Raw genomic sequence first — 72,089 nt, forward strand, 5'->3', positions numbered from 1 at the left:
AAAAAAACAAAAGTAATTAAATAATTATTTCAACACCAATAACCCCTACAAAAATCAAGATTCACAACAAAATCTCATATATAACACTTAACTTAAATATTAGAAGAAAAAGCTATTTCTAAATGTTTATTTTACACCAAGAAACTGAAATTCAATACCAACATATTATAAATTAAAGCCTAATAATTTTAAAAAATGTTACTTATAAATTTTATTATTTTTTAATTAACACATACAATTGAAATCTTTTAATATAAAATGAAAAAATGTATAATGAATAATATATAAGAAAGTAAAACTATAAAACAAGCTATAGGATTAAATATTTTTTATTTACATGTTGTCAAAATTTAGGGCTAAAGCTTTTAATTAAAGAAAAAACTGGATGTAAAGTTAAAATATTTATAAAACACGGGGGTAATAATGAAAATGGAAAGAAACTGGTTCATTTTCGAACATAAATACTTTATGTTCCCTATAATGTCTTTTTCTATCAATCTTTCTCTCTCTATATCTCTGTCTCTTACTCCATACTTTTTGAAGTAGAAGCCCTAATTCCTAAAAAAAAAAATCCATAAATATTCTTCGATAATTGGTGAATTGAAAGGAAAAGGCTTTAATAGAATAAAAAATATCGTCAACCAGAGAAGATGCTTCTTATCAAGGTAAAAAACTATGTATTATATAATTTTTTTTAATCGTAAATCAACTTTACATCCATAATAAGTTTGACTTACCAGATTTCGAAATCCAAACTGTTATTGAACGATTTAAGTTAATAAAATTTAGTTTTAAATGTGATATAGTGTTTTTATTGATTTTTTTTAAAAAAAAATTCATTATATTTTAAAGATCGTTTATTATTATATTTTGATCATTGAAAATGACTTTAGTAATCTCGATTTATACATGCATATGAACCAAAAATAGGAAATATTATCTTTTTATGTTTTTTAACGATATATGATTTTTTTATATATAACAGGCAAAAATAAAGAAGAAAATGTTGAAAATGAGAGTACTTTGAAACGATTCACAAAGTCAACAACGAGAAGGATATTTCAAAAAGGTATTTTTTGATGTATAATAAATTGATTTGTTTTTATATGGAAATTTGTGATTATACATATGCTTATTCATACCAGAGAGCCCTAAACCAAACGAAAAAGGAGTTACTAAAGAAAAAGAATCATCAAAGAATGTACCTGAACTAAAAAGTTCTCGGAGGAGAAGAAAGAGAAAAGTTGTTTCTTTAATAAGAAAGAAAAAACTTGATGAAAATCAAGATTCTGAGTCTCAAAAAAATCCAATAAAGAGAAGTAAAAGAAGAAAGTAAATAAAGAATTTGATACAATCCGAAACATGTATACCTTTATGATTAAACTATAAATTATTTTTTAAACCAAATGTGATTAACATTTATTATGATAAAAAAATGTTGTACTAAAAAATGAAATTTGAAATTGAAATTGAGTGATCATATATTATAGAAGACAACTTTCTGAAATCAATCACATATGATCAGACTGGTGGTTTTCATGTGTTTCAAATGTTATTAAGAAACATATAACGAAATACTGGTTGTTTTGTCTTATGTATTTAGGGTAAAATCAAAAAAACAAGAATGTAATAATCAGATCTGAATCACATATGAATAACAATGTGTTTTATAGTATTATAGTTTGGCAATTAGAGGAAGCATTGATAGTTTGTTATATTTTTGTTATGAAAAGTTTTTGAAATCAATCACATATCATTAGACTTGTGACTTATAACTATTGAATGAATTATATATCAAAAATATGTAAGAAATACATTTTATTTACATTACAGATGAATCAAATTATAATTTTCATAATATTCAAATGAAAAGTTAAACTTAATAACATATTTCTTTGAAAAGGACAATACCTTATAATGTACTTTAAAGTTTTAGTTAGAAAGTAACTAATTTTGTTTAATGAAATATAAATTAAACTAATTAATTGGAATATTTGATAATGGGTGCTCACCTAGATCTTTGTTATCTGTTATACAAGGATTCAGTGATGTTCAAAAGGATTATGTTAGAAAGATGGGTTTTGGCGATATTCTAAAGATGAAAATGATAGATGTGCCAGGGGCATTAAGTTGTTTTGTTCATCAGAAGTTTAATTCAAAAACAAAGAAAATTGTTATGGAAGAAGGTGTGATTGATATTACTAGAGAGTCAGTTAATCAAATACTTGGATTTCCATTAGGAAAGACAAAATTTTCAAGGCTTCCATTTAGAACTGCAGATGATAACAGTTATGAGAAATTGACATAACAATTTGATAACAAGAGCATTATTCGACTGAAGGAGATAAAGATGAAAATTGTTTCGAGCAACAAATTAGATATGAACTTTAAGCTAAATATTTTAGCATTGTTGATTGACTCTTTGATTAAAACAAGTTCATCTGGCAAAGCAAACATCTACCCAATTTAATACATAATGAAAAAGACAGAAATCAAAAACATTGACTGGTGCTCATACTTGATAGACAGTTTCGTTAAAACCAAAGAATCTTTTGATCACTCCTCTTCGACAACCTTTTTAATGGACCATCTGCTTATTTACTGGTATGTATAATAACTTAAATTTTATTTTAATATTTTGTAATCATTTTTTAATCTCAATATTTATAGCTATAATCATATATGATTATAAAAGGAATTTTATTTTGTCAAATATAATTTTCATATTTATAATAAATGTTCAAATTGAATTTTTATTTATTTTGTAGTTACTTTATGTAGATAGAGTGAGCTCTGAAGTTTTAAAAGTTAAGAGAACACGTCCAGTCATATGCCACTGGACTATACAGAAGGTTAAGATTATGAGAAAGAAGAAATTGGTGAATTTGGAACAGGGGAATTGAATGAAGAATTCACACAAGAATTGAATGAGAAGGTAAATTTAATAATAATAATAAGGGTAAATTACACGAATGGTCCCTATGGTTTAGGGTAACTTGGAGATTTGGTCCCTAACTTATTTTTCTAACTCGGAAGGTCCCTATTGTTTGTTTTTGTTACACGTTTGGTCCCTGTTTTACATAAAAAGAATATTTTTCCGTTGATTTTTTAATTTATTTAAATAAACACACCCCTAACCTCACCCAATTGCTTACCTTACCTACCCTACCATTTTTTTCTATTTAAATAATTGTCTTTTTACGTAAGATAGGGACCAAACGCATAACAAAAACAAACAATAGGGACCAAGCGTGTAGCAATAACAAACAGTAGGGACCTTCCGAGTTAGAAAAATAAGTTAGGGACCAACCGTGTAAATTACCGCAAACCATAGGGACCATTCATGTAATTTTCTCTAATAATAATAATAATAATAATAATAATAATAATAATAATAATAATAATAATAATAATAAACATTCATTGTTTGATAGTTGTAATATTTTATTATTTGGTTTAAGATTATCAAGAAATGATTCTGATGAAGTGTAGGAAGTTAAATTTGTTGATTAAGAATGGAATTAGTACTTTCTCAGAAAATGTAATATTAAATCATTTGGAAAGTAGTTTCGTAGAAATTTTAAATGATCAGGTTGGAGATGATGAAGATAATGAAGATGATAAAGGTGATGATAATGAAAAAAATCAAGGTGATAATGATGATCATAATAATCAGAAAGTTAATGATGATGAAGATGTTGAATGCTGTGAGAATAATCAAGGTGGAGATATAAATGATGTACAAAAAAGGTATATTGGAGGCAAAAGCATTCAAGGAGAAGGTAAGAAAATCGAAATTTTATTTATTAGAAAATATTTAAATTTATGAATCATATGTGATAATTACTAAATAACATATGTTTTTTTAAAATATATTTGTATAATGAGAATTGTGTTCACTTTTAGAATATGAGAAGAGATAAAAAAAAGAGGAGGTCTTCAAGAATCAGTAATATGGTCAAGGAAATTCCACAAAATGTTGAATTTGTGGCCAAAGTTGCCAAAAGATCTTCTTCTTTAAAGAAGTACATAAAAGACAAAAATGTCCCTCATTGTGAAAAAGAAACTGCATCAAGAGGAAAAGATGTTGAAATGCAGGAAACAAATGATAAAAAAGTAGAGGATCCTGTGAAATACAAAAATGCCCCTGTGAGAGACAAACAAGGACAATATTTAAAAGGGTGTAAGTTATGTTACATATTTATGAATAATATATGTTTGATTATTACAAATTATTAATACATTTTTTTAATTATATTCAGGTGTGGAAGGAAATAATGCTGATAAAGAAGAATGATTTTTTTTTAATAAGCATCAAATCTTGACACAAGGAAAAAATGAGTATGTATTTCTAAATTATTTCTGCTATTGAACAAGGTAAAAATGTAGTGAAATTATGATCTTCAAAAATGTTGTATTTTGAAATAGAACTTTGTATGAATGAGATATTTTATTAATCACATATTTTATTCATATGTGAATGTGAATGTTAATTTCAATTAGACGTTATTCATGTGTTTCTTTTGAATCACATATGAATGACATATTTGATTCATATGTGAATGAGAAACATAATTTGTTTGAAATATTTCAACCACATGTTATTCATATGTGAATCAAACATAACTATTGAGAAGTAACTCATTTCATATTATTTATTAATTCACATCTTATTCAGTGTATAATTCAGATAAGAATCACATGTGATTCAGATCTGATTAACATGAGAATCATATGTTATTCAGATGTAATCAGATAAGAATCACATGTGATTCAGATATGGTTAGCACATGTGATTCAAATGTGATTAGTATGAGAATAATATGTTATTCAGATGTAAATCAAATATAATTAGCTTGTGTTTTGTATGTAATTTATATACTCGCATGTTATTTATATATCATCCACAACCAATTCATATTTAATTCACATCTAAATAAAATATGTGATTTAATATTACCTTTAAGATGCATATACACAGTCAATATCAATTGCATTTATTTTCTTTATAAATTCTAGTGTAACTATTTCAAGCCCAATGTCTCCCCATTTGCCCCTCCATTGACCCACATTTGAGCTTTTCCCATCCAATTTCATATCTAAAGCTACTGGCTAATTTCCATCTGGTGCATTGAATGTAGTCTAAAAGTAAAATTATAAAATATGTTAATAAATATTATTGTTATCAATATATCTTAAAATGTTTAAAAAAAGTATTAACTAGAATAAAAAGTATTACCTATATCTTATATGGTTTCTTTTTCTGCTTCTTGTTTATTTCTTAATTCATCTTCAATTTTTTTTGGACAATTTCTTCTGTCATGCTTTTCATTTGGAGTGATTTTCTTTTCACAATAAGAACAAAATCTTGAATTCTTCCCAACATTTTCCATTACTTTTCCTCTCTAACTCTTAACTCTCGTTTTCGTTGCCCAACCTTTGTATGAAATATCTTTTGGATTCTTTATTGTAGGTACATATAGTTTTGATACTCCAATCATTGAGTCCAACTTTTGATTTTTGGTACGATTATATTTCTTTGGTGGATTTGATTCAACTTTGGTTAGAATTTCTTTTTTCCATTGAAGAAATTGAGTCATTGCTTCAACATCATGTCTAATAACATTGATACATTCTCTGACTATAGAATATGCATCTTGTATCATTCTTTCACATCCCCTAATATTGTCAACAATACCATGAGTTTTTATCAATTCATCAGGTCTTATTATAATTTTTTGCCATCTTCTCAACATATACTTTGATGGTATATTTTTTACAAAATTTGATTTCATAACACATAGTATATGCATGCACAAAATTTCATATTGTTCGAATATCAGGCAAGAACATTTATATGTTTCTTCATTTGGAAATACCTTAACCTGGAAAATATTTATACAAGACACATGTTAATTATATTGTTTTTCATTTAAATTTATAATATTTCATAACTTAATCAAATAAGTGTTAGGGTGCAAAGTCATGCTTGGATGTATTGTTTTAGGCTTTCCTCTTTGTATGTGTAAATGGGTTGAGTCTTTTCCTATAAATAGGAAGTGAGTGACTCCCATTATGTAAGAGTCCATTTTGGAGTGTTAGACTAGAGAGAGAAATTGTATACAAACCCATTTGTATAATCTTTCTAGATCTAATAAGAGCTTACAAAGATTTATTTACTCCATGTGTTCTTGAATTTTATATGATGAACCACTAGATCTTTCTAATTCCGCACATGCCATCAGAATCAACAACACTACAATTGGTATCAGAGCGGGTGTTCTTAAATCGCATCAAGAATTGATCCTTGATGGCAATTTTGATTTGGTGATTCTTATTGTTCATTGATCTTCGTGTTTAGAGAGTGTTTTTGTGTTCTTGAAGTCGAATTTTTCCTTGATTTGATCCATAATTCGACTTTCTCTCTCTAGAATACTTGTTTGTACCACTTTCTCTCACTAGCATTTGGTTCATATTCACTTTCTCTCTCTAGAGATCTACTTGATTTACACTTTCTCTCTCTAGAAAACTCAAGTTCATAACATTTTATTCAAAAGAAAAGAAGCAATTATGGAGCAATGGTTGGTTCGGAATGAAAGTTTTATATACGTATACACTTCTTTTGAATGCATTCTTTATCAATTGACTGTTGGATCGCAAAGTGAAGATGCACTTATGTCAAATGGAGAAAGGGATAGAAAGGGAGATTTCATTGGTTATCCAATTTATCAAAACAAAGATTTGTTTGATCGATTGATTACAACATATCAAGAAAGACGAAGAAATAAGAGGAATGGTGAAGTCATAAAAGGAATTCCTCTTGCTAATTGTAAACCGGGAAGAAATAGATTTGAATATTATGCATATTGTCGTGAAGCTCAAGAACATGTTCTTGATGATGTTCATCGTATTCATGATGTTCAAGGAAAAGAAGTTCAAAACAATGGAGTTCAATGTGATGTTCTTTATGTTCAAGAAAAAGGAGTTCAAGTTGATTCTCAAGATGAAAAAGTTTTTTTCTCAATTGGAGTTCAAACTGATGATATTTTGTGTTCTTATGATTCGTTTGAAGGAATGATTCCTTATCGGAAGCCGGTGATCCAAGAAAATCACAAGTATCAAACTCCAAAAGATTTGATTCAAACTCAAAATGTTCATGTTGTTGAAAGTGGGTTTGTTCATGAAGTCAAGTCTTCAAGATGCAAAAAGATGAAAAAGAAAAAGAAGAAGAAGATGAATCGGAAGAACAAGCAGGTTTACTCACAAAAATCATCATATGTTGTGAAGCCAAAATCCGTGAAGCAAATTTAGGTTCCAAAGCAACAATCTCCAAAGGTTGCATTGAATTTGAAGTCAAAACCCAAAAGTGTTGGTGGTTCTTTTGAAGATGTTCTTGGATTGTTGAAGAACACGAAGAACATAAAGAACGAGTTGTACATCTCGCATGGTGGGTGGTATAATGATCGATTTGGAGATTTTCTCATTCCGAAAAAAGAACCAAGATCTTCCAAATTTGATTCGTTTGTTGAAAATGGATCTCGATTTGTCAAAAAGGTATCACAAATTCTCAAATGGATTCAAAAACGTCCATGATTTCGATTCGTGCTTTGTGTTTTTCAAATTTTGATCAATTTGTTTCATTGGATCTAATCCGTTTCAATCCCATTGTTGATCCAATTATTTTTGATTAAATCAAAACATAAATCAAACTCATTTGTTTCTATTTCGAAATTACTGTTCATTTGTTTTCCAAGCCCAACTTATATGATCATTTATTGTTCATCCGATTAGAAGCCCAGTTAATTGAACTGTTACTGTTCATATCGGATCATTGAGTCCAAATTCAAATTGCTTGTACACATTAAGCTAGATCCGATGAAATGCTACTTCATAATATCTTGATTGTTGAGTCGTTTGATCAAAATCGTTGTTAGTATTGATTCCATTTGTTTCATAGATTCATGAAACTCGACATTATATCTTCGATTTCTTCTCGTGGTAATGAATTTAGAACCGATCAGAAATATAAGTCGACTTGTTCTTTGACATATTCAGTTGTATCATCGGACACTCATGTCACTCATGTCTCGATCTTGAAATCTTATTTTCAATTTCGAATTCCTGATTAATCAATTTGAAGTACTTGCTAATTCATTCTTGTGAATCGGTTATGATTTCTTCAATTTCATACCGATAAGGATCAAGTTTTGGATAAGAAATTGAACAGTCAATCTTTGATTTTGATGAATTTGTTCAAAGAACACTTGAGTGTTATGAAGAACAAGTTGAATATTCTCTGTTTGATCTGAAAATCGTTGATAGATTCATGGATTTGTGTTTGTCAACTGAAGAATTCTTAAAGTCAAAGCTTGAAGGCGAACTCTGAATCAATGATTATGCGAAGGATCGATTTGTGATGGTTTGTGATGATTAGTGATGGTTTTGATTTTGGTATCGAATTTTTTTTAAAAAAAAGCAAAGCCATGATTTACACTTGATTTCTTAGACATCGACAATTGCCGATTGCGAAATCGATGTTTGGATGATTTGATTTTGGATTCGCATTTGTGTGATTTTGAGTCTGGATTCGCATTTGTGTGCAGTTGGTGAGTCTGGATTCTGGATTCGATTTTTGAATCGACTTGGAATATGATGTTTGCAAGTCAAAATTTTGCGAGCTCGATGTTTGGGAACGATGAAAAATTTGGTTCGCATCTATGACTTGTGTTCACATCTGCAATGTTGGGTCAGTTCGCATTTGGAGTCAAAATGCAAAGTCATCTCATTTATGATTCGCATTTGGTATGAATGCAGTTTGCATTTGGTGTTTAGATCGTCGGTTTTTGAGAATCATCGAGAAAATGTGCTAAGGGTCAAAATGCGAAATCAAAAAGTAAGGAACGTGCGAAATCTTTTACGGTTAAATGAGTGGGGAAGAAAGCAAAAAGTTTCAGATTTGACCCCTTATATTTTTGCGAAATGCCAAGTAGTCCAACTTCGCATGATTGGAGAACAAAAGGGAAGAAGATTTCGAAAACAGTCCCTGGAGTTTCGCATTTTTGGCAACAAATACCTAACTTCGTATATGGGTAATAAAAGCTAAAAAAATGCAGAATTTTCAGTTTTGGTTCCTGCAGTTTGTGCGAATTTACGCTTTATGCCCGGTTTCGCAAATGGGCTAGAGTTTCGTATATTTGGCTGTTTTTGGCGCAACGGGTCCCTGCAAGTTTCAGAAAGTGACAATTTCTACCCGGATTCTAAAAAATCTTACAGCTTTCACCCAAAAAGTCAAAAATTTTCATAAATTGGAAATTTTTGTGGCTTTTTTGTGCTTGTTTTTCTGTGCAAGATTTTTGGTGATTCATTTTTGGTACACATCAAGGGGGAGTATTGTGAAGTTTATTCCTCGGGCGCTTCTCATCCTTAGTGGGTTTTATAATCATTTTTTGATTATAAAAAGGGGGAGAATGATGGGTATTCGAAGCTTCTCGGGTTTTTCGAATATTCATTTGCGGATTTGAAGACCGGTGTTACTTCGAGGGGGAGTTTGGTCTTGATCGCGCTAGCTCGTTGGAAATTAAAGCCGAACATCCAATCCTAACTTTGAAGGGGAGAATTTTAGGGTGCAAAGTAATGCTTGGATGTATTGTTTTAGGCTTTCCTATTGTTTTAGGCTTTCCTCTAATTCCGCACATGCCATCAGAATCAACAACACTACAATAAGATTTTTCATTTTAATAACAACTGAATTAATTGTTCATCAAATTAAATTCAGATTTTAATCACAGGTAATTCACATATTATTTACATGTAAATCATATCTAATTCACATATGACTTACATGTGATTCACAAATGATTTACATGTGATTCACATATGATTTACATGTGATTCACAAATAAATAAATTGTATATCAGATTAAATAACATGTAATTCACATATTACTTAATCTGTTTTACATATGATTTACGTGTGATTCACAAATGAATAAATTGTATATTAGATTAAATAACATCTAATTCACATATTATTTAATCTGTTTTACATATGATTTACATATGAATTACATGTGATTCACATATGATTCACATATAGTTCATATGAATTACATGCGATTAATATGTAACTCACATATGAATCACATCTAAATAAACTGTAATTCACATGTGATTTATATGTGATTGACAAGTAAATTATATGTGATACACAAATGAATAAACTGTATATCAGATTAAATAACATGTAATTCAAGTATGAATTTCATTCATAAATAAAGTTATTTAATACCATACATACCTGGTATCGAAATTGCTTTTTATTGTGACTTTTGAAAATATATGATTTTTTGTTGAAGAACACACTTATGTTTTGTATATCTTCATCCATTATTTGCTCAATAATAAAGTATGTGTTATGATCTTGAACTCTCTCACATGGTGTGGCTAAGCATGTCCAAATAGAATCTTCTATTTCTTTTTGAAATAATTTGAATATATTATGTGTGTAGATATGTGATGGCTGTACTTCAAATTGAAGATTTGTTTAAATTGGTGGGTTTTTATTTTTGGAATTAAAGTCATTAGTTGATTGAAGATTTCTTTGCTCATCCATTGTAGATTCAAATTTTCACATGAACATATTTATATTTGAATCTTTTGACATAAATATTTTGAAGAAGCTATTTACACTCTCTGATCTTGATGTTGTCCTCATCAACCCTGACAGTGTAGTGTCTCTAAAATAAGCCAGAATCCAACTTGTTCGAATATTATACATCTCTTTAATCCATTTGTTATCTTCCAGTTTATATCTTTTTATTAGATACTTCCACTTTCCTTCAAATATATCCGGATCAATACAAGAATTCCAAATTAGACCTTGCATTCTTTTTCTAAAATGAGTCTCATTTATTATTTTTGTAGAAACCTACAAAAGAAAAAGTTACGTTTAATATATAAATTGAAAACATGATATTTAATGTTCATATGTGACTGTTGTTTTAGTATTATAATAACACAGGTGATCAACTACACTTTTGGTGATAATACAAAGTTGGCTATAAAGTATGTTTTCTTTCATATTTTTGTCCCCTTTATACAACTTGATTTTCTTCCTTAATACATTTATAAAGTATGCAGTGATTCACATGTAAATAACAATTGAAATCACATGTAAATCACATGTTAGTCACATATGAATCATATGTAATTCACATGCAAATTACAAGTGAATCACATGTAAATCACATGTGATTCACATATGACTCATATGTAGTTCACATGAAAATTACAAGTGAATCACATATGAATCATATGTAAAAATCAAATGAATAATTGCTCATATATCAAGTATGTAGTGAATCATTGGTCATAATACATTGGATGCTTTCTTTTAATATTTTTTTGAAAAAAAAATACAGGCCTGTATACATGTCCGTACACAACTCTATATACAGTTATGTAAACAGATCCCAAAAGTTCAATGCTTTCATCTGTGAATGAATAAATGGGACATTAAAAAAAGTTTTTAATCAAATTATAAGTCAAATTATAAATGAAAACTTATTTAAACATTATAATACAATTTTACCTTATCTGTTAATTTCTTTCCAACGTGTCACATGCAAAGACGATGAGTTGATTCATTAAAAATGGTTTCTATAGCTTTAGCCATAGCCGAATCTTGATTGATGACCACGACATTAGGTTGTGTACCAAAGCAATTGAGAAAGCATTTGAAAATCCATGTATAGAATTCCGTTGTTTCTTTAGCTAGCAAACCAGCACCAATTGTGACACATCTTTTGTGGTTATCAGTTGCAGTAAATGGAACAAAGATCATATTATATCTGAAAATCATTAAAATATTTAACATAAATACTAAATGCAAATATTTTAATATATAAATATTAAAGAAATTAAGTATTACTTACTTGTTTGTTTTGTATGTAGCATCGAATGATACCACATCAGAGAATTCTTTGTAGTTTCTTTTTACTATTGCATCTGCCCAAAACAGTGCCCTTAGCTCATTATCCTTCAACAAGTATTGAAGAGTGAAAGAAGAAACATTTTTACGTCGTTGTGTTAAAAGATCTATCAACATATTTGCATTACTATCTTCTATATAGCAGTTTAAGTCTCTTGAAAATTTTTTGTAGTCGATTTTCTTTGCACCTTGTTTACTGTAACCACCCTTTAAACCAGTAACGATGCTATGTGCTTTGCTTGCTCCTATATTTTATGTGTTTAACTGAGTTATAATTGTCTTGTCATAATGATCCAACTTTCTTTTCGACTTTGACATGTGCACTGTACTGTTTGTGTAGAGCCCATGCTTGTGTTTTCCAATAAATGTATTAATGAAAAACCGATCAATATTTTTTATAAATTTGAAACATATCTTTGCTTCGCAAGACATCATTTGGATTGGATGTTTTCTATTTTGTCTTCCTTCTACTCTATTCAAAGTGTCAGCATCTTTCTTATCTGGTTCACCAGCCCTACTTCATATAACATACTTGTGTTGTAAAATACCATTAATTGTTTTACTTGATACAAGTCTGCAATCAAATCATGCTTTCTTTTGCATATATTTGGGAAAACTGAATTGCATGATCTAATGTTTCAAACACCATATCTTTCTTTGGCAGGAATGATTCATTAACTCTTGGGATCCACTTAATTGTTTTTGCGCTACAAGGAGATTTTACTTCTATGAAGCTTAATTCATCTTCATCTTTTGATTTAGAATGTTTTGCTGCAAATTAAATAATATTAAATCAAATCATATATAGGAAAACATGTCATTTAAAATCAAACTAATATTTTAGCTACAATCAAGATTAATATTAATAGAAACTTACCTTCTTCATTATCATTCGACCCGGATGTTGAAGAAATTTGCTCATCCTCTTCAATAATATCTTTGAAAATGCATCATCAACATGTATATCGTTATTATTTATGTTAAATTCAGTAGATTCTTCATCAGCACCACCTATTAAAATCATACATTTATTTATCATCAATGTATGTAATTAAAATGAAAATAATGTTTGAATACAATTTGATTTACTTAGAAACATATATTATTCATATGTGATTGGCATATGAATCAAATATGATTCACATGTAATTCATGAGTAAATCACATGTAATTTACATATGATTTACATGTGATTCACATGTAAACCACAAGTGTATTACATGTGAATTAGATTTGATTTACATGTGAATTACATGTAATTCACAAATGAATTATATGTGATTTACATGTGAATCACATGTAATTCACATATGAATCACATGTGATTCACATGTAAATCACAAGTGTATTACATGTGAATTTATATGTGAATTACATGTGATACACATTTAAATCACAAGTGTATTACATTTGAATTCATATGTGAATTACATGTGATTTACAAATGAATTATATGTGATTTACATGTGAATCATATGTAATTAAGATATGAATCACATGTGATTCACATGTAAATCACAAGTTTATTACATGTGAATTCATATGTGAATTATATTTGATTTATATGTTAATTACTTGTGATATACATGTAAATCACAAGTGTATTACATGTGAATTCATATGTAAATTACATGTGATTTACATGTAATTCACAAATAAATTATATGTGAATTACATGTGAATCACATGTAATTCACATGTGATTCACATGTAAATCACAAGTGTATTACATGTGAATTTATATGTGAACTACATGTGATTTACATGTAAATCACATACAATTCACATATGAATTACATAACTCACATGTAAATCACATATGTATTACATGTGATTTATATGTAATTCACATGTAAATCAAATGTAATTCACATGTAAATCACAAGTGTATTACATGCGAATTCATATGTGAATTACATGTAAATTACATGTGATTTACATGTAAATCACATACAATTCACATATGAATTACATAATTCACATGTAATCACATATGTATTACATGTGATTTATATGTAATTCACATGTAAATCATGAGTAAATCACATGTACTACATCTATGTCAAGAATAGGTTCCTAGAAATTGAAAGTGCAGCTTGGCCTGATCTGGAGACAACTGATATATCTTCTAATTCAGGTATAAATCACATGAATTTTTAATGAATCAATTATGAATAACATATGATTTATATATGTTTCATATGAATATGTGATTCATATATTATTCATATGTGATTTTAATATGAATATCAATTAAGAATATTTTAATACCATACGTTTATTATTAAAAAAAATTATGAATCATTAGCTGCTAAAAAATTTATCTCGCTTTACATATCTTCAATTATTCTTCCTAAATCCATTAAATTGTTGAAAAAATCTCAATTTACATTCAATAAAACAACGTATTAGAAATCCGAATACTATTGTACTTAAATATACAAATAAAACGTAAAATATTCGGTAATCTGTTTTTCCTTCATTGATATAATCGTAATGAATGAATTGTATGAATTTAAGATAACATGATAACCTCGAAATAAATCAATGACGAATCGTATGAATTTTGCTTTGTAATCGATCTCGAATTTGCGTTGACAGCGACATCTATTCGATTAATGTAGATTTGTTATGATTTCGTCGTTGATTTTGATAATTTTGAAGGTTAGAAGATGATATTTTGGAAAGAAAATCGTACAGATGTTGTAATATTCAAATAAAACGTAAAAGATAATCTTACCCTTATGATCTTAAATCCAATCCAACGGTCCACTTTTAGTTCTCAGGTTCTCGGGAAACTATGAGTTCTCAACCGATCTCAACCCTATATATATATATATATATATATATATATATATATATATATATATATATATATATATATATATATATATATATACAAGAATTCCTTATTATATATTGTTTGGATGGTGGCCGATAATTGATATTGAGGGCCCTATCCTTCCTAATAAATGAAAATAATTTTATCATATTTCACTCTCTCATTAACTTGGACACATGTCATTCTTTTGGTATTTTTGAATAAATGTTTTTTCCATGTGTCATTTTCTCATTGTTTATATTTTTTTAATTAACACATCATATTTACACCTCAATTAATAATTGTCTTATTTGAAAATAACCATTAAATTACAATATTACAACTCATATACTATTGAATATGTTTCCTTTTAAATTCAAATTTTAAATTTTAAATTTCAAATTTCAATAAATTTTTATTTAAACTTTCATATTTAATTTTTTTGTTTCATCCAACCCGTATAACATACGGGTCTCACAACTAGTGAAATAAATAAAAATAAAGGTTTAAATATAATTTTTTAACTAACATTAATTGATACTAAAATAAAACTACAATTATCATAAAAGTAATCAAAATAAAAAAAAACATGGGAGAGTCATTAAAATAATATATATATATATATATATATATATATATATATATATATATATATATATATATATATAAATTAAAAGCATAAACAGGTCATGGATAAACCTGTGATTTTTTTGGTAAACCCATACATGACTAGATTAATAAACGTTTAGACAAATTGAAAATTCAACAAAGATGTGTAGGTTTTATATCGTGTCGTGAATTGCCGGAGTTAGTTTAACATTTGAGTTAGTTACCCTAAAGGCGCTCCTTATTCTTCTTTTTTATTTCAATTCATTCATATATTAGGTGTAAAACCCGTGTATTACACGTGTTTATTAAAAAAATATATCAAAGTTTAAATATTAAGAATTTTTTAAAATAAAATTTCAAAATAAATAGACATATTCTAATGAGTAAATAGAATCACTATTAAGAAGATCATCCATAACATCAATGATTATTTTATCATATTCATTAAATTTATTATCATATTCAATGTATTTTAATATATCATATATATATATATATATATATATATATATATATATTTTTTTTTTAAGATTCTTTGAATTTATTATCACATTAAATATATTTAATACTTTACATATATAAATTTAGTATTATGTGTCATATTAATTGATTTAATTCCAAAAAACCACAAAATGACATGTGGATTTAGATTTAATCAAAAATTTTATAAAATTACATGTGGCAAATTTAATGAGAATATGACATTTGGCAAAATGATCTTCATTTATTAGGATAGATCTATAATACATTATAAAGGAAATCTCACTGTTTCTAAAAATAACTTCAATGTAATAATATTATTTTTTTAATAGGTCCAAACAATTTAGCCAATAATACAAATAACAACCAATAAAATAATATTAAATTTATAACTTAACCCTATTTAGGTGGAAAAGATAGGCAAAGATTCAAACTAAAAATATATTATGCCTAAAATAAAGGTAATAAATCTTTATTTATTGTACCAAATAAAAAACATGTCTCATATATTGTGGAAAATTTGAAATCCTAGACGGCGATTCAAAATTTAAAATTGAATGTTACAATTCCGTTTTTATTATTGAGGTTAATACGTGGATAATAAATTAAAATATGTCAAATAATATTGATTATAATATTTATCTTTATTATACAAAATACACAAAAGTACAAGTTAGTTATTAATATAGATTATTAATATAAAGTAAAAATGACCGACAAAGTTATTCATTGTTTTTATTTTTATTTATTTTGAAATTTAAAATTTCTGCTTTTTAAATAAAATGGTAATAAGAATTATTATACATATATACACGTCATTTGTATCAAATCTGAAAATAAGAATTATCATAATTAATTTCAATATGAAGAAAATAAAACTATGCATTTTACATGTTTATTATTATTATTTTTATATTTGAAAATATTTGATAAAACAAGAAAGTAAATCTTAAACAAAAACAAATTGAATGATTAATAATTGTTGACAATAAAAATAAAAAATATCTAATTTAAATTGACCAGAAACCAACTATTTTAATAATACTATATTGATTAATACCCAATAAATTATTAAATACAAAGACTTCGTATTATAATTTAATATGTATACAAAAAAAATGGATAATATAAAAAAATCTTGTAAAAGGACTATATGTGTAATTTGCCCTATTATTTAAAAATAAAAAAAAAACTCGAAAATTTGGACATATTTTGATTTCTAATAAGAAACTTCCTACATGTTTTTTTACCAAAAACAATAACATAATTTTATTTTTCACACAAAATAATAATGCAACTTATATGTTAAAAGAAAACAACATACAAAATATTTTGAAACTAAAAATCATACCTTTATTTTTGATGAAAGATAATAATAAATTTTTATTTTTAACCTAACAATGCATATTGTCTACTTCATTGTGTTATTTCTGGATTTTTACATGTTTCCGCAATGAAACAAATCGTTGCAAGAAATCTATTTATTGAAGTTTTTAACTTTCATTTAAAAACTATTCATCGAAATGAAACTAACTGTTGAAACAAAGTTATTGCCACCTGTCGTATTACGCGGATAGACGACTAATATATTTCAATAAAACCTAAAAGATATACTCTATGTAAATAAATAAATAAATAAATAAAATAAACAAAACTAAAACCAGAATATAATTTCAGCTTTGGTATGCGGTGGGGCAAAATGACAAATCATCAGCTTTCATACCAAAGACCTCATCAATCTGGTTGTACCATTATCTTAAATTGTCAATGTCTAGATGACGGAGCTAATGGGCCCGCCTCCCGCGTTAAGCCACTTTAGTCACGGAGCCACATGTACAAACAAAACTTTCCATCTCAATATTTGTTTTGTCATACGATTGAATTCAAGAAGAATCCATATATTTTTATCGATTATTTATTATATTATCTTACTTTTTTTAATTTGATAAAATATTATATAATGTGAAAAACCAGGGCATCTTGCGCGATACAATAAACGTTCTGGAAAGAATTACATTGAAAAAAATAGGAAAATGTTGGTCGATCGAATTTATTAAAATAATGACTGGACGCAAAATTTTGGTTGAAATAAGTTTATTAGTTTATATAAAATTACTAAGTATTCTATATGGATTAATAAAGAAAAACAAACAATATAATAAATATTGTATTTTGTATTTAACCATTCAATTTTAATTTATATGAAAATGTGTATATTTTTGGGTAAAAATTATTTCACAAGTATTATGGCATTTAACTGCCGGGTTGGCCTGGATATTGTTCTAAAAAACCATACATATTTTCATAAAAATATAACTACGGTTATTTGTTTTTTGTTTTTACGATATTATTTTTATTGAAAAAAATTAATATATCAAAATTTATAGTATTTTATCATCTGTATCGATATATGAAGAAACCAAACTGTAAAGTTAACTTCTTTTGTTTGAAAAAAACATTTGGTAAATTTCAATCATGGTTGTTACGATTCTTTTGTTTGAAAAAATTCAATCATGGTCGTTAAGATTCTTATTTTAATCTTAAGATCTTGTGATTTTAAGATCCCACACGATTAAAAACAGTTATGATCTAGTAAGATCTATGTGAAGTAAGATATATATTGTGATCTTAGGATCATGACTACTATCTTAAAATCGTAAGACAATCCGATACCATCTTTTTAATTTTATTATATAGTTGAACCTCAAAAAAAAAAGTATTTAACTTGTAATTGAGCATACAAGTTGCAAAATCCTTATAAATTATCATTACTTCTTAACTTCATCTCGAATTGTCTACACTCATGATTTCCCGTTTGTGACCTTTAGTCTTTAGTTGTAGATCATACTGATCATGTTTCTTTTTATAATTAAGATGTTTTCTCTTTAATTTTATGGTTTGCAGCAACAAAAACTATCATGTTTAAAAATGTGAAGTTGACTCCATTTTAACATTTTAGTCGACATCAAATTAAAATGTATATTGCACACCTAAAACCTTACTAGCAAATTTGAATAAAAGTTCATTTTGGTAGGATCTTGCGATCTCGATCCGATCCTACAATTACGATTTTCCAAAACATAAAACGATCTTGCATAAGATTTCGATCTTGACAACAATGGTTTCTATGATTTAACTTAATTTTTTGAATTGAGAAACAAATTAAAACAATATATTTTTGCAGACTTTGTTCTTTTTATTCATTTGTTTTTTCCCACAAATACTAATTCATTCATAAAATTTGGTTTTACCAATTTTTTTTTAAATATACTCAGAGCAGACAAATCAAAAAAAAAAAGTTATTATAATTGAAAAAAATAAACCCCTAAAAAAGCTCAACATATACTGCGCCCCGCCCGTCATTGGATCCCGTCTGACATTGGGTCCCGCCTGGCATCGAGCCCCGCTCAGTATACAGATATGTCAGTCATTAGGCCTCGCCTGGCATTGGGCCCCACCCGGTATAAACATATAAACACACAACACATGCCATGATTACAAAGATAAATGGCATACAGAATAGCCTTTAGGCCCTGCCTGACATTGGGTCGTGTCCAGTAATCATAAAAACACATACAAATAACTAACATACAATATACTCATCAGGCCCCGCCTGGCATCGAGCTCCGCTCGGTAAACATAAAAGACATAACACATGCAAGAGTCACACATACAACAAGCATATTAAGCATAACAAACCATGCGCCGACATTGGTGCCTTCGACCCGCTAAATACAGTGACGATACTCACCTCAGTCTGCTGATAACCAAATAACTGCTCGGACCGCTGAATTGGATAACCTCGAGCCAACTAATAAATAAATATAATCTTAATCAATAATTAACCCGATAACCCAAAAATCCGAGGCTCACTCCATAAACCAACCTCCTAAAGGGTAAAAGACCATTTTACCCTTTTCTCACTTGTTCCATAACCAAGGCCCAACCTAAATGCATATAAATCCAAAAACCCAAAATGACAATCGGAAGCCCAAATTAAAAGCAACAAAAGCCCATTACGGCCCAATAACCCGATTGGGCCCTAAAACCAACATGGACCTACTTCCAAGAAAATCCTATGTTTTTATCCCAACAAGGCATCATAACTCTTGCATGGAAGGCATAAAATGGTCAAGATCACAATTTTATAGTTCATAATAGCCTTATAATGGATAAAGTTTCCAACATTATCCATTAGAATGGTCCCAATAATCAAGATCTAGTGTTTAAGTCTCAAAGGGAGCCAAAAGTTCATCTTATCAACTTAATCCATTATGTACAAGTCTCTAACTTTCAGATATGAATCAAAATGATGTTTAGATGGACAATGTTTCGAACTTTATCAATAACAAATGTCGTAAACTTTCAAGATCTAAATTTTATGCACTAAAATAACCAAAAACTCATAACCTCCGAAAGTAGCTAGATCTAACAAGTGTATCACCAAGATTCAAACTTTATACCTCTAGAACATAGATCAAAGTGAACAAAGTCTAGATCTACAAGCTCCAAAGTAACTAACACTTCTCCAAGAAATTCCTTCTTCTCCAAGGTGCACCATGCTTACTCCAAAGCACTAAAAAACACCTTCTTTTAGCATACAAGGCTCAACTACGGTTAGGGTTTCATTAAAGGGGTGTTATAGGGGTGGAGGATGAGAATGGAGTGGGTTTAGGGGAGTTAAGGATCTTAAATAGGGCTTAAACCACGAAAGTAGGGTTTGGGCACTGATCGCGTACGTCCAACATACTCAGGGTGCCTCAGTAAACCCAGTGTACGCCCCTATGTACGCCCAGCGTACTCAACATAACCCAAAACCGACCAAACTTCAAAAGGGCATAACTTCTTCGTTTTAACTCCGATTTTTTTGACATTCTTTATATATAAAGAAAGTTATTGAGGAGCTCTACTATATTATCTAAATATCTTGGACTAAAAACTTCTCGAACAAAAATACATATTTCATGCAAGAACCCGACCTATGACTTTTCATAATTTACCCTTTGACTCCAAAACACTATTCAAAGGTTTAGATCTTATAACCATCATTATCTCCTTCTAAAATGTCTAATCATCCCCTCCTTAAGGCCCAAAGCCTTTACACAATCAACTCCTGCCCCATTACCCTGAATTACAAATGATCTAGAACACAATGTTACAACACTCCCCAACTTAAATTAGATTTCTTCATCGAAAGCACTCCTTACTAGCCTCTTGGAAACTAACTCTTCGACCAAAACCTTCTATAGTTGAACAAAACACTGATCCCAAAACCGCCGATCCAACACAATACTGCTAAAATTCCGAAATCTCATTACTTGCCTAATCTCCCCACAGGTGGAACCAATCTGCAACATAATCACAAGATTCTCAACCAAAAGCCAACTCGATACATAACTCATAACCTAAGATCCAAGGATTAACACTTGCATTTCACTCGAAACCTTCTGATTCACTGCATCTAATCAATAAAGTAGGGCATAAATATTCCCAAACTGTCACTGAGAGAACCAGTCATACACCTAGCCTATCAACTAGGTTCCTAAGAATCCAACCTATAAGGCTATCCTCGCCTATGCACCAAACCATGCCGCTCCTTAACCATATAATCATCCTACTAAAACCATAATCCAATTCCCTAACCCAACCGGTTTCTACCAGATTTCACCTGAATTGTTAGAGACATATAAGCCTCGCCCATGAGTCCCACCCAGTCTCTAATAATGAATGTACCACTCCTACGGGTCTCACCCCATCAAGAGCTACACAAGCCCAACCCACCTCGGACACCACCAGCCTTATTCCGATAGCAAACATTTGCTCTCCAAAGCCACTGACTGCCTTGAGAAAGGCACGATATGATCCTCCTTCATACTCACAACCACCCCAATGATGGTCTACCTCAATCTTGCTAATGCTAAGATCCCATTGCAAACTTACAACACTTCCATACCATCTGCCAATCCAGTGAATGCTACGGCCACCCTATAGTCATACGACACATTTATCTCATCATGGTCATCACCCATGGTATTACCTCACCTCTACCATATCAACCACAGTCATTATGAGTCAAAACCTCATCCAAATTAATCCCAATGGGGTGTTCGGGTCAGGCTTTAAACCCCAAAATCCTTAATCAGACAAGAACAGAAAAAGAGGCTCTAACATCACCGTTGAACTAAGTCCATCCATATACCCACCATATGTCACTACTGATGTGAAATGAAACACGAATATCCTTTATTATGCAACCCCTTAGACTACACGATTCTCCCCCACTTGGATCTGACTACACTCTTCCAACCTCAAGATTTGATGAATTGCCAATCCATCTCACAACCTTACCATTCAAACTGTTGACAACCGGAGCTTACCAACATTAACATTCCATTACTAGCTAAGCTCGATGATCATGCAACCACCCAAATTCCCAATGAACACTTCCTAAGATCTCAGCAAGTCCGAAAACACCAAAAAATCCCATGGCACAACACATAATCCTTAAGCCCTTTATGCTAGTAACAAACACCATAACCCTTGCTCTGAACTGGAGAACCTTCACTCCAACTACCCATCCTCAGAAGAGTCTCTGAATTTTAACCAACTTGAACCCTTGAGATAATGAAATTCCCCCCTAACACTTCCAAGGACCAACAAACTCATGCTACCGCCACCACAAACTTCTTGCTACCACTCCTTCCCTCGCAACGTTAATGATTTGGACCCAAAGTCCCTTCCATAGATGGTTGCCGATCCTACCAGAACAAATGCTAACACTTCTGAACTCTAACTTCATTATATAACTAACCAGCTAATCCGACCATAAACCTTCCAAACGATGCCACTGAATTGATCCCATCAAAGAACCGGAACAACAAGCAAAAAAAACTAGAACCCGCTTAGCAAGATATGATCCACTAATGGCTCTTGGCATGCAAAATGGCATATAACAATTCTTGATGATATAGCCTAGACAATAACAGAGAACCAAAACAAAGATAATGCTTACCTATACCCAAAGAAGATCCCAAGGAGAATATAAATACTGAGAACAAACAAGAAGAATACAAAAGATAACATATTCGCAACAACATGTGATAAAACTCTAACATCCACTGACCGACACTGTAATGCTCGGCTCTTCGCTGTTGGGGCTCCCACCCTACCCTCACGACCGCCAATATAACACCCATAAAATCCATGAAAAATGAAACTTTTTAAACAATTCCACAAACCACCATTGTTTACAAAATAGTTTTCAAAACATATTAATTATCAGAGTTTTCCCAAAGATCATAAAACAAAACATGAGGAGATGCACGATCACACCTTTTGCTTTCTGTGATCATATGAGGTACTTGAAACCTAACCCAAAACTGTAAACCCAAAGCTTATTGAGTTCCCCCAAAAATACCAACATATAAACCTAAATAATATACTATGGGTCCAATCAAACATTGGGTTGGAATGCAAATATACTTTTGGTCCAGTCAACCATCGGGATGAAATGCCAACATACTACTGATCCAATCATCCTCGGGATGGAATACCCTTGGGCCCATTCAACCATCAGGTTGGAATGCCCTGGCCTGTTGGCTTACGCACAAAGTAGTGAAGCCTTAGCCACCAATCAAACATGTGCACATATAATAGACAATCATATAAAAGTCTACAGCTAGTCAAACAGATCTACAGATTACTAAGCATATCATTATCCTATATACTAGGATATCGATCTAACCGATCACTACATCACAAAAGAATACATAATAGGATATCAAATCCAAAGGATTGGGCTTAGTGCCTTCGACCCACAAGTACAGTGGGGAAAAATCACCTCACGCAGCTGAATCCCACTAAAAGTCTCTGACTCCTAGTTCAATAAAATTCATGCACTATCATAATATAATAATCTTCCAATTAATACTTGAATTACAATGCAAGCTAATAGTCCGTTATTAGGCTAAATGGTCACTTTACCCTTTCCTTAGTTGGGCTAAGACCTAGACCTAAATCCTAATCCAAAAGGCCCAATCACTAAATAACCATCCAAGGCCCATAATTTGCCTAATTTTCAAAATTGGGCCTAACTCCTACTTGGGAATTACTCTAGAGTCCAATCCTTCACTTGGACCAAAACATCAACACTTAGATGGCCCAAAGAGGAACTCAGCATTCGAGCCAAAAAATATGGCCCAAACATAAAGCCCACAATTGCAAAGCCCACAGACTGAGTATATGGGGCGTACCCAATTGTATGCTAAGCGTACTCGCATTGAGGTTTTTACGTTGCGTGTACTGGCTTATACGCCCAATGTACTCCCTTATTAAGCCATTATTACAATTAAGCTCTTAATACTTTAAAACAAATCCCCAAGACGTAGATCTGACTTCCTTGAGTTGGAATAACATGTATAGTTGCTAACTTTACATTCATACGTGTCTAAATTAAGCTATTTAGCTTTAAAACGACTTAATAAACAACTTAATGCATGCATGATGACTAGTACACCATAAATTTGGCACATTTATGCCAAGGAAGTTTCTAACAAGTTTAGATCTAAATAAATGATCCTTTCAAATCGTCTTAAACCATCAATCCATACAAAAAGGGCCAAAAGTATGCAAAATCAACCCAAAAAGGAAACTAGACATTGAAAAATCAAGATCTAAATAAATGATCTCAAGTCTCCCACCAAGCTATGAACTTCACTCTCTTCTAGGTTCTTTAAAGATGAACCAAATCAACACAAATTTCCCTTCAAGAGCTGAAAGATGCAAAATGTAACATTCCATTTGAAATTAAATAGATAATAAACCCTAAAACCTTGAGATGTAAAGTATATTATTATTATTTTTGTAGCCCTAAATCCATAATAATTTATAAGGTTGTTGGTTTCGGGGTATTAAATATCATATTTTGGATTTTAAGGGTTAAAAGTGTAATTTCCAGATTGGTTTGTAAAGAATTTTTAAGAATAGGGGATGTATGGTAGTTTTCGAATTTATGTTGAAAATATTTTAGAAAAGAGGGACTAAAAGTGTATTTTTGGCATAAAAGTTTGATGTGGAGATGGGGCTTACACTCACCCCCTTCATTTCTTCCTTCCCACTCAAAAACGTGAAAACCCTAACCCTAAGAGATTCTCCAGCTGCCACCTTATCAACTCTCTAATTTCCAGTCGCTGCAGCCTCCTCTTTGCCGTCATCGTGAGCCTCCAAATCGGGTCGTGCATTGCCGCTGCTGATCCGCTGCCATTTAAGCAATGAACCATTTACCAACATCGAGTTGTGGGCTATCAGAAGATTGAAGCTCATGGTTATCCTCTTTCTCTCCGGTTGAGGTGCTCTCATCCTCTTTGTTTATTCTTTTGTTGCGTTCTCACGTCCCGCCGCCACCGCTCCAAGCGAAGGTCCATCTTGTTGACGGTTCTTCGGTCATGGTAAGCCAACGTGAGTGGGTGGCTGCGTGGTTCTATGTTTCAAGTGAGTGTGTTTCTGCTACAAATTGAAGGTGTGTGTGTGTATGTGTGTTTCTGTTGGCCAGAAAATGTTGGAAGACCACCATGGTTGCTGTGACCTTGCTGCTGCCCTCTGCCGCCATCATCCACCATGGAAGGTGGTCGTGTGTTTATGTGTATTACGGTGCAAACATGAGTATTTTTTGTGCTGTGATGTTGTATGAACAACCATTGTCTGAGAAATCAAGGAAAATCCCCCACCACGACCATGAGGTGGTGATTGCCGCCGTGAACCGCCTAACCTAGTAAAACCCTAATTGACCTAAAAACTTAACCTTGGACCTAATTGACATGTTTTTTGGGTTGGAAATCCTAATTTGGGTTTAGGAAACCCTAATCTTGGAAGCTTTCGTTTACGACTTGCTGGGACCTGCATTTTGGACCACTGGATTGGAATTATGAATTATGCCCGACCACATTGTATGATTGACCTAGTAAAATGATAGACTTAATAGATTTAATCCTTAATGGGTTAAGTCTTTTTACTTAACCCTAATTTTCATTTTATGTTAAAACACTAATTGTGTTTGTGCTCGAGTTGGGCCTTTTCTTTTGGGCTTAGGTGTTCGCGTTGTTTTGGGCCATCTGAGAACAAGTGTATCGACTAGGATTTTTGGATAGGCTTTAGGGTAAGGCTGAAGTAAGGGGTTTGGGCCCAATTTGGAAAATTGGGCCATAATTGGGCCTTGGTTGATTATTTAGCTTATGGGCCTTCAGAGTGTGAGATTGGGCCTTGGTCTTGGACCAAGCTAGGTTCAGGGTAAAATAGTCCTTTTACCCCAAGTATGGACTTATGGTTATGCCTTAGAACCAAATTGTTAATTGGGTACTGTTTTGATGTTAAGAGTTCGGTGATCAATCAGCCAATAGCCAGGGATTGTCTGTGTGATTAGTTATTGCGAAGGGGGTCTCCTCACTGGGTTTAGTGGGTGGAAGGCACCAATATTGACCCATAATTTATATTTTAGAATTCTAGATGTCGGAGTGACTCTTTTATGTGTTGTATGATGGTATGCTTACCGGGCGAGGCCCGATACCAAGCGGGGCCTGATGAGTAGATTGTATGCTAGTTATTAGTATCTGATTTATGCTTACTAGGCGAGGCCTGATGCTGGGCGGGGCTTGATGACTTTTTGGTGTACTATAGTCTTTGTGATTATTACATGGGCTATTATGGTTATATGTCTATATCATTATATGGTTATTTGGTAATGTGTGTATCCGACGGGGCTCAATGACGTGCGAGGCCCGATGACTGGAACATATGATAATGTTTATGATCATTTTATGTGTTAGATTGATTATGTAATGTTTTGTATGTGTCATGTTGAGCGAGGCCTGAGAATAACAGATCTGTAATCCGAGTGGGGCTTGATGCCGAGCGAGGCTCGATGTCGAGCGAGCCCCGAGGCCGAGTGGTACTCGAGACTAGGTGAGGCCTAATGGAGGATGGGTCCTAGTATGTGACTTATGTAAATGTGGTATGTGGTATCTTGGGGAAATCACTAAGCTTTGTGCTTACAGTTTTCAATTTATGTTTCAGGTACTTCAATTTTCAAAAGGGAGGGCTCGGGTTGATTGCATCACACACAGATTTTATATTCCCCATTGACTTGTTCTTGGATTTATACTCTGATTGTCATGTATCGGTTTTGAAAAAAAGTAATTAATGATTTTTCCATTATAAATAAAAAAAAAATTATGTCAATAATTTTGGGGACGTTACAAGTTAGTATCAGAGCCTTGGTTTGAGGGATCGGACACATGCTCGGGTGTGTCTAGACTCAAACTAAGGATTTGGTAAAGCTTTTCAAAAAGAAATATGTTAAAAAAAAGATTTTTCTAAAAGAATAAACAGTGTGGTGCATGCAATCAGCCGAGCTCAAGTAAGTTTCCCCCCCCCCCCCCCCCCCCAAAAAAAAAAAAAAACCCATACATGTATTTGATATGATTGGATTTATGAATCTGTGAAATTGTGGAATCGTATGCTAGTTAGCGCTAAGGTTCTTCTTAGTTGTTGCATGCTAGAATGCTAGAAGATATGTATTTGTATGCCTATTATATGATCTTGTAGACTTGCATGCTAGTTCTTATTTGCCAGTGATAGGTTGGCCTGTCATTTGATACTTGGTAGTCTAGGAAGCATGTGATGCTGGATTGAGTATGAATAAGATGTTTAAGGAAATCATTAGAGGGAGTGAGAGCTCTTAGTACGGGTTGTAGTAGGTTAGGTTGGAGTGATACTGCACAAATGATGTTTTGTGGAACTCCTAGGTGATGGGAGTCAGCTACTAAGTGAATATGTCAAGTCACATGCGATAAAGGTTAAATAATCTCAGAGTGACGAATTTGACTATATTGCGTAACTCTTGTTTGAGTCCAACCATTTTAGGGATGAGTCTATTACTCAAAGGATTGTCTAAGCATTGTTGCACGTGATTGTATTCATGAGGTGGGTGACTTGCTTTATGGGGAGTTCTTTAGTATCTGATGGCAGGGTGAGGTCGGCAACCTGGGAAAGCCAAAGGATTTCTTCAGTGGATTTTGTTACGCTAGTTAGCAAGTGTTGGTGTATGGATTGGAGAAAGTGACTTGGAGGATTCAGGAGGAATCTTGAAGAAAGGATGGATATGTGTTGAAGGGAGTATCGAGCCTGTACTACTGAAAGCACATGATCCATACTCCAATTAGGGAGAATATTGGAAAATCTAAAAAGCATTTGTGATAAGGATTCTTAAGTATATTCAGAACTTTTACATGTTGTTTCGGTGTGGTGTTGAGCAATTAGGAATGTGGTTTTAGATTCTGGTTCAGACTCAGTGACAGGTTCTAAGCCGATCGATGCATGGTCGTGGGAGTTCATCTTATCTGATATTACTTGCGGTGTTTTGGATTGGACCATGGTGGTCTTAGGTTGAACCAGAAAGGGATTTTGGAGTCCTTCGATGGTCATCTTGAGGCCTTTCGGGCTGGGATTGTGGTAGGGCAGTTGGAGGCTCATCAGGAGCCCAAGGCTTAAAGGACCTTATGGTTAGCTCTTGTCATTTGAGATCGGAGGGGATTTTTGTACCATGTCCTCAGGAAGGGTCAGGGTAACTGCGGTAGAGGAAGTCAGGTTTTCTTCTGATGCTTGTAAGTGTATTTCATCTTTTGTTTTCTCCGTGATTGATATCGGGAATTGATATTAGTTTGGAATTCTGATTAGATTGAGTAAGCTATATCTTGGGTCGATTCTCTCCTATTGTTTAGATTATATTATCAAGGATCAGGATATGCCATCCTTCATGCCGGGAGTCTTCGATGAATCTTTAGAGGGTCATATCTTGTTGAGTAGGGGTAGCATGTCCCATTGTTATTCAGGGTCTTTATCGGGACCAAATGAGGGTATTACTTGGAGGACCTTTGGTCAGGGTTAGTGGGTTAGTTCCCCAGTGAAGACAGTGGTTTTATCATCTGTTCAGGTATGATCAACGGTTGCCCATGGAATAACTTTGAGTTTGAGCACCACAGTTGCTCAGAAAAGAGCAGTAGCAGAAAGATAGTGTTGTCAGTTGCGTGAGTTGTTTGATCATTGATTATGTCTAGGAAATTGTATTTTCGCATGGACTGAAGTTGGTTAGAGTTCTATGATTCGTTGAGGATGGAAATTAGGGTGGATGTTCGTCAGTGCGTGGCAAGGGTTATGGTACTTAGTCGCCGTCAAAAGAACTCAAGGAATTTGTATGGTATCATCGGAGGTGATGTGGATCATCAGACTGGAAAAGGTCTCAACTGTATTCTTGGGTATTCTAGGAGTTGGGCAATCCTTGAGATTGGATTGCATTGGAATTCTAGTTTTGGTAAGCGCTGGTCATAAGATTTATGGGATAAGAGAGCTTCATTGAATCTAAGTGGGGCAGGTCGATCAAAATATTCAGCAGGTTGATCGAGTGTGGAATTAGGGCATGTTTTGCATCCTATCCACGAATAGAGACGACCCAAGTGACAATTTAGATTGAGGTTGTGTAAGTGGGAGTTTAGGGAACTCCCAGCATTTGGCTGGGATTTTCTTGTTATGCATCGCAGGTTTGTGGATGGATCCAGATCAAGGGTCATGTTAAAGCCTCGTTGCATGCTCTTGTCTGATGAGGGTTTCAGAATTCGAACCATAACCTGAACACCTGGTTGTATGTGGGTTTCGAGTCAGGTGTGTGGGGTTATGATGGTTAAGATGCAGTATGGCCATGTGTGGTAACCATGCTCGAATTGAAGTGTTGTAAGATTGCGATGGGATTGTTGCATTCACCAGGCTGAAATAGACGAACGTTGGAAATGGTCATAAGAGTAAAGGGGAAATCAGTAGTGCCTTTGGCACGCCGGCCAAGTCTACTGAGGAGTATTTCTCTATTTGGGTACAGGACCATTGGGGTTCGTGGTGGAGTCAGACATGTATAGCTCTAGGTGGGTAGGACCCGACAGCGATGTAACTCTATGATATAGATTGGTGGGACCCGTAGGAGAGACCCGTGTGAATTTGGAAATACAGGTGGGACCTGTTCGAGACGTTAAGTCAAGGTTTTGGATCTTGAGTCGCAGGATCAGGTAGTGCTAGTGTGTGTGATGAAGGGAGGTTTATAGACTGGGTAGCCTTATTATTTGGACTCCTGGGAACCTGTTGGGTAGATCAGGTGCAAGACTGGTAGTGTCAGCATTGGTTTAGGAACCGTTATATATCAGTCTAGTGAGGGGATGCCATGAATCATAAAGGGTTTGGTTAAATGAACGTGCAGATCTGTGGATCTCGATTTATGAGTTGAGTATCAGGTTGGTTAAGATCTCGAGTCGGGTATCGTGAGTGTTTTGTGCAGAATCTTCGTTTTTGTAGGTTGAGTATTGGGGTATCTTTATGCCGAGGGCATCGATCAAAGGGTTCAAAGGTAATGAATGGATTTAGTTTTGGATGATAGGTCAGCTCTCGAAAATGTGTCTTGAATTGGTTCTATTGGTAAAAGGATCAAGGTAAGTCAGGGAAGTATTATTGATTTGGAATTCAAGTGTGGGGTCACTTGTCATTCTAAGGGGATATCAGGTCACTTGTAGTTGGGTTTGGATAATCTCAGAGTATATAAATTGATCCTATTGCATAGCTCTCGTCTGAGTCTAACCGTTGCAGGGATGAGTCTCCTGCTCGAAGGATTATCTAAGCCTTCTGTCATGTATTAGTGTTATGCAGGGATATTTGGTCTATGATTCTGTTTTCTAGTGGTATCCACAAGTTGTCAGAAGTTAAGTACTCAGTTCGGAGATAATTCGATTGGATTCAACAATAATGATTCAGTATGGGTGGTCTGTCAGGGAGTCTGACCATCACGAGACTTCAGATTTCAGATAGAGTAAATATCACAACTAGGAAAATTGGCTAAAAATTCTATCTAAGTATGATCAACTCTTGATGTTCCTTGTAATTCAATGTTTGATGTTATACATATTATTCATTCATGAACAACTATTCGAATCAAAACTCACTCGTGAAGCCCAAAAATCTAATATAATACATTTCATACACTCAACGTTGGGCTGCAACCCTAATTTTTCCCGGTTCAAACCCCATTGGCCTAGGAATCATTTATTGGGCCTAAAGGGCCAATAAAGTCACAACTTGATTATTTTGGGCTAAGAATCCTTATATGGGCCCTAATTAGACCCACACTCATTAAACTATAACATTTGGGCCATAGAACTTCTTATGGGCCTTTTTGGACCTAAAATGTCTCACTTTGGTTTCATGGGTCTTATTGGGTTGTAATCCCATTTCTTTATCATTTTTGGGCCGAAAACTCTCATATGGGCCCAATGGGCCGGAAAATCCTCATTTGGGCCATCAAATTCTCAGTTTTCATCAAGAATATGTGGAAATTTGTTTCATTTTGTTGCTATTATAAACATTTATATTTTTTGATGTAACTCTTGTAAACAGTTACAATGATGTAAACTTAGTATTCTTGTATTATTGTATGTGTGATGATGATGCTTGCCTTATTACTATTATATTCACTGTGATGATATTACAAGATGAAGTTACCCAACATGTGGACATTTCTGCCGTCTGGTTCGGGGATGTGACAGTAAATGTGATTATGTTGAAAGGAATTCATTCATCTTCGGGTTGTAAAACCTTGCGAGGGATGGTTTTGATTGCATGAAGAAGGTTGTGGTATGCTCGGGGTTGTGGGCGGGTATGGAATGATTTCAAGGATGAAGTTTAATTTAAGTGGGGGATAATTGTAACATTCCTTTTGAAATTAAATAGATAATAAATCCTAAAACCTTGAGATGTGAAGTAAATTATTATTGTTTTTGTAGCCCTAAATCCATAGTAATTTAGTAGGATGTTGGTTTCAGGGTGCTAAATATCAAAATTTGGATTTTGGGTGTTAAAAGTGTAAATTATGGATTGGTTTGTAAAACATTCTTAAGATTGGGGGATGTATGGTAATTTTTGGACTTATGTGGAAAATAATTCGGAAAGGAGGGACCGAAAGTGTATTTTTGGCATTAAATTTTGATTTAGAGATGAGGCTTAAACCCATCCCTTTGCTTTTATTCCTTACCACTCAAAAACATGAAAACCCTAACCTTGAGAGATTCTCCAGTCGTCACCTTATCAACTCTCCAGTTTCTAGCCACCGTAGACGCCTCCTCCTTGCCGTCATCATGAGCCACCAATTCGAGTCATGCATCGTCGCTGATATCCACTACCATCTAATCCGTGAACATCTTTCCGACGTCGAGTTATGGGCTGTCGGAAGATTGAGACACTCTAATCCTCTTCGTTTCTTCTTCTATTGCGTTGTCACGTCCCGCTGTCGCCACTCCAAGCGGTGGTCCATCTTGTTGACTATTCTCCGACCATCGTACACCACCGTGAGTGGGTGGCTGCATGGTTGTATGTTTCAGGTGTGTGTATGTATGTGTGTGTTGCTGCTCCAAGTCGAAGGCGTGCGTGCGTATTTTTCTGTTGGCCAGAAAATGTGGAAAGACCACCATGGCAGCCAACCATGGTGGATGTCACCTTGCTGCGACCCTCTGTCGTTATCAGCCACAGTGGAAAGTTTTTGTTTGTGTATTATGGTGTAAATATGAGTGACTTTTGGTGTGATGTTGTATGCACAACCTTTTTCCGAGAAATCAAGGAAAATCCCATACTACCACCATGAGGTGGTGGCTGCCGCCATGAACCGGCATCGACCACTACTGCTCGAGGTGGCAGTGGGTGGTGCCCTATCCAGTGAAAACCTAACTGACGTAAAAACTTAACCTTGGACCTAATTGGTATGTTTTTTTGGTTGGAAACCCTAATTTGGGTTTAGGAAACTCTAATCTTGGAAGCTTTTGTTCGGGACTTGTCGGGACTCGCATTTTGGACCGCTGGATTGGAATTATGAATTATGCCCGACCGCATTGTATGATTGACCTAGTAGAGTGACGGACTTAATAGATTAAGTCATTAATGGGTTAAGTGTTTTTACTTAACCCTAATCGTAATTTTATGTGAAACCCCTAATTGTGTTTGGGCTCGAGTTGGGCATTTTCTTTTTGGCTTAGGTGTTTGGGTTCTTGTGGGCCATCTGAGAAAAAGTTTATGGACTAGGATTTTTAGGTAGGCTTTAGGGTAAGGCCCATGTTAGGGGTTTGGGCCCAATTTGGAAAATTCGACCATAATTGGGCATTGGTTGATTAATTGGCTTCTTCGCCTTCAGAGTGTGAGTTTGGGCCTTGGTCTTGGACTAAGCTAGGTTCGGGGTAAAATGGTCTTTTTACCCCAAGTATGGATTTATGGTTACGCATTAGAACCCAGTTGTTAATTAAGTACTATTTTTTTGATTAATAGTTCGGGGATCTATCAACCAATAGCTAGGGATCGTTTGTGTGATTTTTTAGTGCGAGGTGAGTCTCCTAATCGGGTTTAGTGGGTTGCTGGCACCAATGTCGGCCCATGATTTATATGTTCGGATTCTAGATGTCTGAGTGACTCTTTTATGTATTGTATGTCAGTATACTTATTGGGCGAGGTCCGATACCAGGCGGGGCCTGATAAGTAGATTGTATGCTCGTTATTAGTATCTAATTTATGCTTACCTAGAGAGGCCTGATGTCGGGCGGGGCCCGATGACTTAATAGTGCTCTATAGTTTTTTTGATTATTGCATGTGCTAGTATGGTTATATGTGTATATGATTATATGGTTTTATGGTAATGTGTGTATCGGATGGGGCTCGATGATGGGCGAGGCGTGATGATTGGAACATACGCTAGTGTTTATGATCATTTTATGTGTTAGCATAACTATGTAATGTTTTGTATGTGTCATGTTGGCTGAGGTCCGGTGACAGGCGTAACCTGAGAATACCAGATTTGTAATTCGAGTGGGGCTCGATGCCGAGTGGGGCTTGAGACCAGGCGAGGCCCAACAGGGGGTGAGGGCCCTATACGTGATTTATGTATGTGTGGTATGTAGTATCTTGGGGAAATCACTAAGCATTTTGCTTACATGTTTTAGTTTTTATTTCAGGTACTTCGGTTTTCAATAGGAAGGGCTCGGGTTGATTGCATGGCACACACATTTTATTTTCTGCATTGACTTGTTCTGGGATTTATACTCTGATTGTAATGTATCGGTTTTGAAACAAGTAATTAATGAAACTTCCTTTACAAATAAAAATAAATTTTCTGTCAATATTTTTTGGGACGTTACAAGTTGATATCAGTACTTTGGTTTGACGGATTCGGGCACAGTCCCAGGTGTGTCTAGACTCAAACTAGGGATTTAGTAAAGTTTTTCAAAAGGAAATATATTTTTAGAAAAATAATTTTTCTAAAAGATTAAAGGGTGTGGTGCATGCAATCAACCGAGCTCAAGTAAATTTCTGCCAAAATACACATACATGTATTTGATATGATTGAATGCTAGAAGAGATGCCTTTGTATGCCTATTGTATTCATGAGGTGGGTGACTGGCATTAGGTGGAGTTCTTCACCAGCTGATGGCACGGTGAGGCCAAGAACCTGGGAACACCTAGGGATTTCTTCAGTGGATTCTGTTACACTGGTGAGCGAGTGTTGGTGTATGGATTGGAGAAAGTGACTTGGAGGATTCAAGAGGATTCTTGAGGAAAGTATGGATAGGTGTGGAAGGAAGTATTGAGCTCGTACTACTGAAAGCACATGATCCATACTCGAATCAAGTAGATTCTTGAAAAATATAAGAAGCCTTTGGGATAAGGAATCTTGGGTATATTCAGATCTTTTACATGTGGTTTCGGTGTGGTGTTGAGTACAATAGAATATGGTTTAGATTCTGGTTCCAGCTAGTGGCCGGTACTAAGACGATCAATACACGGTCGTGGGAGTTCATCTCATCCAATATTACTCGTGGTGTTTCGGATTAGACCTTGTTGGTCTTAGGTTTAACCAAGAAAGGGATTTTGGAGTCCTTCGATGGTCATTTTGAGGCCTTTCTGGCTGGGATTATGGTAGGTCAGTTGGGGCTCATCGGATGCCCAAGGCTTAATGGACCTTATGATTAGCTCTTGTTATTTGGGATCGGAAGGGAGTTGCACACCCTGTAGTCAGGAAGGGTTAGGGTAATTTCGGTTGAGGAAGTTAGGATTTCTTTTGATGCTCCTAAGGTTACTTCATCTTTTTTTTTTCTACGGGGTTGATATCGGGAAATGGTATTAGGTTGGAATTCTTGTTGGGTTGCGTAAGCTATATCTCAGGTCGATTCTTTACTATTGTCAAGATTATATTATCAAGGATCGGGATATGCCATCCTGCATGCCAGGAGTCTTCGATGAATCTTCAGAGGGTCATATCTTTTTGAGTGGGGTCTGCACGTCCCATTGTTGTTCAAGATATTTATCGGGACCAAATGATGATATTACTTGGAGGACCTTTGGTCAAGGTTAGCGGCTTAGTTCCCCAGTGAAAACAAGGTTCAGTGGGTTTATCATCTGTTCGGGTATGATCGATGGTTTCCCTTGGAATAACTTTGAGTTCGAGCACCACAGTTGCTTGGAAAGGAGTGGTAGCGGGAAGATAGTGGTGTTAGTTGCGTGAGTTGTTTGAGCATTGAATGTGTCTAGGGAATTGTATTTTTCATGTACTGAATCGGTTAGAGTTAAGTGATTCCTTCAAGAGGGAAATTAGGGTGGAGGTTCATTAGTGCGTGGCAAGGGTTATGGTCCTTAGTTGCCGTCAAAAGAACTCAAGGAATTGGTATGGTATCATGGGAGGTTATTTGGATCTTCAGACTGGAAAAGGTCTCAAGAGTATTCTTCCGGATTCAAGAAGTTGGGCAATCATTGAGATTGGATAGCAATGGAACGCTAGTTTTGGAAAGCACCGGTTAAAGGCAGTTCACACTGTATGAGGTTTGATGGGTCGAGAATCCATCAGACTTTTGGGATAAGAGAGCTTCATCAAATCTAAGTGGGGGAGATCGTTCACAATGTTCGGAAGTTGAATTGAAACTGAAACTAGGGTAAGTTCCACATCCCGGATAGGAATAGAGAGAACCGAAGTGATCGTTTAGATTGATGTTGTGTATGTTGTATTTCAGGGAACTCCCAGTAGCTAGTCGGCATCTTCTTGTTATGCATTGTAGGTTTGTGGATGGATCTAGATCAAGGGCCATGTTAGAGCCTCGTTGCGTGCTCTTGTCTGATGAGGATTTCAGAATTCATAGTATGACCTGAACACCTGGTTAGATGTGGGTTTCAACTCATCTGCATGGAGTTATGATGGTTAAGATGTGGTAAGGCCATGCGTGGTAAGCTTGGTTGATTTAATGTGTTGTAAGATTGCGATGGGATTGTAGCATTCACCAGGCAGAAGTAAACGAACGGTTGAAATGGTCATAATAGTAAAAGGGAAATCAGTGGTGCCTTTGGCACATCGGCCACGTCTACTGAGGTGTATTTCTGTATTTGGGTAAAGGGCCATTGGGGTCCGTAGCGGAGTCGGGCCTCTATAGCTCAAGGCGGGTGGGACTCGAGAGCGAGGCAGCTTCGTGATATAGATAGGTGGGACCTGTGCGAGAGGCACGTATGAAACTAGTAATACAGGTGGGATATGTTCGAGACCGTTGATTCAAGCTTTTGTATCCTTAGTCGAGGATGAGGGCAGTGATCAGTGTGTGTGACACAAAGAGGTTTATAAGCTGGGTAACCTTATTATTTGGACTCCTGGAAACCTGGTGGTTGGACTAGGTGCAAGATTGGTAGTCTCAATGTTGGTATGGGAACCATTTTATCATAGTCTAGTGATGGGCTATCATGAATCAGAAAGGGTTGGCTGATGTAGGGAGGTTTATAGACAGGGTAGCCTTTTTATTTGAACTCCTAGGAACCGGTTGGTTAGACCAAGTGCAAGACTGGTAGTCTCAATGTTGGTTTGGGAACCGTTATATCTCAGTTTAGTGAGGGGATGTCATGAATCATAAAGGGTTGGGTTAAATGAACGTGCATATCTGTGGATTACGATTTATGAGTTGAGTATCAGGTTGGTTTACGGGTAAGATCTCAAGTCGGGTATCGCGAGTGTCTTCTGCATAATTTTCATTTTTGTGGGTTGAGGATTGGGGTATCTTTATGCCGAGGGAATCGATTGAAGGGGTCAAGGGTAATGAATGGATTTAGTTTTGGATGGTAGGTCAGCTCTCGCGAATGTGTCATGGATTGGTCCTATTGGTAAGAGCATCAAGGTAAGTTAGGGAAGTATTATTGACTTGGAATTCGAGCATGGGGCTGTTTGTCATTCTGATGGGATATCAGGCCACTTGTAGTTGGGTTTGGATAATCTCAGAGTAGATAGTTTGATCCTGTTGCATAGCTCTCGTCTGAGTCTAACCGTTGTAGGGATGAGTATCTTGCTCGAAGGATTATCTGAGCCTTCTATCAAGTGTAATTGTTCGGTTGGGATATTTGGTCTGAGTCTAACCGTTGTAGGGGGAGAATTGTAACATTCCTTTTGAAATTAAATAGATAATAAACCCTAAAACCTTGAGATGTAAAGTAAATTATGTTTATTTTTGTAGTCCTAAATCAATAATAATTTAGCACGATGTTGCTTTCGGGGAGTTAGATGTCGTAATTTGGATTTTCGGGGTTAAAAGTGTAATTTCTAGATTGGTTTGTAAAGCATTCTGAAGACTGGGGGTTGTATGCTAATTTTTGGATTTATGTTTCAGAAAGGAGAGACCAAAAGTGTATTTTTGGATTTTAAAGTTTGATTTGGAGACGAGGCTTAAATCCATACCCTTCCTTTCTTCCTTCCCACTCAAAAACATAAGAACCCTAACCCTAAGAGATTCTCCAGCCACCACCTTATCAACTCTCCAGTTTCTAACTGCCATCGTCGCGTCCTCCTTACCGTCATTTTGAGCCCCCAATTCGATCTGTGTATCACCAATGCTGTTCCACCGCCAACTATGCCATGAATCGCTAGTCGGCGTTGAGTTATGTGCTACCGTAAGATTGAAGCTTGTGGTCGTCCTCTTTCTCTGCGGTTGAGGCACTCTTATCATCTTCGTTTCTTCTTCTATTGCGTTGTCACGTCCTGCCACCGCCGCTCCAGGCGATGGTCCATCTTGTTGACTATTCTCTAGCCATCGTACGCCACCATGAGTGGGTGGTTGCGTGGTTCTATGTTTCATGTGTGTGTGTGTGTTGCTGCTACACGTCGAAGGCGTGCGTGTTTATTTTTTTGTTGGCCAGAAAACGTGGAAAGACCACCATGGCAGCCAACTATGGTGGTTGTCACCTTGCTACCGCCCTCTGCCGCTATCAGCCACCGTGGAAGGTGTTTGCGTATGTATTATGGTGTAAATATGAGTATGTTTTGTAGTGTGAGGTTGTATGTACAATCGTTTCGGAGGAATCAAGGAAAATCCCCAACTACTGTCGTGAACCTTCGTGGACGACCACCGCCCGAGGTGGCAGTGGGTAGTGCCCGACCTAGTGAAACCATAACTGACCTAAAAACTTAACCTTGGAACTAATTGGCATTTTTTTTTGGTTGGAAACCCTTATTTGGGTTTAGGAAACCCTAATCTTGGAAGCTTTTGTTCGGGACTTGTCGAGACCCGCATTTTGGACTGCTGGATTGGAATTATGAATTATACCCGGACATATTGTATGATTGACCTAGTGGAGTGACGGACTTAATAGATTATGTCCTTTAATAGGTTAAGGGTTTTTACTTTACCCGAATCGTAATTTTTTGTGAAATACCCTATTTTTGTTTGGGCTCGATTTGGGCTTTTCTTCTAGGCTTAGGTGTTTGGGCTCTTGTGGGCCATCTGAGAACAAGTATATGGACTAGGATTTTTGGATAGGCTTTAGGGTAAGGCCCATGTAAGGGGTTTCGGCCCAATTTGGAAAATTGGCCCATAATTGAGTCTTGGTTGATTATTTGGCTTTTGGACCTTTAGATTGTGAGTTTGGGCCTTGGTCTTGAACCATGCTAGGTTCGGGGTAAAATGGTGATTTTTGAGTATTGTTATTCTTTAGAACCCAATTGTCAATTGAGTATTGTTTTGATGATTAACAATTTGGGGTTCTATCAGCCAATAGCCAGGGATCATCTGTGTGATTTTTGAGTGCGAGGTGAGTCTCGTCACTAGGGTTAGTGGGTCGAAGGCACCAATGCCGGCCCATGATTTATATTTTTGGATTCTAGATGTCTGAGTGACTCTTGTATGTGTTGTATGATGGAATGCACACCAGGCGAGGCCTAATACCAGGTAGGGCCTGATGAGTAGATTGTATGTTAGTTATTAGTATCTGATTTATGCTTACGAGGTGAGGCCTGATGCAGGGCTGGGCCAGATGACTTTATAGGGTGTTATAGTCTTTGTGGTTATTGCATGTGCTAGTATGGTTATATATCTATATGATTATATGGTTATATGGTAATATGCGTATCGAGCTGGTCTCGATAATGGACAAGGCTTGATGACTGGAACATATGCTAGTGTTTATGATAATTTTATGTCTTAGAATTATTATGTAATGTTTTGTATCTATCATGTCAGCTGAGGCCCGGTGATAGGTGAGACCAGAGAATAATAGCTCTGTAATCTGAGCGACACTGGATGACACGTGGGCCTAGAGACCAGGAGAGGCCCAATGCAGGGTGGGGGCCCAATATATGATTTATGAATGTGTGGTATGTGGTACCTTTGGGAAATCACTAAGCATTGGGCTTACAGTTTTTAGTTTATATTTTAGGTACTTCGGTTTTTAAAAGGAAGGACTCGGGATGATTACATGTCACACACATTGTATATTCTGCATTGACTTGTTTTGGTATTTATACTCTGCTTTTAATGTATCGTTTTTGAAACAAGTAATTAATGATTATTCCTTTATAAATAGAACTATATTTTCTATCAATATTTTTTGGGGACGTTACAAGTTGGTATCAGAGGCTTGGTTTGAACGATTCAGGCACACTCTCGGGCGTATCTAGACTCAAACCCAGGATTTGGTAAAGTTTTTCAAAAAGAAATATATTTAAAAAAAAAATTTCTAAAAGAATAAAGGGTTTGCTCCATGCAATTAGTCGAGCTCAAGTAAATTTCCCCTAAAATACCCATACATGTTTTTGATACGATTGAATGCTAGAAGAGATGCCTTTGTATGCCTATTGTATTCATGAGGTGAGTGACTAGCATTATGGGTAATTCTTCACCAGCTGATAGCAGGGTGAGGTCGGGAACTTGGGAAAGCCTTGGGATTTCTTCAGTGGATTTTGTTACGCTGGTTAGCGTGTGTTGGCGTATGGATTGGAGAATGTGACTAGGAGGATCCGGGAGGATTCTTGAGGAAATTAAGGAGAGGTGTGGAAGGAAGTATTAGGCCTGTATTACTGAAAACATATGATCCATCCTCGAATCGAGTATAGTCTTGAAAAATCTACGAAGCGGGAAGTAACACACAATGGTGAATTGTGGTGGCGAATCCAAGGTCTCTCGACCACTGAAAACTTCATGCTCAATTTCCAACAACACTAAAAAACGATAATGATACGATTCATAATTAAATCTAGAAGTTTGAGATGCGTAAGATGAAAAGTGTCTAAAATAAAGAGGTGTATATGTTGGGACATAATCGATCGAGAATATTTTGGCAGCGTAGGTCAACCACAACAGGAGTGATAACTAGCGTCAGCCGCTGTGGAGCGACAATCGATAACAAAGGTGTGTATTGTTGGTGTACCGATGACATAGAGGATGGGAGCTAAGGGTTTCAACTTTAGACGTTTGGTTGTAAAAACCTAAGTACGTGGGGTTGGGATTCGATGGATGAAAAGCATTAAATTAAATTTTGCTTAAGTTTCAATTTTTGTCAAAAATTATATGGAGGGAATGTAACGAGGGAGGTTATTTAGGTTAAACTTCTATGAAATTTCTATGAAAATAAAGGGGAATATAAGTGGGGAGCCAAAAATAAAATAAAATGGTTAATATTATATATTTATATTTTATTATTTAATATATTAATTTTTTATATAAATTTTTCAGTAAAAAATAACATCTAAATTATGGGTGTTTGTATGTTGAGGGTGGACGATTGTAGGGTATGTTGTAACGATCGTCTTCCGAGGTATAAATTGATTTATATTCTCAAGTTTTATTTTGGGCTATAATAGAATTGTATATTGGAGTGGGTCTCTTAATTTTTGGCTGAGTCATAGCCTGCCATAAATGGTACGCAGGGCGTAACCCGTTGTATGCTGGGCGTAATGATTAAATGAAGCACGGGGAGGAGAAGCGTACACGTAGTGTACCATATGGTATGCCCAACGTACGCGGCCAGAGGAAAAACCCTAATTTTAGGGGTTTAAGGCTATATAAACCCCATTATAGCCTCCTTCCCTGTTTTCCCATCAGCTTCCTCACTCTCAAGAAAACCCTAATTCGTTCTTATCCTCTCTTGGTGTGTGAAGAATCTTTTGGGAGTGTTTCAAGGAAAGGAAGTAGTGAAGAAGGAAGGCAAGAAGTTAGAGAAGAAGCTTGAGCTCAGGGATCTAGACTTAGCACCCTCTTGGTCAGCAAAGGAAGGTATAAAGTCCTGAACTTTCTTCCTCTTTCCTTCTAGATCTAGGTTTTGGAAGTTTGGACCTTTTTAAGTCTACAGGTTGAGTCTTGATCTTGTAAGTCGGTTTTGGAGCTTGGATTGCCATCCTTAAGGCTCATAATCATCTTCTTAGAAATAAACTTGCTATCTTTGTGGCTTATATAGAACCACGCATGGGATCTAGTTAGCTCCATGGAAGTAGAATGTTATTTATGGAAGTTTGAGCCTTTATGAGACTTGTAAGTCATCAAGTAAGCAACTTTATGGCTTAAGACGTGGAACAAGATCAGGATCTGGATTTTTAGCTTCTGGATCGGATTAGTAAGCACTTAACGATATTTTGGCTTAACAGGGTTGTGCGCTTGGAGTACAAGGAGGTACCCGCGGCGTACAAGCCAGCAGCCAGTACGCTCAGCGTACCTTGGTGTATGCCCCTTGTACACTGCCAATTTGGGCTTTGAGTGTTATGGGCCTGGGTGTGGGCTGAGTTTCAGACTTAGAGTCCTTGGGCCTTAATGGTCCATCAGAATTTAGTTACTAAGGACCAAGGATTTAGTATTGGACTTGAGTAAGGCCCAATAAAGGGCTTTAGGCCCAATAGAGCAAGTTGGGCTGTTAATGGGCCAATAGTAAGCTTGTAAAGCCTATCTTGTTGTTGGATCTCCAGAAGTTAGATTATGGGCCAATATTATTATGGGCTGGTAGGGCCCATACGAGGACATAGGCTCAATTTAGAAAATTGGGCCATTAGTGGGCCTATAGTGGGGCCATAGATGGACTTGTAAGGAATTGAGGGTTTGGGCCATGTTGTGACCCATGCCATAGCAGGGGTAAAATGATCATTTTACCCATAAGAGAATCCTTATTCTGATTTAGTATTTTATTACCCTTGATAGCTAGGAAGCAGTCGGAGCAGCAATCAGGGATTTCTCATTCAGGAGTTCAGCCGTCAGCATCACAATGTGAGTTTCCTTCCGGTAGGAACGGGTCTACGGCCACAATGTCGGCCCGTTTAGTTAGCAGTCAGTTCCGGAGTTCGGTCCGATGCAGTAGTTCAAGGTGCTTGATGTCTTTGTGATTCAAGCATGTCTATGTGTTATGTGTTCCGGACTTCAGTCCGATGCAGTATGCAGTATATGTGTTTATGCCAGTTGATATGTGTTTAAGCTATGCTATGTTCAGTCAGTTCCGAACTTCGGTCCAATGTAGGGGACAAGGTCCCAGTTAGTTCCGGATTTCGGTCCGATGCAGTTAGTTTCGGACTATGGTCCGATGCAGGGGACAAGGTCCCAGTCACTTCGAAACTTCGGTTCGATGCAGTTTCCGGACATCGGTCCGATGCACTGGGCAAGGCCCTGGTTAGTTCCAAACTTCGGTCCGATGCAGTGTCTGGACTTCGGTCCGATGGAGTGGGCAAGGCCCAATATGTGTTTATATTTTATTGTATGGTATGTGGAAGTTTGGGGGAGCTCACTAAGCTTTGTGCTTACAGTTTCGGTTTTGGTTTCAGCTACTTCCGTAAGTAAAGGGAAGAGCTCGGGATGATAGCATCGCACACACCACAACTTAAGTTTTTGTCCTAGGAGTTGATTTAGCTTTCCATAGATATGATTTGATACAGTCTTGATATAGTTTTCTCGAGATACTCTGTTATGGTTTTGAGATATTGACGTATGGCTTTTTATGGTATTGATCTAATGATCTTAGTAATAGTTAAACAAAAATTTTTGGGTCGTATTTTTGGGTCGTTTCAAGTTGGTATCAGAGCCTTGGTTTGAGGGATTCGGATACACTTTCGAGTGTATTTGATCTCAAACTGAGGACACGGTAAAAGATTTCAAAAGAAAACATTTTCGAAAAGGATTTTTTTAAAAGAAACTTAGAAAGAAAAAAAATCTTTATAAATAGAAAAGGGTGTGGTGCATGCGATCAGCCGAGCTCGAGTAAGTACTCCCAAATTACCCATACAAGTTTATATTATGATTATCTGTTTCAGTTTCAGTAGCACATCATGCTAGCGTAGGACTAAGGATCTACGAGGATGTCTTGTGTGCCTGCTATATGTGTTCCAGCTTTATGAGAATTACATGCTAGAATTGAGTGGACAACAGTAGGATAGCCTGATTAGGTTATGCCTGGTAGTATGAGCTTAGCATTGTATGCTAGTACAGTCTCTCGTTATGAGGATAGAATTGCTTGAGTAGTTTCCTGTGTCTGAATGCAATTTGCTTTGTGATTTGTAGGACTCCTAGTAATGGGAGTTAGCCATTAGGTGAATACATCACATCACATGTGATCAGGGTTGAATAATCTCAGAGTGCTGGATTTGGCCCTATTGCGCAGCTCTTGTTTGAGCCCAACCGTTGTAGGGACGAGTCTTTTACTCGAAGGATTATCTGAGTCTCGTTACATGTGATGGTATTCAGGTGATGACTAATGGGCATTACAAGGAGGCCTTCAGCGGCTGAGGACTGGTTTTGGTTGAGTCAAGAGATTTCCCTAGGGCAAGCCTAGGATGAGAGTAACAGAGATCAACAGCAGTGTTAGTGGCTTGGTGGAGTCGAGGAGGTCCTTGAGGAAGGTACGGATAGATGTGGAAGGTAGTAGGGGCCCATACTACTGGAAGCAGAGGATCCGTACTTGAATCGAGGAAGGTTGAGATGAGACCGAAAAGCCTCTAGTGGTAGTGATCCCTCGAGATATATCAGTGTTTCTGATAGTTACCGTTATGTGTTTTCAGAATGGTGGTTTTACGCCCTAGACCAACATGAGACAGTTCAGGTGTTGGGGAGGGATCAGGATCAGGCTCGGGGGCTGAGCAGTTGGATGAGCAGACCAGAGAGTTCTTCACTTTAGAGGTTACTCGTATCATTCTTGAGCAGACTCTAGTGATATTTGGTTCGATCAAGGATGGTATACTAGAGTTGATGGAGGAGAAGCTAAGCACATTCTATGCTGAGGTGACAACCATGATGGGGTCACGCACGCTTACTTTCAGGGATTTCCGGGCATGTGGAGCTCCAGATTACCACGGGGCGCGTCACCCCATAGCGAGTACTAGATGGTTGGCGGATGTGGCCAACACATTCCTCACTAGCAGGTGTCCCGAGGGGGACAAGGTCAGATTAGCATCTTGTCTCCTGAAGAACAGGGCACGAGATTGGTGGGAGGAGGTTGGACATGTCATTAGAGATGATGCAGCTTTGGATGCTATGACCTGGGCTGACTTTACTGCCAGGTTCAAAGCTGAGTTTGCATCAGTTATTGAGGTGTAACAGTTAGCCAGGGAGTTTCAGGACCTCACCCAGACTACAAAGACAGTGGCGGAGATTACCGCCAAGTTTAGTGAGAGGGTGCTTCTTGTTCCTCAGTACGCAGCTGATGATGAAATTATGAAGGCCCGTAATCATGAGATGCTGCGGAGTGACATCCACCAGTTTGTGAGTCGGTCCAGCTGCAAAACGCTGGATGACATGATTGTTAGAGCTAGGGAGAGAGAGATTGACCTTGAGATAGAGAGGAAGAGGAAGCCGGAGGCGGCTTCGAGTACAGGGAGTTCAGGAAAAAAGCCCAAGGTTTCAGATCACATATCCAGGAGTCAGCAGAGCCACGGTCGATGTGGCAAGTGTGGGAGTTTGCATGATGGGGCGTCCAAGGCAGGGAGTACCGGCTGCTAAAAGTGCGGTCGGACTGGGCACATGAGCAGAGATTGTACAGCAACTACTACCGCCACCACGGCGACTGATCTGATTTGCTTCCATTGCAATCAGAGGGGACATAAGAAGTCCCAGTGTCCGAGTTTAGCTGCAATAGGGAAGGTGTCAGCACCTGCCCCTGCTACCTTGAGGATTACAGACGGCCGCTAGGGCTGAGCTAAGATGCCAGTGGTGAAGAGTAGGGATTTTCAGTTGACAGCAGAGGAGGCATGAGCGACTCCTGATGTGGTGATAGGTATGTATTTTTCCCCTATCTCTACATTTCTTATTGATTGTTTCTTATGGTTAGGTTTTTTGTATAGGGTCGTTCTCAGTGAACGGCATATCAGCCACAATATTGTTTGATTCGGGGGCTACTCGATCATTCGTCTCTCTTGCCTTTAGCAAGAGGTTTAGCAGAGATCCAGGGGAGCTAGATTGTCCTATTGAGGTTGAGATAGCAGCTAATAGGACCGTTAGGGTTTCAAGAGTACAAAGAGGATGTTTCCTTTAGTTGTTCGATGAGCAGTTCCCAGTAGACTTAGTCCCTATTCCCCTGCGCGGGAATAAGGTCATAGTAGGAATGAATTGGCTGAGCGCCAATGGGTCGGTGATAGATTGTGAGCTACAGTTAGTGAGGGTTCACACTCCCAGTGGGGGAGAGTTAGTGATTCAGGGCGAGAAGGCACAGCACGGACCAATTTTGAGTTCAACAGCGAGAGCGAGGCACTATTTCCAACAGGGTTGTGCCGATTATATTGCCTATGTTTTAGATGCCTAGGAGAACGGCAAGGCGACAGTTCGCGATGTTCCGGTAGTGCGAGACTACCCGGATGTATTTCCAGGGGATTTTCATGGAATACCTCCCGAGAGACAGGTCGAGTTCAGTATTGACTTGATCCCTGGTGCGGCTCTGATAGCCAAGGCATCGTATCGATTGGCTCCCCTAGAGATGCAGGAGTTGTCTATGTAGCTACAAGAGCTGCTGGACAAGGGTTTTATCAGGCCGAGCATTTCGCCCTGGGGAGCACCGATTTTGTTCGAAAAGAAGAAGGACGGGTTGCACTGTATGTGTATAGACTACGGGGAGTTGAATAAGGTGACGGTGAAGAACCGTTACCCACTCCCGTGGATAAATGACTTGTTTGATCAGCTTCAGGGAGCGTCTTGGTTCTACAAGATTGATTTGCGCTCTGGGTATCATCAGATGCGGGTTAGGGATGAGGATATCCAGAAGACTGCTTTCAGGACCCGCTATGGGGATTATGAGTTTGTGGTGACGCCGTTTGGGCTCACCAACGCTCCAGCCGCGTTCATAGACCTCATGAACCGCGTATGCAGGCCGATGCTGGATCGGTCTGTGATAGTATTCATAGATGAAATCTTGGTTTATTCCAAGATGCAGGAGCAGCATGAGGAGCACTTGAGGGACGTGCTAGAGACCTTGAGGAGGGAGAGGCTTTTCGCGAAGTTCTCCAACTGCGAGTTCTGGTTGCACGAGGTGCAGTTCCTTGGGCATCTCGTCAACCAGAAGGGTATATTGGTAGATCCGGCTAAGATAGAGGCCATGATGCTGTGGGAGGTCCCGAAGTCTCCATTTGAGATTAAGAGCTTCCTAGGTTTGGCAGGGTACAATAAGAGATTCATCCATGATTTCTCCAAGATAGCTGTACTGCTTACCCGACTGAATAAGAAGTCGGTGGTGTTTCGTTGGGGGCCTAAGCAGCACATAGCATTCGAGACCCTCAGACAGAGATTATGTGAGGCACCGATCCTTACCCTGCCAGAGGGAGTAGAGGATTTTGTAGTCTACTGTGATGCTTCGATCACATGTATGGGAGCAGTGTTGATGCAGCGAGGCCGTGTGATAGCTTACGCCTCTAGACAGTTGAAGCCTCATGAGGCTAACTATCCTACACATGATTTAGAGTTGGGAGCAGTGGAGTTTTCCCCCAGGATTTGGAGACCTTATCTTTATGGGGTCCGTTATGCCATCTACACGGATCATAAGAGCATGAGATATCTCATGGATCAGCCGAATCTTAACATGAGGCAGCGTTGGTGGTTAGATGTTGTGAATGATTATGATTGTAAGATCTTTTATCATCCAAGGAAGGCTAACATGGTGGCCGGCGACCTGAGCACAAGGCGGAAGCAACCCTGATCAGGGATATATGTCTGAGGATGACAATGATTACTCCATTGTTGGACCAGATCAGAGAGGCACAGGTCGAGGGCCTCAAGAAGGAGAGGTAGAAGTGTGAGAGGATTGTGGGCCGAGTAGCTTCCTTTGACTATGACAGTCGAGGAATGTTGACCCTTCATGGGAGGGTTTGGATACCGTACTGGGGCGGTGTGCGACAGGTATAGATGGACAAGGCCCATAAGTCTCATTTTCCACCCATCTAGGGGCGACGAAGATGTATAGAGATCTTCGACCCTATTATTAGAGGCCTTGCATGAAGCGGGATGTCGCTTGGTATGTGGAGAGGTGCCTGACCTACACGAAGGTCAAGGCAGAGGACCAGAGGCCTCACGGAAAGATGCAACCATTAGATATTCTAGTGTGGAAATGGGAAGACATCACCATGGATTCCATTACTAAGCTTCCACGGACCGCATGTGGAGTGGATTCGATTTGGGTTATTGTGGATCAGTTGACAAAGAGTGCTCATTTTATACTAATCCATGAGAGCATATCGGCGGAGAAGCTAACCGATATTTATGTGCGAGAGGTTGTGGCACGGCATGGAGTGCCTGTTTCGGTGGTGGCAGACCGAGATGTCCGTTTTACTTCCAGATTCTGGAAGCGGTTTCACGACGAAATGGGTACTCGTCTCTATTTCAACACCGCTTTCCCGCCTTAGACGGCTGGGCAGAGCAAGAGGATGATCCAGACTCTCGAGGACATGCTCCGGGCATGTGTTCTAGATTTCGGTGGCAGTTGGGATACGTATCTTCCGTTAGCGGAATTCTCATATAACAACAGTTACCATGCGAGTATTGACCATCCTCCTTTCGAGATGCTCTACGGGAGGAAGTGCAGGATCCCTATTTGTTGGCGCGAGGTCGGTCAATGAGTCATCAAGAGCACCAAGGTGGTGCTCAAGACCACAAAGATGATCCAACAGGTTCATAGTAGACTGCAAACTGCGCAGAGTTGGCAGAAGAGTTACACCGACAGGAGGCATGCAGACTTGGAGTTTCAGGTGGGCGAGATGGTCCTCCTGAAGGTATCACCCTGGAAGGGTGTCATTAGGTTTCGGAAGAGGAGCAAGCTGGGCCCCAGGTTCATAGGTCCTTCTATGGTTTTGGCCCGGGTGGGTCGTGTTTCTTATCGGTTGGATCGTCCAACAGAGCTAAGCCAGATCCACAACACCTTCCATGTTTCCCAGTTACGGAAGTGTTTAGTGGACGAGTCAGCGGTTGTACCCTTAGAGGACATTCAGGTTGATAGTAGCCTGAATTATATTGAGAGACCGGTCGCGATTTTGGACCGGAAGACAAAGACCTTGAGGAACAAGGTAGTTCAGCTAGTGAAGGTGCAGTGGCAGCATCAGAAGGGTTCAGAGTGGACGTGGGAATCCGAGGAGGAGATGTTTGATCATTACCCGGAATTGTGTTCAGATTCCGTAGTAGCAGACTTCGAGGACGAAGTCTGATTCAAGTGGGGGAGATTTGTAATGATCGTCTTCCGAGGTATAAATTTATTTAGATTCTCAATTTCTATTTTGGGCTATAATAGAATTGTATATTAGAGTGGGTCTGTTTGTTTTGGGCCGAGTCAAAGCCTGCCCATAAGCCGTACACGGGGCGTAACCCATTGTACGCTGAGCGTAATGATTAAATGAAGCTCGGGCAGAAAAAGCGTACGCCCAGCGTACCATATCGTACGACTGGCGTACGCTGCCAGAGGAAACACCCTAATTTTAGGAGTTTAAGGCTATATAAACCCCATTTTAGCCTCTTTCCCTATTTTCCCATCAGCCTCCTCACTTTCAAGAAAACCCTAATTCGTTCTTATCCTCTCTTGGTGTGTGAAGAAGCTTTTGTGAGTGTTTCAAGGAAAGGAAGTAGTGAAGAAGGAAGGGAATAAGTTAGAGAAGAAGCCTTAGCTTAGGGAAATGGACTTAGCACCCTCTTGGTTAGCAAAGGAAGGTATAAAGTTCTGAACTTTCTTCCTCTTTCCTTCTAGATCTAGGTTATGGAAGCTTGGACCTTTTTAAGTCCACATGTTGAGTCTTGATCTTGTAAAGCGGTTTTGGAGCTTGGATTTCCATCCTTAAGGCTCATAATCATCTTCTTAGAAATAAACTTGCTATCTTTGTGGCTTATATAGAACCACGCATGTGATCTAGTTAGCTCCATGGAAGTAGAATGTTATTTATGGAAATTTGAGCCTTTATGAGACTTGTAAGCCATCAAGTAAGCAACTTTATGGCTTAAGACGTGGAACAAGATCAGGATCTGGATTTTTAGCTTCTGGATCAGATTAGTAAGCACTTAACGATATTTTGGCTTAACAGGGTTGTACGCTGGGCGTACAAGGAGGTACCCGCGGTGTACAAGCCAGCTGCCAGTACGCTCAGCGTACCTTAGTGTATGCCCTGCATACACTGCCAGTTTGGGCTTCGAGTGTTTTGGGCCTTGGTGTGGGCTGAGTTTCAGACTTACGGTCCTTGAGCCTTAATGGTCCATCAGAATTCAGTTACTAAGGACCAACGATTTAGTATTGGACGTGAGTAAGGCCCAATAAAGGGCTTAGGGCCCAATAGAGCAAGTTGGGCCATTAATGGGCCAATAGTAAGCTTGGAAAGCCTATCTTGTTGTTGGATCTCCAGAAGTTAGATTATGGGCCAAGATTATTGTGGGCTGGTAGGGCCCATACGAGGATATAGGCCCAATTTAGAAAATTGGGCCATTAGTGTGCCTATAGTGGGGCGATGGACGGACTTGGAAGGAATTGAGGGTTTGGGCCATGTTGTGACCTATGCCATAGCAGGGGTAAAATGGTCATTTTACCCATTGGAGAATCCCTATTCTGATTTAGTATTTTATTACCCTTGATAGTCGAGAAGCAGCCGGAGCAGCAGTCAGGGATTTCTCATTCAGGAGTTCAGCCGTTAGCATCACAATGTGAGTTTCCTTCCGGTAGGAACGGGTCTACGGCCATAATGCTGGCCCGTTTAGTTAGCAGTCAGTTCTGAACTTCGGTCCGATGCAGTAGTTCAAGGTGCTTGATGTCTTTGTGATTCAAGCATGTCTATGTGTTATGTGTTCCAGACTTCAGTCCGATGAAGTATGCAGTATATGTGTTTATGCTAGTTGATGTGTGTTTAAGCTATGCTATGTTCAGTCAGTTCCGGACTTCGGTCCGATGCAGTTAGTTTCGGACTACGATCTGATGCAGGGGACAAGGTCCCAGTCAGTTCCAAACTTTGGTTCGATGCAGTTTTTAGACATCGGTCCGATGCAGAGGGCAAGGCCCTGGTTTGTTCCGGACTTCGGTCCGATGCAGTTTCCGAACTTCGGTCCGATGCGATGGCCAAGGCCCAGTATGTGTTTATATGTTATTGTATGGTATGTGGTAGTTTGGGGGAGCTCACTAAGCTTCGTGCTTACAGTTTCAGTTTTGGTTTCAGGTACTTCCTCAAGTAAAGGGAAGAGCTCAGGATGATGGCATCGCACACACCACAGCTTCAGTTTTTGTCTTGGGAGTTGATTTAGCTTTCCATATATATAATTTGATACAGTTTTCTCGAGATATTTTGTTATGGTTTTTAGATATTGACGTATGGGTTTTTATGGTATTGATCTAATGATCTTAGTAATGATTAAACAAAAAAGTTTGGGTCGTATTCTTGGGTCGTTTCATATATGTGGGTGTAGACATATGGGTAGGGTTTGGGGAGGGTATATGGTAGGTATGTGGGTGTGTTTGAGGGTGTATGGGCATGAGACTATGGGTGTGGACATGAGGCAACATATGTGTGAGGATGAGGTAGACGGGTAGTATAGGTGTGGGTAGAGAGCAAGATTCAGTATTTCGGTTGGTGTAACGTGTGGTGTATAGAGGTGGGGATGACGTGGGGGTAGAGGTGGAGGTAGGGTGGGGTAGGCCTCGGTGTGGTCATATTGGAATAAGTGTATATGTATGGGTGTGTGGGGTATGGTGGTGAGGGTGGGGTGGATGGAGTCGTAGGTATAGGGTAAGGGTGAGTGTAGTTGGCAATATAGTATATGTGGGGTAAGGTTAGATGAGAATTTGGGTATGAGTATAAGGATAGGATTTGGTGTGGGTGTTTGTGGGGGTAGTGTATTTTATATGAGGGTGAGTGGTTGGTAAGTGTGGAAGTGTGGGTGTCGAAGTGGGGTGATGTTGCCTACGTCAAAATATATATAAGATATAAGCTATATTCTAATACCATAGCCTTTATCCCTAAGATATAAGCAATAAGCCTTAAACCATAAGTCATAAGCTTTAATCCATATGCCGTAACCATAAGTCATAAGTAATAGCCACGAACCCTAGCTCTAAATCCATAAGCCTTATGCCCTAAGCCATACATCGCATAATCTATAAGAAACAAGCCTTGAGCCTTGAGCCATAAGTCATAAGGCCTAAACCCTAAGTTATAAGTCGCAAGCCATAGCCATAAGTCATAAGCATTGAGCCCTAGATCCTAAGCAATAATATTTATGCCTTAAGCCACACATCACATAATTCATAAGCTATAAGCCTTGAGCCTTCAGACATAACCCATAAGGCCTAAGCCTTAAGCCCTAACTCATAATCCACATGTCATAGGCCATAATACATTAGCCATAATCCCCAAGCCTTAAGACTGAAGTCTTAAACCCTAAACCTTTAGTTATAAATTATAAGCTATAACCATTATGCATTTAACCATAATCCATAACCCTCAAGCCTAAACTATAACCATAAGTCATAAGTTCTAAGTCATAGCCATGAACCCTAGCTCCTAAGCAATAGGTCTTATGCCTTAACTCATACATCACATTATTCATAAGCAATTAGCGTTGAGCCTTAATCCATAACCCATAAGGCCTATTCCTTGATCCCTAACTCATATTCCAAAAGTCATAGTCCATAAGCCATTAGACATAATCTCCAATCCTAAGACTTAAGCCTTAAGACTTAAATCTTAAGTTGTAGATTATAAGCTATAAGCATTAAACATTGAACCATAACCCATAAACCCTCAACCCTAAACTATAACCATTCAACACTAAACCATAAGCTTAAGCCGAACGCCTAAATCATTAAGCCCTAATTGTTGAGACCTAAGTCGTAAGCCTCAAGCCATTAGCCATATAACATATCACACGTAGTCACATACACCTACACCCACACAACTAACACCCACCATAAATACTAACTTCCACCTCTATACTATACACCTACCCTTATCTCATCACTATAACCAACCACCCCACATCTCATCCCCACCTATAAACCTACACCCGTAAATTATTCCCTATGTTAAATAATTTTAGTTCCTTCCATGTCATTTTAACCAAAATAAATTTCCCTCCATACCCCTCCCTACTAAATTCTAATTTCCTAATGTATCTCTCCAAGTCACATATTTATGCATATCTTAAGGTATCATCCTCTTAATCTATCCACTGCCCCACACATCTCTCGATTGTTAAGTCATGCTTAGCCACAAAACATAGATTATATATAAAATTAATTTATATTTCAAAATTCGAAATTAGGTTGAATATATATTATTAGTATAAACAAAAATACACGTACATAGATGTATATACATATATTATACATATATACATATTATGAAAACCTAATTATCTCATAAATAAAAGTTTAATTTCCCTCTTAGTTTTACGCATTAACTTATTTCCCACTTTAGTTTATAATTTTTCCAATTCAAGATTTTAATTTTCAGATGCATACAATTTCACCTTTCCCTCATTCCCAAATTTTTAACCCCTAGTTTTATTTGAAACGTAAAAATCATTTGATCAACACTCATGTCTATATCGGCTCTTAGCCACATAGAACAACCTAATTGAGAATCCCATATCATTAGACCTTCCCATCACATCACAACACTATTGCTTGACCGGGTCTACTTCACAGGTTGTGCAAGTTATTTTGTTTATATATAGGTTTTATTATGTTTGTATTTATCATGTATGCTATTTTCTTCATTTCAGTTTGTACAGACTCAAGAGTAAGGAGACGAGAATACTAACAGAATAAAGGGATTGGGGTGGTATGTCTCTATTGACTGTAACTTGAACTACAAAGGATAGATTATCATTTATTTATTTTTCACATGAATGTTAATTTGGTAATTAATTTTCATTCCCCCTTCAATCCAAGCGTGGCTTGCAAATTAGAATTTAGTTCAACCTTTGTTTTCCTACGAGATATGGCTCTGTGTTAATGATCGTAGTTAAACTTGTGCTTTTTTTGCTCTATGTGTCTACTAAGTGTTTGATGAAACTCGTAAATGAACACCCATGCCTTTTTTAGCCAATTGCATTTGTTTCAAATGAATAAGTTAGTGTATGTTGTTTCTTATTTATTCTTCTCTTGCCTAAGAATGACGACCGTCTCCACTCCTCCAGATTGCTCGCATCTCCGGCCATCAGCCTTCAGTCCGGTGAACGCCTCCGCCAACCCTTGAACCACCCCTAGCTAGTGCCTCTGCTAGCACCATCAAAATCCAATGACACCGTCTAATGGGGTAAAACTTTCTTTCTCTAAAATCGAAATTTTTGCTAGAATCGTTTTTCCCCTTAATACATCAAAAAAATATCTCTTGCCCCCCTCCCCCTTGAAATCAATTCTTAGTGATACATTGATTTGTTTAATCTTTTTTTGCTATGAATTCGATTATAAGTTCATATATATTGGTTTTTTCTTCCTTTTTGCCTTGCCCTATAACTAGATTACCACTATGTATTGTTCATTTAGTCAACATCAGGTTGAAAGGAAATTTAATACTTCTTGTAGATGCCATTTGACTAAAATCATCTATTAGTTTAAGCTTGTATTCATTTCTAGAAGGGTTGCGTTTAGACTCGTTACTTATGTGATTGAATCATTCGGATTCACCTACTGGTTTGAATAGTTTTTTTTGTAGGTGTTTAGAATATGATTATGAGTCATACATTTAATGGCCATAGTATAATTATTCTGATGAGACATTATATGTCTTCCATACCTAGATTTACTTATAGACACACATAATACTTATAACCATAACCAAATACTACTTATACACACAATATTCATTTTTTAAAGCCAATGCATCATATTTTGACACACATAATAAAAGGAACATAACCATATACCACTAAAGGTAACTTCTTTTCTTGCTTTTACTAAGTCACTAGTAAACTCCACCCTATGTACACACAAATATTTAATGGGACCATATGTATCACCTTTTAGCTACATTGGCTTTTATATGTCTAAAAGGGCACCATGATATAGAAACATATACAATTGTCTCATGTCACCATATATTTATCTATTGTCTCATATAAGAAAATGTATCATAATGCTAATCAGTATTCGTGGTTTATGGTGATATATGGTCACAGCGTTTGAGTGTGGCTAATAATTGTCACATTTGGTATAATTACTTGTGGTTAAAATTTTGATTATCTGTACAATGGCCACAAAATTAATTTAAATGTATCTAAAAACAGTCACTGGATATTTTTAGTGACCATTGGCCACACTTTTAATTAAAAGTGTCATAGATCATTTTTTAAAAAGTGTGACTGTAGACCATTTTTGTACTAGTGATGCAATCAACCGAGGTCAAGTAAGTACTCCAAAATTACCCAGTCAAGTTTATGCTATGTTATGCTTATGAGAACTGCATGCTAGATTAGGGCTAAGGATCTAGGAAGGATGCCTTATGTGCTTGTGATATGTGTATCAGCTTGATGAACTGCATGCTAGTATAGATTAGTCAGTGATATAATGGCCTGAATTAGGATATGCTTGACTACGTGTACTCAATGCTTGAATGATGCTTACTCTTTTCTTTTAGGAGTTCTAGTTATCTTTTACTAACTAGTAAAAGAAAATGTTAAGTTACATATTACGAGGATTAAATAATTTCAGAATGGTAGGTTTATCCTTATTTCGTAGCTCTCGTGTAAGTCTAACCGTTGTAGAGTAGGACCTCTCATTCGAAGAATTATCTAGTCTTAGTGATATGAAATTGTATTCATGAGCTAGTTAGGTAGGGATAGCAGGGACTTCTTATGTAGCTGATAGTAGAGAGTGGAATGGTGATTACCCTAGGGAAAATGTAGGATGAGATTAGCTCCTAAACAAGTAGTAGTAGAAGGGACTTAGTGAAGTCAAGGCAGTTCTTGAGAAATGTACGGATGGATGTGGAAGGTAGTATGGGCCCGTACTACTGAAAGTAGAGGAGCCGTACTCGAATCAAGGAAGTCTAAGATGAATCTAGGGAACTTGTTCTATATGTGATTCATCGAGATATGATTAGTATTCTGACGTTCGTTATGGTATGTTTTTCAGAATGGTGGTATTACGCACTACACCAGTAAGCAGTTCAGACGCCGGTGAGGGATCAGGCTCGGGCTCTGGATCCAGGCAGGTAGATGACCAGATGAGGGAGTTCATCTTTCTAAGATCATGCACAATATTCTGGATTAGACTCCTGTGATCTTCGGTACAATCAAGGAATGTATTTTGGAGCTTTTGGATGAGAGATTGAGAGCTTTCAGCACTGAGGTGGCGGCCATGATGGGGTCACACACATTGACGTTCTGGGAGTTTAGGGCTTGTTGAGCTCCGTGTTACCATGAGGCTCAGGACCCCATTGGTAGCACCAGAGGGTTGGCGGATGTTGCCAGTGCATTCCGCACCAACAGATGTCCCGAGGGGGACAGGGTTCGACTAATGTCCTGTCTTCTGAAGGATAGGTTATGCGACATCTGGGAGGAGGTTGGGCATCTTGTGGGTGTCGCTGTCCTTGGCACTATGAATTTGAGAGATTTATTGGCTAGGTTTAGAGACAAGTTTGCATCTGTGATAGAGGTGCAACAACTTGCTAAGGAGTTCCACGATCTCCATCAGACGACCGAGACAGTTACTGAGATCACTGCTATGTTTAGGGAGAGGGCCTTTCTTGTTCCGCAGTACGTAATGGAAGAGGAGATAAAAAGGCCCGATATCATCAGATGTTGCGGAGTGATATCCGCCAGTTTGTGAGCCGATCCGACTGTAAGACATTGGAGGATATGATTGCTAGAGCTTGAGAGAGAGTTGGATTTTGTGATGGAGACGAAGAGGATACCAGAGGCGGTTCAGACAGGAATAGTGGGCAAGAATCCCAAGGTATCCGATCACAGATCTAGGAGCCAGTCGGACCGCAACCATTGTGGAAAATGCAGCACGTTTCACGATGGAACATTTAAGGCAGGGAGTTCACGCTGCTTTTAGTGCGGTCGTACGGGTCATGTGAGAAAAGATTGTACAGCTACTACCACTACCACGATAGTATCAAATCTGATTTACTTCCGGTACAACCAGATGGGACACAAGCGGTCCCAGTACCCAAGTTTAAGAGTAACAGGGCAAGTGGCAAAACCCACTCCTACTACCTTGAGAAATATAGACAGTCGTCAGGACTGGGGTGAGGTGCTTATGGAGAAGAGCAGGTCCTTTCAGTTAATAGTAGAAGAGGCACAAGCAGCTCCTAACGTGGTGACAGGTATGTATCTTCTCCTTATCTCTTTTTTTATGTAGACGATTGCTTATGTTTATGTCTTTTGTTATAGGATCGTTCTTAGTGATCGGTATATCAGCTTTGGTACTGTTTGATTTGGGGGCTACCCAATCTTGTGTGTCGCTTGCGCTCAGCAAGCGATTCATAGGGAATCTAGAGGAGTTGGATTTCCCACTTTATGTAGAGATAGCAGACAATAGGATTGTTAGGGTTGAATTGGTTCACCGAGGATGTACACTGCAATTATTTGATGAGCAGTTTCCTATTGATCTAGTCCCCATTCCCCTTCGAGGGAACAAGGTTATAGTGGGTATGGACTGGTTGAGCTCCAATAGGGCAGTGATTGACTCCAAGCAGCATCTAGTGATGGTTCGGACTCCTAGTGGGGGAGGGTTAGTAATCTAGGGTAAGAGGTTGCAAAGTGGATTGACCCTATGTTCAGCAGAGAGAGCGAGGCGCTAATTTCAATAGGGTTGCACGGGTTATGCCGCCGATGTCATGGATACCCAGGATAAGGGTAAGGCGACAGTCGATGACTTACCAATAGTGCGAGAATACCCGAAGGTATTCCGGGAGGAGTTACCTAGGATACCTCCGGAGAGACAAGTTGAGTTTAGGATTGACCTAGTCCTTGGTACAGCTCTGATAGCCAAGACACCATATCAGTTGGCTCCACCTGAGTTACAAGAATTATCTACACAGCTACAGGAGCTGCTAGACAAAGGATTTATCAGGCTGAGCAGTTCGCCATGGGGAGCCCCGATCATATTTTTGAAGAAGACGGATGGATTACATCGTATGTGTATAGACTACCAACAGTTGAATATGGTAACAACAAAGAATCATTATCCTCTCCCGAGGATTGACGATCTGTTTGACAAGCTACACGAAGCACCTGGGTTCTCCAAGATTGATCTACGATAAGGTTATCACCAGATGCGAGTCAGAGATGATGACATTCAAAAGACAACTTTTAGGAATTACTATGGTCACTATTAGTTCGTGGTGATGCCATTTGGGCTCACCAATGCTCCATCCGTGTTCATAGATCTCATGAACCGCAAGTGTAGTTTGATGCTGGATAACTCTGTGATAGTTTTCATCGATGACATCTTGGTTTATTCCAAGACTCAGGAGCAACATGAGGAGCACATGAGGGAGGTGCTAGAGACACTGAGGAGGGAGAGACTTTTTGCAAAGTTCTTCAAGTGTGAGTTCTGGTTGTACGAGGTGCATTTTATGGGGCACCTTGTCTACTAGAAGGGTATTCTAGTCGATTCGGCCAAGATTAAGGTCATGATGCAGTGGGAGATTCCCAGGTCTCCAACCGAGATTCGAAGTTTCCTTGATATAGCGAGATATTATCTGAGATTCATTTAGGACTTCTCCATGATCGTTTTTTATTTGAGCCGATTGACCAATAATTCGGTGACATTCCGTTGGGAGCCTTAGCAATAGGCAACCTTCGAGACTCTCAGACAACGGTTGTGTGAGGCACCGATTCTGACATTGCTAGAAGGATTCGACGACATTTTAGTTTACTATGATGCTTCGATCATGGGATGGGTGTGGTATTGATGTAGCGCGGTCACGTGATAGCTTACACTTCAAGGCAGTTGAAGCCTCATGAGGCTAAATATCTGAAGCATGATTTAGAGATGGGGGCTATGGTTTTTGCCATGAAGATTTGGTGGCATTACCCTTATGGGGTCCATTCTACCAATTATATATGGTGAAGGACTATGACTATGAGATCCTTTACCACTCGAGCAAGGACAATATGGTGGCTGATGCACTGAGCTGCAAGTTGGTAGCGACCGCGATTCGAGACATATGTATGAGGATGACAGTGATTACTACATTGTTGGAGTAGATCAAAGAGTCTTAGGTTGAGGGCCTGAATGAGGAGTGCCTGAATTACAAGCAGATCATAGGCCAAGTGGTCTCATTTGATTATGAAAGTTGTAGGTTCCTAACCTTGCATGGGAGGGTATGGCTTCCGTACTGGGGCGGAGTATGACAGGTTCTGATGGTTAAGTCCCACAAGTCATGGTTCTGTATCTATCCTGGGGCGACGAAGATGTATCAGGATCTTCACCCTGATTACTAGTGGCCATGCATGAAGCGGGATACAGCATGGTATCTGGAGTTGTGCTTGACCTGCAGAAAGGTCACGGCCGAGTACCAGAGATCACACGGCAAGATGCAGCCTATATACATTCCCGTGTGGAAATGGGATGATATCACCATGGACTTCATTACAAAGGTTCCCAAGACCGAACATGGAGTAGATTCAATATGGTTCATCATGGATCAGTTGACCAAGAGTGCTCATTTTATCCCGATCCAGGAGAGTATATCGGCAGAGAAGCTGGTCGAGAGTTATGTGCGTGAGATAGTGCACGACATGGAGTGCCTGTCTTGGTGGTGTCAGACCGAGATGTCTGTTTCACTTTAAAATTTTTGAAGCGGTTTCACAATGAGATGTGTACTCTTCTCCACTTCAGCACCACTTTCCACCCTCAGATACATAGACAGATCAAGAGTACGATACAGACTCTCGAGGACGTGCTACACGTATGTGTCTTGGATTTCTGTGGCAATTAGGATACATATCTTTCGTTAGTGGAATTTTCATATAATAGTTACCACACTCGCATAGACCGACCTCCCTTTGAGATGCTCTATGGGAGGAAATGTAGGACCCCAATCTATTGGGGCAAGGTCAGTCAGAGAGTCACGGGGGAGTACTAAAGTATTATTCAAGACTATTGAGAGGATTCAACAGGTATGGAGCAGGATCCAGACTGCTCAAAGTCAGCAAAATAGCTACGCCGACAAGCAGCGTTCAAACTTGGAGTTTTAGGTGGGCGATATACTCCTCCTGAAGGTGTCACCTTGGAAAGGTTTCATCCGGTTCAGGAGGCGAGGCAAGCTGGGCCCCAGTTACATAGGTCCATTCAAGGTTTTCGGTCAGGTGGGTCGGGTAGCGTACCGTTTGGATCTTCCAGAAGAGCTCAGCTAGATCCACAACACTTTCCATGTTTCTCAGCTACGGAAGTGTTTAGCAGATGACTCAGCGATTGTGCCTTTAGAGGAAATTTAGTTGATGACAGACTAAATTACTTCGAGCGATCAGTATCAGTTCTCGACAGGAAAACGAAGGAGATGAGGAACAAGAGAGTTGAGCTGGTTAAGTTGCAGTTGCAGCACTGTAAGAGCTCAGAGTGGACCTAGGATCCCGAGGAGGAGATAAAGGAGCACTACCGAGAGTTGTTTCCGGAAGTAATGGACTTCAACGACAAAGTCTGATTCAAGTGCAGGAGAATTGTAACAATCGTCGCTTGAGTTAATAATTATTGAATGCTTCTTTAATTAATTGTTGGGATAAGTATTAAAGAGATGGACTATTTTGAGTGGGTCATTAGCGAGTGGGTCGAATAGTTGGGCTGCCCATAAGATGTACATTGGGCGTAAGCTTGGCATACGTGGGGCATAAAGGGGCATTAGATGCCGGGGACGCATCCACATACGCATAACATACCAAGGAGTACGTGCACCGTACATGGGCAGATTACAAACACTAATTTTTAGGGTTTAAGCCATATAAATACCACATTATGACTCAAATCCTAGCCTCCTTACCAGCCTCTCATCCTCAGAAAATCTTACAGATCCTTTCATACTTCATCCATGCGTGTTTTGGCCTTGTGAAGCTTACTTTGGTGATTTAAAGCTTGGAAGAAGAAAAGAGAAGTTGGAGAAGAAGAACTTGAGTATCTTGAGCTTAAGGATCTGGTATTATCTTACCATTTGGCATTTATTGGAGGTATAAAGCTTTCAACTTTCTTTATGAATGCTTGGATCTAGTATAGTGATGTTTTGGGTTCTTTTATCTTTTTGACTCAAGTTCATTTCTAGACCAAGGGGTGCCACCCTCAGTGATATATAAGTCCAACAAGCTGTAAAGTTTCGATCTTTGTGACCCTGTGTCCATACATGAGATCTAGCCATTTCTATGGACATTAGTTGTTTTATTCTGAGTTTTAGTTTATTTAGTGGATTGCAAGCCACCAAGTAGTCGACTTTATGAGTTAAAATGTTCTAAGGGACTTAGATCTGTAATATGGACTTCATGTCTTAATAGAATAAGCATTTTTTAAGGTGATGTCTTAACAGAGTAGTATGCTAGGCGTAGACACCAGTACGCATAGAGTATAAGCCATATAAGCTGTACGCGTAGCGTATAGTGGATTACGATCAACGTGCTCTCAGGTTTTCTTGCTTACGGTGTTTGCGCCAATCTTTGGGCATATCGGTTATTGGGTCGTAATGGGCCATTAGAAGTCAGATAATGGACCAAGGACATGTTTGAGGTTAGGGGAAGGCCCATTTTAGGATTTAGGCTCAATTTAGAAAATTGAGCCATTAGTGGGCTTGCAAAGATTAGAAGAAATTGGCCCTAGGTTATAGTCCAACTAAGATCAAAGGGGTAAAATAGTCATTTTACCCTAAGAAGGATTAATGGATTTGTTCTAAGTGTTATTGTGATAATGATAGCCAAGGAGTTGCGGGAGCAACCGATAGAGATTCCTTACCGAGAGGTTCAACAGCCAACATTGCGAGGTGATTTTTAATCCAGTAGGAACAGGTCGAAGGCACCAATGTCAGCTCATTTTTATATGTTAGCGTATGCCGGACTCAGGTCCGATGTCGGGGTTAGCCCGATGTAGATTGTATGATTCAGGACCCCTGTCCGACGCCGGGGCAAGCCTGAGGGATTTTTGTATGCTTGATGTCTTCGTGATTCTTCCATGTGTATGTTTGTATCTTAAGTCTTATATTCTCCAGACTTCAGTCCGATGTCAGGGAAAGACTGTGGAAGATTTAGCTTATATGTTATGTTATGTTTTTATGTAATATGCTTGCTGATATTTTACATGTATATCAGACTTCGGTTTGATGTCGGGTGACTTGGCATGCGGGTATATACTTCTAAAGAAACTTGTCTAAAATTATCTATTGGAGGTAGGGGAGACCTGATGCCAGGCTTCGGTCTTATGCCGAGTGGGGCCTGATGCAGTGCGGGGACCGATGCCGAGTTGGGCATGATGTCAGATTATAGTGGACAAGGCCCAATGTATGTTATTATGTGATTATGTGTTTGGTATGTGGTAGTTTAGGGAGACTCACTAACAGAGTTTGGGATGACTACATGACACTCACCATAGCTACTAGCTTGTGATATTTTACTCTGATTTATTTGAGATGTTATTTATATGGATATACTATTTTGAAATTTGAGATATTATAGTTTGTGTTTTAGATACATGATTTTTAGTAATTATGGTTTAATTAATGACTTAAAAATGAAAATTTTGGACTATATTTTTATGATGTTTCAAGTTGGTATCAGAGCCTTGATTTGAGGGATTTGGGCACACTCTCGGGTGTGTCTGAACTCAAACTGAGGACTTTGTATGAAAATTTTCAAAAGAAAATCATTTTTATAAAATGAATCTTGAGAAAAAGAAAAAAAAATTAAAAGAAAAGAACTTTGAAAAGAGAAAAGGGTGTGGTGCATGCAACCAGCCGAGCTCAAGTAAGTACTCCAAAATTACCCATAAAAGTTTTTGTTATGATATGCTTATGAGAACTGCATGCTAGATTAGGGATAAGGTTCAAGGGAGGATGCCTTATGTTCCTGTTATATGTGTATCAACTTTATGAACTACATGCTAGTATAGATTAATCAGCGATATGATGTCCTGAATTAGGATATGCTTGATTATGTGTAGTCAATGCTCGAATGCTACATGCTTTGAGCTTTTAGGAGTTCTAGTTATCATTTACTTAGTAGTAAACTAATATGTTAAGTTACATATTATGAGGAATAAATAATTTCAGAAGGTTAGGTTTAGCCTTGTTTCGTAGATCTCATTTAAGTATAACCGTTGTAGGGTTAGACCTCTCATTCGAAGAATTATCTAGTCTTAGTGATATGTAATGGTATTCGCAAGCTAGTTTAGGAGGGATAGAAGGGACTCCTTATGCAGCTGATGGCGGAAAGTGGGATAATGATTAGTGCTTGAAGCAGTAGTAGTAGAAAGGACTTGGTGTAGTCAAGGAAGTTTTTGAAAAAGTACGAATAGATGTGGAAGGTAATATGGGCACATACTACTGAGAGCAGAGGATCCGTACTCGAATTAAGGGAGGCCCGATGCTGAATTATTGTATGTTTTTCAGAATGGTGGTATTACACACTAGACGAGTGGAAAATTCAAACGCCGGTGAGGGATCAAGCTCGGGCTTTTGATTCGAGAAGCTAGATGACCAGATAAGGGAGTTCATCTCCTCTAAGATCAGGCGTAGTATTTTGTATCAGACTCCTGTGATCTTCGGTACGATCAAGGAGTGTATTTTGAAGCTTTTGCATGAGAGATTGAGTGCTTTTCGCACCGAGGTCGTGACCATGATGGGTTCGCGCACACTGAAGTTCAGGGAGTTTAGGGCTTGTGGATCACCCGATTACCATGGTGCTCGGGACCCCACTGTAAGCACTAGACGGTTGGCGGATGTCACCAACACTTTCCGTACCAGCAGATGTCCCGAAGGGGACAAGGTTTGTCTAGCATCCTATCTTCTGAAGACAGGGCAGCGACTGGTGGGAGGAGGTTAGCCATGCGTGGGTGATGCTACCCTTGACACTATGACTTGGAGCGATTTCTCGGCTAGGTTCAGATCCAAGTTTGTATCTATGATTGAGGTTTAGCAGCTTGCTAGGGAGTTCCAGGATCTCCAACAGACGACCGAGATGGGGACTGAAATCAACACTATATCCAGGGAGAGTGCCCTTCTCGTTCCACATTATGAGGCGGCCGAGGAGATGAAAAAGGTGCGATATCATGAGATGTTGTGGACTAATATCCGTCAATTTGTGAGCCGATCCAGCTGTAAGATGCTGGAGGATATGATTGCTAGGGATCAAGAGAGAGAGAGAGAGACGGAGAGAGAGAGAGAGAGAGAGAGAGTTAAATTTAGAGATGGTGAGGAAGAGGAAACCAAAGGGGGTTCAGACAGGGAGTGCGGGAAAGAAGCCTGAGGTATCAGAGCACAGATCTAGGAGCCAGTAGGGTCACAGCCGTTGTGGCAAATGCAGCAAGTTACACGATGGAACGTGCAAGGCAGGGAGTTTAGGTTCCTATAAGTGCGGTCAAACGGATCATGTGAGTAGAGATTGTATAACTACTATCACCACCACCATAGTATCAGATCTGATTTGCTTCCAGTGCAATGAGAGGGGACACAAGTGTTCCTAGTTCCCGAGTTTAGTAGCAGTAGGGCAGGTGGCAGCAGCCTCTCCTGCTACATTAAGGATTACAAACGGCCATCGGGACCGAGGTGAGGTGCCTGTAGCGAAGAGGAGGGCCTTTCAGTTCATAGAAAAAGAGGCACAAGTAGCTCCGGACGAGGCGACGGGTATGTATCTTCTCCATATCTCTTTATTTAAACAAATTATTGCTTATGTTTGTTATAGGATCGTTCTTAGTGAAAGGTATATCAGCTTTGGTACTGTTTGATTTGGGGGCTACCTGATCATTTCTGTCGCCCACGCTTAGCAAGCGGTTCGTAGGGGCTCCAGGGGAGTCGCATTGCCCACTTGATGTCGAGAAAATAGATGATAGGACCGTTAGGGTTGCAAGGGGTTCACTGAGCATGTACACTGCAGTTATTTGATGAGCAGTTTCCTGTTGATCTAGTCCCCATTCCTGTTCGAAGGAACAAGGTTATAGTGGGTATGGACCGGTTGAGCCCTAATGGGGTAGTGATCGACTGCGAGCAACAGCTAGTGAGAGTTCAGAATTGTAGTGTGGGAGGTTTACAGATCTAGGGTGAGAGGCGGTAGGGTGGATTGACCCTTTGTTCAGCAGCGAGAGTGAGGCGCAAATTTCAGTAGGGTTGCGCGGGTTTTGTCGCCTATTTCATGGATGCCCTGAATAAGGGTAAGGCAGAAATCGATGAAATACCAGTAGTGCAGAGTACCCAGACGTATTCCTGGAGGAATTACCTAGGATAGCTTCAGAGAGATAGGTTAAGTTTAGGATTGACCTAGTCCCTGGTACGGCTCCGATAGCCAAAGCACCATATCGTTTGGCTCCTCCTGAGATACAGGAGTTGTCTACGCAGCTTCAGGAGCTGCTAGACAAGGGATTTATTAGGCCATTCAGTTCGCCATGGGGAGCCCTGATCCTGTTTGTGAAGAAGAAGGACGGGTCACATCACATGTGTATAGACTACTAGGAGTTAAATAAGGTAACGGTGAAGAAAAATTATCCTCTCCTGAGGATTAACGATTTGTTTAACCAGCTACAGGAAGCATCTTGGTTCTCCTAGATTGATCTACGATCTGGTTATCACCAGATGCAATTCAGAGAAGACGAAGTTCAGAAGTCAACTTTTACGACACGCTATAGTCACTATGAGTTTGTGGTGATGCCGTTTGGGCTCACTAATGCTCCAGCCGTGTTCATGGATCTCATGAATCGTGTGTCCCTTTGTGATGCTCTACAGGAGGAAATGTAGGACCCGAATCTATTGGGGTGAGGTCGGTAAGAGAGTCATGGGGACTACTAAAGTAATACTCATGACTACTGAGAGGATTCAGCAGGTCTAGAGCAGGCTTCAGACTACTCATAGTCGAAAAAAGAGCTACGCCAACAAGTGTTGTTCAAACTTGGAGTTTCAAGTGGGCGATATGGTCCTTCTGAAGTTGTCACCTTGGAAAGGTTTCATCCGTTCCAAGAAGTGAGGCAAGTTGGGCCCCAGATACATATGTTCATTCAGGGTTTTGGCTTTGGTGGATCGGGTTGCGTACCGTTTGGATCTTACAGCAGAGCTCAACCAGATCCATCGCATTTTCCATGTTTCTCAGTTGTGAAAGTACTTGGTGGATGACTCAACGGTTGTGCCTTTAGAGGAGATTCAAGTTGATGAGAGCCTGAATTACATCAAAAATCCAGTAGATATTCTCGATAGGAAAACGAATGAGTTGAGGAACAAGAGGGTTGAGCTGGTGAAGGTGCAGTAGCAGCACCATAAGGGCTCAGAGTGGACCTGGAAGCCCGAGGAGGAGATAGGGAGCACTACTTGGAGTTATTTCCTAATGCAGCGGGCCGAATATTTGCACTACCCAGAAGACATACGTTGGGTGTAGCTTTGGCGTATGCGGGGCGTAGTGGGGCATTGGATGCAGGTGACGCATGCACGCATGCGCAACGTACGAAGGAGTATGCGCAACGTACATGAGCGGATTCCAAACCCTAATTTTTCAGGTTTAAGCAATATAAATACCACGTTATGACTCAAACCGTAGCCTCGTTACCAGCCTCTCAACCTTAGAAAAACCAAGAGATCCTTTCATACTTCATCCTTGTGTGTTTTGGCCTTGTGAAGCATACTTTGGTGATTTTGGAGCTTGGATGAAGAAAAGAGAAGTTGGGGAAGAAGAACTTGAGTATCTTATGCTTAAGGATCTGGCATTATCTCACCATTTGGCAGTCTTTGGAGGTATAAAGCTTTTAACTTTTTTTACAAATGCTTGGTTCTAGTGTAGGGCTATTTTGGGATCTTTTATTCCCAAGAATGGATCTCTATGACTCAAGTTCGTTTCTAGACCAAGAGGTGCCATACTCAGTGATATACAAGTCGCATAAGCAATAAAGTTTAGATCTTTAGGACCCATCTGTGACCGTGCATGAGATCTAGCCATATTCATGGAAGTTATTTGGTATATTTCGAGTTTGAGTTTATTTGGTGGGTTGTAGGCCACCAAGTAGTCGACTTTATGAGTTAATACATGCTAAGGTACTCAGATCTGTAGTATAGACTAAAGTTATTAATATAATAAGCATTTTTGAAGTTGATGGCTTAACAGAGTAGTATGTTAAGCATACACACTGGTAGGCGTAGATTACAAGCTATACAAGTTGTACGTGTAGTATACAGAGGGGCACACTCAATGTACTCTCGGGTTTTAGACCTTGTGATGTTTGGGCCTCGATTTGGGCCAATCATTAGGCTTACCAGTTATTGGCGGTAATGAACCATCAGAAGTTAAATAATGGACCATGGAGATTTTTGCACGTATGGGAAGGCCCATTTGATGAGTTGGGCCTAATTTAGAAAATTGGGCCATTAGTGCGCCTTTATTGTACCATTAGTGGGCTTGGAAAGATTAGAAGGAATTGGGCCTAGGTTATGGTCCAAATTAGATCAAGGGGTAAAATAGTCATTTTACCATACGAAGGATTAATGGATTTTGACTAAGTGTTATTGTGATAATGATAGCCGAGGAGTCGTGGGAGCAGCCGATAGAGATTCCTTACTGAGAGGTTTAGCAGCCAACTTTGTGAGGTGAGTTTTAATCCAGTAAGAACAGGTCGAAGGCACCAATGCCGACTTGTTTTTATATGTTAGTGTATGTCGGACATAGGTCGGATGTTGGGGTTAGCCCGATGTAGATTTTATGATTTATGACATCGGTCCGATGCCGGGGTAAGCCCGAGGGATGTTTGTATGCTTGATGTCTTCGGATTCTTGCATGTGTATGTTTGTATGTTATGTGTTAAATGTGCTAGACTTTAGTCCAATGCTCGAGAAAGCCCGTGGAAGATTTATCTTATATGTTATGTAATGTTTTTATGTTATATACTTGTTGGTATGTTATATGTATACCAGAGTTCGGTCTAATGTCGGGCGGGGCTCGATGTCGGGTGGGGCCCGATGTCGGACTTCGATCCGAAGCCGGGGGCCTAATGCCGGGCTGGGCCCAATACTGAATTCGTCTGATGGCGGGTGGGGCCCGATGTAGTGGGCAAGGCCTAATGTATGCTATTGTGTGATTGTGTGTATGGTATGTGGTAGTTTTGGGAGACTCACTAAGCTTTGTGCTTATAGTTTTCATTTTTTATTTTAGGTACTTCTGCTAACAAGGGGTAGAGCTCGGGATGACTGCATGGCACACACCACAACTTTTAGCCTGGGATATTTTACTCTAATTTATTTGACATGTGATTGATCTGGATATATTGTTTTGACATTTGAGATATTATATTTTGTGTTTTCGATACATGATTTTTAGTAATTATGGTTTAATTAATGATCTAAAATTGAAAATTTTGGACTATATTTTTGTGATGTTTCAAGTTGGTATCAGAGCCTTGGTTTGAGGGATTCGGGTACACTCTCGGGTGTGTTTGAACTCAAACTGAGGACTTGGTATGAAAATGTTCAAAAGAAACTCATTTTTATAAAAGGAACCTTGAGGAAAAGAAAAAAAAATTAAAAGAGAAAAGAACTTTGAAAAGATAAAAGGGTGTCGTGCATGCACTCAACTGAGCTCACATAAGTACTCCCAAATTACCCATACAAGTTTATGTTACGATATGCTTATGAGAACTGCATGTTAGATTAGGGATAAGGATCTTATGAAAGATGCGTTATGTGCCAGTTATATGTGTATTAGCATTATAAACTGCATGCTAGTATAGATTAGTCAATGATATGATGGCCTTAATTAGGATATGGTTGATTATGTGTACTTAATGCTTGAATTCTACATGCTTTGTGCTTTTATGAGTTATAGTTATCTTATACTAACTAGTAAACGAATATGTTAAGTTACATTTTACGAGAAATAAATAATTTCAGAAGGTTAGGTTTAGCCTTATTTCGCAGCTCTCGTTTGAGTCTAACTGTTGTAGGGTAGCACCTCTCATTCGAACAATTATCTAGTCTTAATGATATGTAATGGTATTCATCAGCTAGTTAGAGGAGATAGGAGGGACTTCGGCCCAATGTTGGGCGGGGCCTGATGCCAGATTCATCCGATAACGGGTGTGGCCCGATGTAGTGGGCAAAGCCCAATGTATGCTTTGATGTGATTATCTGTATGGTATGTGGTAGTTTTGGAAGACTCACTAAGCTTCGTGCTTACAGTTTTCAGTTTTTGTTATAGGTACTTCCACTAGCAAGGGGAAGAGCTCGGGATGGCTGCATGACACACACCACAACTTTTAGCGTGGTATATTTTACTCTGGTTTATTTGACATGTGATTGATATGGATATACTGTTTTGACATTTGGGATATTATGGTTTTTGTTTTGGATACATGATTTTTAGTAATTCTAGTTTAATTAATGATTTAAAAATGTAAATTTTGGACTATATTTTTGGGATGTTTCAAAAACCTTTGAACTCACCAACATAATGTAGACCGTTTTCAAAATCCATGTACTCATAGGAAACTAAATGAAGAGAAGATCACTGCAAGGAAGGGCAGAAACATGGAGTTAGTTAGATTTAAATCATGAAAGGTTAATGTAAGAATAAATGTAATAATACATTATAAAAGAAATAATTTTGTTAATTCTATGCTCTGTGATTTGGATAATCATGCATACCCTGTCATGCCTCGACGTTTCAGGCATTAGCCGAGGTCGTGACACCTAAAGATTTAGTAACATGATGAATATTATGAGAGGAATCTCTAGTTTGTGTAGATTTATGAAAAACATCATAGGTACATATAAACATTATTGAAATTAAGTTTATCCTTTAGCACATTCAAGGCTTAATCAGCAGGATGACCAAGCCTGATGTGCCATGTGAACTCAGAAACACATTAAGAACTTTTAGAAATAGACGACTTATTACCAGAAAAGGTGGGATCAAGATAGTAAAGTCCTCTATATTGATTACCAATCTCCATCGTCCCCTTGGACTATGAATCCAAAAGGTAACAATTGTGTTCATTAAAAGCAACGTCATATTATTATCTTTACACAACTGATGGATAAATAACAAATTTATATTAAAATAAGGAACAAAAAATACATCAAACAATTTTAGGGAATTTGACAATTGCTAGTTTCGAAATTTATTTATTTAAGCAGAAGAACCATTTCGGTGAATGACCCTTAGATTCAATTTAGAAATATCAAAAAAATCATTAAGAAGAGACTCAGATGTAATCATATGTTGTCTAACTTCTGAGTCGACAACCCATTTAGAAAAATTGGTATTAAGAAAACAATTGCATGAAATAGCTTATATATTGGCACTTACAGAAGCTTCATCATATCCTTGCTTATTGTCACCAATTAGTTAAATAAGTTTAGCATATTTATCATTAAAAAGATAGCGACAATTGGTTACATTGTCAATATCTCTCGAACCAGAAGTCTCATAATTGTATCCAACAATAGTATGGCCAGAAGGTTTTTTGTTTTATTGTTCAATTTAGATATTGGTTTATAATCTTTAGGATATCCAATTAGTTTAAAACATTTTTCAATAGAATGACCTTTTATGCCACAGTTCTTACACTGTGGAATATTACCCTTAGAATTCGATTTCTTTTGATCAACAAATTTAGACACAAATACAGAAGATGAGGCTTTATGATTATAAATTAACAAATTTGGTCCATGTTTTGTAAAAGATTCTTCATGGGACATTAAAGAGATGGTAGATTTCACAAAAAGAAGAGGTTTCATTAAAAGAATGTGGCTTTTAACCTGATTCTAAGAATCATCTAACCCACTTAAAAATTGCATTAGTTTCATTAATTTAGAATGATTGTTAAAACTATTTGAAGCTTCACATGTACAATCAGTAAGATTAGTTAACCCATAAAATTCTTCCCAATAAGAATCAATTTTATTAAAGTAATCAGAAAAGGACAGACTACCAAGAGTAAGAGAGTTAATTTCTTGATGCATAGTAAAGATAACAGACCCATCGACCTTATGATAAGTTTCAAATAATTCAATCCATATTCCTTGTGTACTTTCAAAACATGCATGATTAGCATATATATTTTAAGAAATAGATCCATAAATCTAAGAGCATATAACCACATCGCGCGTTCCTATTTGGCTGTTTTAATGGGATTATTATTAAGTTTAGACATAGTTTCATCAGTAAAACCAAGCTTTCTATGAGATTTTATGGCCCTAATCACGGAGCTACAAAAAACCCTATAGTTTTCAGTTCCTAACAACATGAGATTATTTGTACTAGTGACAACATTATTCAAAGGATAAACATATGGATGAGCATCAAAATTAGCAACAGATTCAATTTTTCTACCACTATGAGATTTATCGGTTAGACTAACCATAATAAAAGATAATGAAGAAAAACAAGCAACACATAAAATAGACAACTACAATGAACACGCATAACAAACAACTGCAATGACTTATGTCTAGATGAGCACCACAATATGTTGGTGTCTAGGACAACCAAGGCAGATTTGATAAAAAATCAAGGAATGCAATTAACAACAAAACAAATCAACAGCTAACTGGTGTACTGAAGAAATCCAAGATCTCCCACATCTACAACTAAGAACAAGAGATAGAAGGGAAAAAGATACATTCAAAGAGGCCCTATTAGCCACTTATGAAGTGCACAATTATGGAAGAATAAATCAAATCTCTTAACTCCATTCGCTTTAGAGTTAACCGGTGATGAAATTTGTTCCATAGAGATGTTTTTTTTCCAGAATATGAAAGGGATTGGCCTATTGAAGGAACAACACAACGATTTCAATGAAAGAAACACAATCTCCAGTTTACCGGTCGTAACAAAGGACTTCAAGGATCTACAATAGCACACGAGCACTTGCAATAACGAAGATCTTATATAGAAGAAACAAAAACAAAGATTCAATGTTTGGGAATCATAAAGAAAATCCTAGATAACAACCGAAAACCATAGATCTTCAGATTTTACATCAAGATTTTTATAACAAACCCTAAATTGACCCAGATAGTGAAGAATAAAAGGGCAAGAACAAAAACTATGATAAAAAGGAAACAAACAGAGAATTGATTGTACCTCTTTAGTTAAGTGGACGATCGAAGAATAGTTGGTGATCAAAAAAGCGATTCAAAGTACAATGGCACTGATATTGTGAACAAACTATAGAAACAAGATTTTCCCAACATCATCAACTCTTATATCATTTGAGGATTAAAATTCAGAAGTTTTACATGTACATACATTAGAAAAC

This window comes from Lactuca sativa, chromosome 1 (assembly GCF_002870075.4).
Source record: "Lactuca sativa cultivar Salinas chromosome 1, Lsat_Salinas_v11, whole genome shotgun sequence".
In the NCBI taxonomy this organism is placed as follows: domain Eukaryota; kingdom Viridiplantae; phylum Streptophyta; class Magnoliopsida; order Asterales; family Asteraceae; genus Lactuca; species Lactuca sativa.